General features: G+C 40.1%; 3 protein-coding genes across 10 annotated transcripts in view; all 3 read right to left on the minus strand.

Moving 5' to 3' along the window:
- Window positions 1-3506: 3506 nt before the first annotated feature.
- On the minus strand, window positions 3507-28063 carry LOC113747175 (MAGUK p55 subfamily member 3). Of its 5 annotated transcripts, none has more exons than XM_027285950.1 (20): window positions 28026-28063; window positions 19527-19594; window positions 19295-19413; window positions 18863-18940; window positions 18404-18484; window positions 18141-18278; window positions 17967-18048; window positions 16253-16338; window positions 15532-15606; window positions 15171-15367; window positions 13685-13749; window positions 12835-12855; window positions 11830-11871; window positions 10191-10256; window positions 9350-9505; window positions 9108-9188; window positions 8925-9018; window positions 8732-8840; window positions 8360-8488; window positions 3507-6707 (listed from the first exon to the last, which is right to left on the minus strand). In XM_027285950.1, the coding sequence occupies exons 2-20, from the start codon at window positions 19561-19563 to the stop codon at window positions 6528-6530; spliced, it is 1836 nt and encodes a 611-aa protein (XP_027141751.1). In that variant the 5' UTR covers window positions 19564-19594; window positions 28026-28063; the 3' UTR covers window positions 3507-6527. The 5 variants fall into 5 exon arrangements, with proteins under 5 accessions (XP_027141751.1, XP_027141749.1, XP_027141752.1 ...); XM_027285948.1 differs by having other exon boundaries at window positions 11830-12096; XM_027285951.1 differs by lacking the exon at window positions 10191-10256.
- A 10698-nt stretch (window positions 28064-38761) lies between these two features.
- On the minus strand, window positions 38762-57611 carry si:ch211-198m17.1 (uncharacterized protein PB18E9.04c). Of its 3 annotated transcripts, XM_019272482.2 has the most exons (15): window positions 57458-57611; window positions 47454-48428; window positions 43407-43472; window positions 43132-43263; window positions 42941-43039; window positions 42733-42842; window positions 42584-42642; window positions 42357-42490; window positions 42132-42266; window positions 41384-41426; window positions 41154-41191; window positions 40963-41050; window positions 40597-40789; window positions 40044-40076; window positions 38762-39677 (listed from the first exon to the last, which is right to left on the minus strand). In XM_019272482.2, the coding sequence occupies exons 1-15, from the start codon at window positions 57507-57509 to the stop codon at window positions 39549-39551; spliced, it is 2286 nt and encodes a 761-aa protein (XP_019128027.2). In that variant the 5' UTR covers window positions 57510-57611; the 3' UTR covers window positions 38762-39548. The 3 variants fall into 3 exon arrangements, with proteins under 3 accessions (XP_019128027.2, XP_019128029.2, XP_019128028.2); XM_019272484.2 differs by lacking the exon at window positions 43407-43472; XM_019272483.2 differs by lacking the exon at window positions 40044-40076.
- Window positions 57612-68397: 10786 nt separating this feature from the next.
- znf281a (zinc finger protein 281a) overlaps window positions 68398-71872 on the minus strand; it is a 7268-nt gene continuing 3793 nt past the window's right edge. For both annotated transcript variants that reach the window (XM_010738511.3, XM_019272502.2), the window contains exons 3-7: window positions 71526-71627; window positions 71026-71152; window positions 70383-70466; window positions 70157-70275; window positions 68398-70079 (exon numbers count right to left, since the gene is read on the minus strand). In XM_010738511.3, coding sequence (XP_010736813.3) covers window positions 68484-70079; window positions 70157-70275; window positions 70383-70466; window positions 71026-71152; window positions 71526-71627 — 2028 coding nt within the window. In that variant the 3' untranslated portion in view covers window positions 68398-68483. The remainder of the gene's footprint in view (window positions 70080-70156; window positions 70276-70382; window positions 70467-71025; window positions 71153-71525; window positions 71628-71872) is intronic.

Consider the following 71872-nt stretch of genomic DNA (forward strand, 5'->3'; position numbering starts at 1 on the left):
GAGCTTTCAGCTATCAAGCTCCTCTTCTGTGGAACAAACTACCATTCTGGGTTCGGGAGGCAGACACGGTCAACACCTTTAAGAGTAAACTTAACTTACTGCTGCCATAGGACTAGACTGCCGGGAATAAAATTTGATTTGATTTGATTTGATTTGATTTGATTACAGGTTTTCTCTGTTCAGACACCATGGTGCCAAACTTGGCAGCCCCAGTGTGATGACAAGCTGTGCACAGTCACCGCACCTGGCTGTTGTTAGTCAAGAGATATTTTCAGCACAAAATGCCACCTAAAGTCACATTGTTGTGTTTTAATCATGGCTTTGTACATTTCTACAACTAATGGATATTAAAATCCATACTTTATGTTGTGTTAGCATGCTAATATGCTAAACTAAGATAGTAAACGTGTTAAACAGCAGCACACATCTGCATGCAAGCATTGTTAGCATGGCTATAGACCTTTAGCCTTGTTACATGTTTATGTACAGGTTAAGCAAACAAGATACATCATGTTAAGTTTAGAGGTGAAGAGAGTCGAACAACTTTTCATTAGTTGGCTAGTTGCAGAAAAAACAACTACAACAACTACAACTAGTTAGCAGTCCAGTTACCTGAATCTGCCCAGACTAGGGGGTTGAAGTAGCTGGGCGAGTGTTCAACTGAACCGAGTACAGCAGTCTCTGAGACCAGCCGAGATCATTTCGACAAAACTATGTCCTGTAACAAGGTTTTTTTGTACAGGACTCTGTGAGTATTTGCTTTTGTTAAGTTGTAAGTTATTCATCCCAGTGTTTTGAACAACCAGACATTATACTGTGTTGACATAAATTAACAAAATGTTCAGTCGCCTTGCTGGTTGTTCGGATACATTCAGAATTCATTATTGCTTTTGCCGTTAGCATTTAACAGGCGGCTGGCTTTGTGCTCCATGTAAAATGAATATTTTAAAGGCTCTTTATTACTCTCTTGTATATCTCTGTAATGTAGCAGCTCTGGCAGCCTTGGAACTCCAACCATTTTCTGATGCCCCAACATTGCGACCACTACTCCACTAATGACTAGTCCACCATATTTAGTCATAGGCAGCCCTAAACATAGTGGTGATCTTGATCTTCTAATTTTAATCTTGCAAAAAGGGAAAATAATTTTGTTCCATAACATTGTGAACTATTCTTCTCAAATATTAAATGTAATATGAATATAAATATAAATCTATCGATATGGGGTTGGAGAAAAGCTTATCATATGATTATTTTAATTCATTTTATTTGTTGCGTAATGCAATAGTTTTTTGACTCCAGCTGTCTTTTATTGTCTTAAAACAACAGGGTGCTGGTCATTTCTGATGAAATTGGTAAAGAAGCAAAGAAGCAGAACAAATCTTCAAACACTGTAATCATTGCTTTCCTTTAAAACGGACGTGTGGTTGTTTAGATTTGGCAGGTACATATAATAGTATGTGGCCTCCATATTAACTGCTCAGCTTGTGAATCACAGCATATTTTGTTTGTCCATAATGAATGTCGGTGGATCTATGTGCAGCCTCAGCACACCTTCACACTAATGTAGTTCCATTTTCCCCGTGGAGCTGCTTCACTAATTAGAATGATTGTTACCCAGTTTAATTGGCTCTGTCAGCGGCAGTCTCAGGAGTCACAGGACGCTCGCAGAGGTAATTGCATATGAGAGAGAGAGAGAAAGAGAGTCGATGATGAACCCTCACAAAACTTAGGCAACTGAAAAACCTGTGCCGCACAGGCAGAATAATGGGCTTCCTATCTTTTTTCAATTACAGAAACTGAATGCAGACAGTAATGAAGAATTAGTGCAGAGTCCAAAAAGATGTTTACTGCAGGAAAGTCATCAAAAAAAGAAGACGTTTTTGGATTTCATGTGGAACAGTTTCAATCGTGAAAAGCAGAGCATGTTTCTTACCTTTTTTTTGTATTAAATCTGATATAATATCTCAGACTATCTGTAATCTGTAATCTCTGTTTTTCTTGCTGCTGTAACAAGTAAATTTCCCCGTAGTGGGATAAATAAAGTATATCTAATCTAATCTAAAGGTAAATTTCCAAACTAATAATTAGAATCTGCTAAATTCATTGACAGGTCATTTGATGCAAGGACTCTAGAGACCAGCTCAAAGATTTTCATCAGTCATTTTTGTAAATGCAGCAGTAATACATAAATGAACTAAGTAAGTACTGAACTTAAGTTCAGTTTTGAGGTATTTGTATTAGGTGTCTTCATTTTATTTCTACTCTATGTTTAAGAAGGAATTGTAAGTATTGCACGTTTTACTCCATGATCTTATAAATTAGCCACTCAACAGTTTAAGTTTGCATGGCTTAAAATGCTTTTATTTGTCCAACCAATGCTATAAATCACTGGTTCACAACTATTTTCCTGAAAGGAACCCTTTTCTACCTCTGAGTAAAGTTACAATCCCTGGCTAAGTGACATATTTCATGGATATATCATATTATATTCAGTGCATGACAAAATCAGACCAGAACAACTGATAAACTGTACAGTTAACCCATAATGCAGTATCTGCAGGAAGTTTGTATAAAATGATTGATTTGGATTTTGAGCAGATTATTACTCATCAGAAAAGAGTTTTCCGCATAATATATATGATAAGATTTTAACAATCATACATACCTAATGGGCTTCTTTTTTGAAAGTTGTTTTAAAATGCAAGATGGTCACCTTGATTTTAAGGCATGATCCCACATAAGGTAAGGACCCCCCAGGTTGGGCACCAATGCATATAATAATATAAAACAGAATTTTCATTTCTGTATGAAAAATGATGATTAATAGATTATGAAAATAGTTGCTAGTCAATCAACTCAAATTCATTGTTGCTTTAGTATAAATATGATATATTTCTTTACATAAAACTACCTGATAGCTAGAATATTAAGGATACAATATTAAAAATGCAGTGTGGTTATGCATCAGTATTAATAATTCAAGAACATATGAAATTCTAATGGCACAGACAAAGGGCATTTGTCCCAATTACTTGTATCTACCAGTTTGATATAAAAATCAACTTTGAAATGAAGTCAGAAGAACCTTTTTGACTTCCTAAGTAGCTCCTGATAACTATTTTCTTACACCTTCAAAGTGAAGAAATGAAATTGTTTGAACTTGGAACTCGGGTTTCTCTGGAGTGCATTTAAATTCTTCCCAGAACTTCTATTTGTTTTCACGTTATCTATCACTGTGACAATAATCTTTCCCCGGTGTTTACCACATGGACAACATTGCTGTTGGAATAGTGATGTGATGTGTGGAGTGCTCTTGTGGACACAAGCCGAGGACTCCTGGCAGTGTTTTAGATGTACTTCAATGAACTGCACTGAGGCTGAAACAGCTCAGAGGTAAATACACACATTAAACATTCTGACATTACAATGTGAGAACATACTGCAGGCTTTTGAGGACAACGCAAACGCTTTTTTAGAGCATTATTCAAATGAAACACCAAACATTAGATTCAGCTAGCTTTATTATGGCACTTTGTACATGTCACGTTACAAACTCAACATTCAGGGTTTCTTGGTTCATATAGCACATGAAGAGATCAATAGAACATTGTATGTTTAATAAAAAAGAACAAAAGAGATCTGGAAGCTGCTTAATTTAACACACACTCAAGAAAATGCCAGTGTCATGGTGACAGTGTATCCAAAAAATTGTCAATCAATATAGATCATTGGTTTTGTCAATAATGTTTTTTTTTTCCAAGTCTAATGCTTACAATAAGTACCTTAAAGCTCTTGGTCGCTGTAATCATGTCTCCTCTCTGTACTTCCTGAAGTGTTTCAGTATAAGTAATGGGATACAAAAACCCAGAAGCTAAAGTGATTCTCTTCCAACTTTTCTTTTTCATTTAACTTCCTTCTTTTTGTCTGAAAGCATACCTTGCTGAGCTGTGACTCGAAACAAAAACAGACAATTTTGTACCAGAATGACAGCAACATTGAAACATTTGGAACCCATTTGATTTGGCTTACTTAAACTTTCACAGCTCTACTGTAAACTAGTTTGGCCTAGAGGTCTTCAGCATACAGCGTATGTGTCACATCACCCATAGGTTCCCAAAATGGCATTTTGAAGCTTGGAATATGTGGCACTAGCCGCCGCCATGTTCGCCGTGCTACTTCTTTTGCTTCCTGGCTAATATAAAAATTGGCAAAGGTGTGGATCATTAGTGGACCTGAGGTGGACCGATTGATGTCTGGGTGCTAAAACAAGCCACCTGTAACAGCTCCCACTGTTTATTATCTGCTGTTAATTATGTGTAACTTTGACACTTATATCATTTTGAACGCTTGAGTTAAAAAAAATCACACTCAGTACAGTTGATGAGTGGGGTATTAGCTATAGAGACCAGGCTGTAAACATATTTTGCTATAAAGTAGGACATTATAATATGGGGGCTTATGGAGATTGGCTTGTCCTGTAGCCAGCCTCAAGTGGTAGGAATTACAGTTATGGCACTTCTGCATTGGCTTTATTTCCCAACCATGGATGTTGCCACTTGGTTTCAATCAGCAGTAGAAGGCTACTAACATTTAGTTACATTAGTTAAGACACTAAGTTTTGTTTTGACAACTTGTACATTAATGTTAACTTCTTAATAGCAATCAGCTGTAAAATCAGTGTCAATCAGGTCTGTGCCTCCTGGCCAGATTCAAGTCCATCATTTCTCACCTCTGCAAGGCTCTGCATCCCAGCTTCTAAATGAGACTGGGTATTTGTGTGTTAGGCTAAACGTTTGCAGTTTTACTTAAAATGAGGATTGTGGATTTTCTGTCACTTTTATTAATATTGTGTTGGAAGGAAGGGATGTTTTCAAAACTAGCAGAGAGAAAATGAACAATTACAACTACCAAGAAAATACTGGGATTGCTAGAATTCTTCAAGACCAATTGGAAAAGAAATGTGCACCAGCCTTTGAACCAAAATATTTTTGGTTCAAAGACTGTCATCCTAACATTGTTAATGTTAGGATGACATCAAATTTATACCTGTATGATCTCAGGCCTTTAATTTGAAATTTAAACTAACAGTGATTTTCTTGTTTAATTGATTTTCTAGAAAATGTCAAAAACAAATTGTGAGAAATATCTGTTAAAATTTTAAAATTCAAAGTGGGGTCAGATTGTTTGTCCAACAATAAAAAGAAAAGAAATCCTTGAAGTTGAGAAGCTGTAACCAAGGAACATTTTTGACTAATAAAATATTATCAAAATATTTGTTGATTCATTTTCTGTTGATAAATGTATCAACTCATTGTTTTTTAATGGATATTGTATTTCCCATCTCAACACTGTATCTCTAGTCTGACAAGACATCAATAAAACAAAACCCTGAAGAAAACAGACATCTAGTCCCCATCACTTCTTCTGCAGTCAAAAATACAGATATGTTCAAGGAAACTGTACTGTACAGTACAAAATCCATTCCTGCACGTAAGTGGAGCATCTCTGGTTGGTGTATGTGAACATACATTGTGACAACCATCCACACACTCTTTGTGCACAGCATTATCCTACACACAAACAGATGTGGGTTCCCAGGGGTCGACAGTAAACAGGTTGCATTAGTGCTACGAGATCTTTCGTTGGCACACAAGGAGTAACATTTACAATATTTACATTTGAGATTAAATAGTCATGCATTTCCTAAAAACAAACAGTTCTGTAGAAAATAAAATTTTCACATTCCATTTGGATATCATTTTGTCAATGTGTGGAAATTAGATTTATGGTTTTAGCAAAAACGAACAATTTCAAATGGCATTCACTTAACTGTATATATCAATTACTCCTGTTGAATGTAAGATTGGTTCTTTATACTGTACAGGATGCATGAGCAGTAAGAATTAACAGGAAGCATTCTGCGATTGGCATTGAGTTGAATAAAACTGGAAAACTTAAAAAACATGCTACTAAAGTACTCCAACAAGAGTCACAATAAAGCTGACTGACTGAGCAATCCTCTGAGTGGGATCCCAAACCTGACACACTCTAGTGAATATTGCAGCTAGAAAGAGTGACAGTGTGTGGAATAAAACACTTCTGAAACTACAAACGTTCATCTGTCCCTTGCCTTTGACATTAATAAATAAATTAAAACCAAACCTGAATAAATATGACTTGAGGAATTGACAGTAAGACTGTGATTTTGGGCATTTAAACGGCCTTGGGCCAAGACAACTGTCCATCTGCTGCAACACCCAAGACAATGAGGTATTCCTCTGACATCATCCTCTCCCTTTGGTGCCTCAGTTTATGGCTGTCTGACCAGCCCTGCATCAGTCACATAGAGGGAGTTCAGCAGACTCCCAGGCTGGCCAGCAGGCCTTTGTGGGGGTGGGGATAGGGGGGGTCAGTTCATTAGGAAAGGACTGGTGCAGGACTTGGGTGGGTTGGTTGGGAAGTTCTTCTGGAGGATGCAGGGGGTTTGAGTTTAAGTTTAGGTCCGCAAGACTATACTTTCAAGTTTAGGTCCGCACCCAGCTCACTGGCACCCAGAAGGATTCTCGCTCCAGCCTTTCCAAGATACCTCGCAGTTCTGCACAGGCACTGGCTGAGTCCTCCTTGATCAGGACCCGGTCCACCAGGTGTCCATATTGCTGATCAATCTGAATGGCAGACTGACGCATCTCCTGGAGGTCTTCATCCTGTTGCAGAATACAAAATGAAAAGATTTATCAAGAGAAGGGGATACATTTATTCATTCAACGTACTCACTAGGTTTACCCCTAAGCTGTGATACATCCCATGAACATACAGATGAGTGAAAAATTAAAGGAAACCCTTAAATAAATGTGCGTAGAAACATAATGAATGCAGGTGCTTCCACACAAGTGCACTGCATTATAAAAAACGATGAACAGGCCCATAGGATCCAGGATCAAGTGACTTTGAAATAGTTTGGGAACATGGATGGCAAGAGCTCCAGTCACAAAGACTGCTCAGTTGGCTCATGTTTCAATAGGAACAGTGACCAAAGTGACTGAATCTGCATTCAGATCTTTGCAAAAGACTTCAGTTAATATGGTTGGGAACTGTGGTCAGCAGTCCACATTTGATAACCAAGATGCTTATGCATTAGTGCACAACTCTTCCTCAGGTGACTGAGAATGTCAGCACAGGACGTGATCAGACTGTCAGCAAGAACAGTCCGTTGACAATCACATACAGAGGATATTATAGTCAGCTGCAGTACATAAACCCCTCATTATAAAGACATTTGAGAGTTCAATGGGGCAAAAACCACTGGCACTGGTCTACAGAGATGTGCAAAAAGGTGATCTGGTCATATGACAAAAACCCATCCATTGCTATATTCTCCACAAGTGCATGTGTGGCATACGCCATGTGAACAGTACAGGCCTGACTGCTTGACCCCTACAATGGGGTCATCTAGTGGTTCTGTTTTTGTCTGTAGGGGACATTTTGCTAGGTAAGGTCAAGGCAAATCGATACAAACTTGTTGTTCTGTTGGTAAGTCTTATATAAGACCTGAAGGCTGAATCCTCCTCCACAACTGAGACAGTCCAGCTTAACAGAGAGCAAAACTATAAGGGTGCTTTTGGCTGCTGCTTGTAGAACTGTCTAACATGTTCCAACCAGCCTGTTTCATCATGAGGGAACCAAAGTGTGACCAGTTCATGTGGTGCTCGGACTCTCTGACTGCAGACTATGTTGCAGCCCCTGTGTGTATTTCAGGTCCATGTGTGTCTAATAAAACTAAGAGAGTACAGAAATTGAATTTCCCCATGTGGGATTATTAAATTTAAGGCTAAATTCAATTAAAATTAACAGCTACTTGCAGATTGCACATGAATTTGGTAGTTGGCAGACTACTCGATATAAAAATAAAAATAAACATTTGAAAAGGGGAAATGATTTTAAGGTTTGGTGAAGCTACCCGAGTTTACCACTTTACACACACCTGTACATAGACATGTTAGATACATCGTTATTTTAGTAGTATTTAGTAGTTATTTTTTCAGCAGTGCTGTGTGATTAACAACATATCCGGGGGTTGGTAATAAAAAAAGGTGAAGGTTGTGCCTTGCTTCCAATATTTATACCCTGCAGTGCCCCTCTCAATTGGTCTGGTCCATGTTATATATTTACCGGTGACTGATCATGACTCGAACATTTGGCCTTGAGATTCTCACAACCTCCCAAGTTGGCAAGAATCATCTGACTGCTCTATTAAATAGTATAGAATATTTACTGGTGCATAAAGGATTATGTACTATTAAAAGCTAAAGATGCCCTTTAAGCCACTGAATTAGGACATTGCCAAGAGAGAACTCACTGTAATGCGGCCATGCTCTCCCCCTCCTGGTGAGGTGGCGGCACTGCGGCGACGTCTGCTCTCAGGAACACGAGGTTTGACAAATATTACGTAGGGCTTGAACTCTGCTGTCCGCAGCCTCTTCAGGGCCTGGAGTGGTGGAAGATTTACATACAACAGAGCAAGCAGATGTAGAAAATCAGACATAATAGGAGAAAGTCAACAGTGATGCATCAGACTCTCCACACATTGAGCAGATCTGAAGTGACTGCCAGCCCTCATCCACTCAGGCACTCTGCAAACTGCTACTGCTGCCTGCAGGATCTGTAACTCATGACATGTTACGATGCACATTAAACAAGATGTGCTCAGTGGTTTTGACATGACCCCTACCTCAGGCTGCACGTCCACGACACACATCTTATTCTTGGCCTGTACAGAGCGGATAGCCTCTATACTTGTGCCGTACTGGTTCTCCTTGTATTCCCCATGCTCTATAAACCTTGGAGAGAAACAGCACAACTTTAAGTTCAGCAGGAGGCAAATCATGTATGCTTACACAAAAAAAAGCACAGTGCCAACATACTTGTTGTTCAAAGCATCTGCATCAAACTGCTGTTTGGTGACAAAGTGGTACTCCACACCCTCCTTCTCATGAGGCTTCTTGGGTCTAGTGGTATCTGTGGGAACACAAAAGAGGAATTTGCTTGTATGTGATGTTGGTTCATTGATAAGTACTGTCAGTGTGTATAAATGTTGGGTAACTCACGTGGTACAGCCACTGCAAAACGATGTGGGTTTTCAGCAATCACCCGCTGTTTGAGTTCATTGATTCGTGCTCCAAGAGAGCCTTTACAAGTCATTTGTGTGTTTAAAGGATAGAAAAAGTAAAGATGGTTAACCTCACACACAGTATCATGTTGGAAAAGACATGGCAGTCGATTGCAACACATAGTTTGATCCACTAGGTGTCATTATTGTCACAGGAGAACATGAGTGGCTCAGTCTCACCAATCAGGACAACCAGACGGGGTCTCTCATGGGGCCTCTGCTGGTAGCGGGTCACCTCTTCATAAGTCAGGAAGTCAGGGTCTCCAGGATCAGATCCCTCTCCGGCGGAGCCTTGCCTGTCCTTACGACTCAGCCGAAAACTCCTCCGTAAACCAGCTACAGCGAGGCCAGAGATGGGAGGGAAAAGGAGAAGAAAAAAACAGAACAGATCTTGGATCAGATTGTCGTGAACAATAAAATTATTTACACAAAGTTACACAACATGAGTACTCTACTTGACCTCAATGATGCAGATATTTATTTTTTTTCATGTAGCTAAAGTAAATTAGATAAGTACAGTGACCAACCCATTGATAATCATGCATTACAAACTTTTGTAAATAGTGCACATGGATGAAAATAGCTCACTCTTATCTGAAGTGTGAATAGTGTGAGATATTAGCTGAACTTGGAGCCAATCATGCTTCAACTGAAAACTGGATCACATGCAGCTGATGATAATAGGTCAAAGTCAGGTCAAAGTCTGAAGAGACTGAAGCAGACTCTGTTTAAAGCAAAACATTCTTTGAATTCATTCATTAAAGTAATGACGACTTAAAGCAATTCACAACAGATTTCAGTGACCCAAAATACACATCATTTTCCAACAGTACAGTCCAAACAAGGCATGCTGCTTTGAAAGAGGCTACAGTGCTGAGGCAGGACAGACAGGACAGCCTGGCCCTGAGAAACACCACGTCAGTCGCAGAGAGTGACTGCAAATCGGGGTCTCCCATGGCCAGGACTGTCTGTATCCCCCCATCAGTGGTGTGTACCTGAGGGAATAAGCCGGGCACTGTACCTGAATAAAATTCCCAGGAAAACACCTGGCCACAGGAGGGCGCCACTGCTTTACACTTAGGAGAGACTATAACTGGCGTTAGAGCATCACACAACCCAAGCCTCACACCTCCACACAGGGTGAACGAGCAGCAAACGTGCCTGGTTGAGTGTGCAATGCGTCCAACGCAGCAGGGCCCTCATGGGGTGGGGGTGGGGGTGGGGGGTGTTTTGGGGAAGGGAGGGAGGGGAAGCAGTGCACTGGCCACAGCACAGCAGCAGGGGGGCAGTTAGTTAAATGCAAGGCGGGAGGAGGGGGTAGGTTTGGGAGGATCCAAACACTGCAAGGTGGAAGGGGGGCAGCTCCAAGCAGAGTGCAGGATCGGAAGCACAGATACTGTTTTAACATTTGTGTTACAGTAAGCTCGTTGTGTTCATCATCATTCCAGCAGCTCACAGGAAGAAGGGGGGTACATGGGGGTCAGGTTGGGGCTGAGGAAGGGTGAGGGAGGGGAGGTCAGTGGAAGGGGTTGAGGATAAAGGGAACTAAATGTATTTTTTCCACCTCAATTTGAACTGAGTAATGCCTGTTAGTGCAAGACAAAATACCTTTGTGTTTACCACTCAAAAGTGTGGGGCCACCTGTCATATTGTTCTTTACTTTGATATCGCCAACTTAATGCAGATAAAAACAGTTTAGTTGAGACATAATTTACATAACAGTGTTGCATGACAGAGGAGAATATTGATGTAACCTTTTTTTTTGCCACTAAATACCCTCCAGAAGCGGCGTAAGTGGTTGAAGTATTACAGCTTTTCTTCTTACGTTACATTTTTGCAAACCCTTCCTACATAATAATACTCCTCTCTTGTGCAGGCAACCCCACAAACTTTGGAATGGAAGTGTATTTAAATGCAAGCAGTACCATCATTTACCCTTACTGTAGTAATATATGGTCATGTTTCATTTTACAGGGCTGTACTTTCCTGATAATGTACAGGAGTGTTTCCTGAAAAGACCTCTATTTTGGTACTACATTAGGATATAATAAATAGAATAAAAGAGAATAGCATGAGAAAATCTCTTGAAAGGAGAGCTCTAATCCAATTGAATATTCATGTATTACTCATAATCATTCAGAATTTATTAGACTGTGTGAGTGGGCTAATTGAACATGTCTCTCATTACACCAAATGATGAAGCTTTTCTCAGGAAACTTCCTACAAAGTTTTGTGCTGCGATATCTGACACTTTGAACTGTTAACTCTAATGATAGAGTGGAGTCTCTGAAGAGGCAGATCTGTTACTGGCACCTGCAGGGGTGTGAGACAATACTTCCTACACCTTCTTGGGTTACCTTGCTTTCCCATTTGATACTAAACGCTTGTAACAGTTTTTTTTTTTTTTTTCACAGGTCTTCCCCTTCCTTTGCCCAAGTATCATCCATCTTCCTCCTCTGGCATTGTCTGTGACCCCCATCTCGTGACCATTTGAAACCTTCCTCTTATCCCTCAACCCCGGGCCCCAAACAGGTCAACTCTACAAGCAGTCATTTTGACCCCCAGCCCAAAAGCACCCGGGGAACCAGCGCACAGCCAGGCTGCAGCAGGCAAAGAGCAGATAGGGAGAAGGAGGTGGAGAAAGATGTGCACGCTCTCACCTATGTACTGTCCATTGAAATAGCCCTCACAGTCACAGTCCTCTGTAGGGAGGCAAGCAGGGAAAAGAGGGGGTAAGCACAGGGTAAGAGACCTGGAAGAGTTAAGGAGTAAGGGAAGTGGGAGAGTTAAAGAGGGGGGGGCGGGCCATGGGCGCTGGAGAGGGCAGGCGACAGGCAGCAGGCAGGCAGACAGCAGGAGGCGAGAGTGGAGGGGCAGCCACGAGATAATGAAGGCAACAGCCACTAACGAAGGCTTGATGGAGAGATCTGACATTACGAGAGGAGAGGAGAGAAGACGAGAGAGGAGAAAGGTGGCTCTCCTCCATCTGGAAAGGAGCCAGCTGTGAGGAGAGTCTCTGTGACCCACACACATGTAAGCAAGCCTCAACTCCCCAAAGATGCACAGCTGAAGAACAAATCCACAATTCATACAACAAAAGAAAAACGTTCATTGTCTTAATGTCTTAATGTCTAAATCCTGTCCTTTCATCAAATCTAACGTGTGACGTGTGCACTAATTTTAGAAAACAGACAAATGACAGGTGGGAAAAAAAAAGAAACAGGAGAAAACAACATTAAAACAGCAGCTGACACTGCAGCAGAGTAAAGATGAGGAGGGGGAAAAAAAGAACAAGATAAAAGAAGGAGGAGCTATTGTTATCTTTAACAACCTCTGCTTAGTTGAGCTAACGTCTCCAGGGATGCTGTTTTCTGCCTGCACATCACCTGGTACAACACGCACACACACACACACACCATACGCACAATCTAGGCAAGGAATCTGTGTCCTGGTCTGCTGCGCTAACGGCAAGAGGGAAGAAATTATGCTGGGAACAGTTGAAATCCCAAACATTCACCCCACTACACATGCAAGCTCTTCACACTCACACCGATGCTTTGAAGCCTTTATGAACATTTTCACTTGTGTGTTTCGTGTGTGTGTGTGTGTGTGAGGATGTCTGTGTGTTCTAGATGAACTGTATTTGTTGCTGCACATGTACCCACCTTTATCACATCCTTGGTCATCTGATATAGGATGCAACAAGGAAAAACAGAGTGTAAAACATTAGACAGGACAGATAAAACAATAAGATTTGGACATTTATGAAATGAGGATTTGTAGATTTTCAAAATTGAAAACATGTTTTATTTTTTGTTTTGTTTTCGTGGACGTCACAGATGACATGAGGCTGGAGGACTTTTAAAGGGACCCTGCTGGGATTTAAGGGAATTAATCAGAGAGAGCTACAGGAGTGTGGAGTCATGGCGTAGCAGGGTTAGCTGCCATATTGCTAAGCTCTTGCTGTGTCCATGTGGCTCAGGCCTAATCGGATCGTGCAGTTTACGCGCCACAAAGAGACACGGCACTCACATTACCCACTTACCTGGTTGTTTACACGCTGCCTCTATAGTAGCAATTGAGGAAGTGAGAAGTGTAATGTGTTGTTGGCTTTGCCTCTCAGTGAGCGAAGGCTGTAACGCTGTCTGGATCTGCATAAGATAAACTGCTCGCTGGCCAGATGGACCAAACATGAAAGAGATTAATTCATATCTGTCTCTATCTCTGTGCCCCTACATCTCTCTCTCTCTCATCCCTTTTAAAAACATTTCGGCAGAGAACGGACAATGAATACTAATGCCTCTGAGAATGCCAATTACCAGCAAAAAAAGGTCAATAAATGTCAATGAAAACATTTATCCTGCATTTATCCAGCGGAGATATGATTGTTCTATCATGACTGAGTACATTCGTTGAGAGAGGAGAGCTGATAGTGAGAGATGCTGCGGGTTAGTGGACTGTAATTATGAAATAATGCAGAAAGATGCAGTGGAATCCTGCGAAGCAGAAACTTACAGACAGGCTTTTTAGGGGATTTTGGATTCGGGAGCGTGCCCATTTTCATCCTGTAGGCCAGTCGCCTGGAGGAGAGAGCGGCAGGACAAAGAGCCAAAGAGGATGGAGGCAGGAAGAGAATCATCAGGTCAGAAAAACACAGTAAGCGAAAGGACAGGAGGGAATGTCTGACTGGTGGAGCAAAAGACGTTAAACACCCCCACCCTATCATACATGAGAGTAAAACGCATCTTTTCGCAGCCATTTTATGTCTCTTTGTTTAAGATCTTTAGATGGTGTGTTGTTGTACTCAAGATCACTCATGGTCCTCGTCTCCAAATTTTTACTTGATCTTGTCTTGGAGGATTTTATTTCCAGACAAAGACACCGACTGGGGGAATATCACTAATATGCCTGTGTGTTCTCTGATTTATTTGTTGACATCATTGCTGTGATTGGATGTCAAACATTCTTCTACAAATGCAACCAATACATTTTTCTTACTGTTAATGGCTGTCCGTCCCTAACCCCCATTACATCTACTTCAAGAAAGCCAGTGCAGGAAACAGGAGAAGAAGCTGTGTCTGTCTGGGAGCAAATCCTCTATAATAAAATTTTGCTTCCTAAACCACAAAGAGTCCATCTGCAAAACAGCATCTGAACAAAAACACACAACAATCTGTGGATACTGCAATGCAACGCTGGCCTCACCCTTTGTGAGATCTGTATCACAAAGGGTGATGATCTTGTCTTGGTTGCATGTCCTCAAAGTCTTGGTCTTGTCTTGTTTAGCTGGTCTTAACTACAACACTGGTTTGTATGTTTTTGCGGTGGCTCTGTGTTTGAGTGACTGTCTAACAAGAAACACCAACAGCCACTTGAGACAGAGGCTCTGTGCCCAATAGGACTGCTCAGTAATCCATCCTTGATGCTATGTATGCTCTGTCATTAAATAGATCTGTGCTTGTGCTACTATTGTGCAGTCATGATGATGCATTTGAAGACATTGTTCTCATTTGTCACTATTTTAAAGCTCAGAGTGCGGCAGGAACCCACAGCATCAGCAAAAATGTGTTATTTAACCCTTTGCAGTCTGAGGCCTGTCGACCACTTTTGAGCCAGTTCAACAGGGGTTGACATTTGCATATACTTTATTATTATTTGTGCCTCTCTCTGTGTTGAAGCTGTGGTTATTAACCCAACAGATGCTACAGTGTTTGGCAGGGATCTCCAAGCCTGCTGTGATCATCTTACTGACGGATTATGACACTAACAGAATCAGCATGTGCCCATTCAAGGCTGTGTTTTGTTTCGTTTTTCTCAACGCTGCTTTGATGCATCATCTAATCATAGTTGACCTCTCACAGAGGAACACATGAATGTAGATTTAACAGATTACAAATGGCTAGATAAAATACATATCACTGTGTGGGTAAAGTGTACAGTCGTAGCAAGGTTGTTCATTTGAAACCTGATGTTACACCCTTCTCCTCCTGGGTGCTCTTACCTCTCCTGGAACTGTTTGGAGGGAACAAGTCCAGCTCGCAGGTTGCTGTCTCCCACACGCTTGGCCTGCCACCATGTGGGATCGTCTTGGGTCACAACCTGCAGGATGTCACCCCGCTTAAAGGGAAGTCCAGCTTCCTGGCATGGCGTCGCCTTGTCTTCCAATGGGATGTAGTCGAATAGCGCTCTCATATACACCTGGAAATTAAAAACAAACAAGCTGTTTATTTGACTTTTTGCATAGACCTAAATAACCTGCTATTTAAATAATTAATTAATCTGGGATGCCACAGGACAAAAAAACAAGTGTTTCCTCTCAGCTGCAGTTTCATTCACACTCAGTCACTCATGCTTCAGCTTACCTTGCTCTCTTTCAGCCGGTCCTCTTCTTTAATAGCAGGTATTATCTTTAGAGTGATGGAGCCCTGGGACTGGGACTAGATCACAAATAGACAGAGGGAGTAGGGGAAAGAAAAACTGTGACTGCAGCCTTGAATTCAAGACAAACACTAAATATACTCCATGGTTCCATGAGTTGGATTTTAAGTGGATTTTACTTTGAATGGACAATGGAGTTTTTAGTCAAACCATCATTTTATTTACCACTGCTTCTATCTGGGGTAAAGACAGGACACCCTGTATATAAATAAACAAAACATGGGCTGAGCATTTCAATTGTTATCCTAATTTGTAACAGATTTAATTGGCGCACATGAGTTTACTGCCATGCAGTTCAACATTTTACTTCAAAGCACATAGGATGTGCTAATTATACTTTATTTATTCTGGTATTGTTTGTTTGTTTGTTTAATTGCCTTGATGCAGGTAGATTTGGTTCAGTTCCACCTATAATTACAAATTTTTCATGAATATAACTCTCAGAATCCGTCGTGATGACTTTATTTCCATTCATTCCAAAAGTTTCTTTTTTTTTCAGTATAAAATTAATCTGAGGATTTCAAAAATAAAAAAAATGGAAAAACTGTGACTAATTAGGATAGAGTACTTATAATGCTGTACTTATAGTACTATATTTCTGTATTTCTTTGCACATTGAAATTACAGTAGAACTGTCTGTCTCACCAGCAGCTGACTGATCTCATCAGGCCTCTTGTTGATCACAGAGACTCCGTTGACCTCCCTGAGTTCATCTCCTACATGGACCAAACCTGTGAGGAGCAAAAGACACAAGGCCAAGTGCATCAATGACAATCTTCAATCAGTCTTCCCTGAGCCTCCCAGGTCTTTGGGGTTTATCAGTCATATCTTAACATCAGTACCGTTGTTAGATCCACAGATACGGCCGCCTCTGTTCTCAGTTGTGATCTATTTAGCTGCAGCCATAACAATGAAATCAAAGGCTGAGAGAAGTCAGATCAATACGTGTTTCCCTCAGGACTGAGCAGCACATAGCAGACACACTCATACACGTCTAATGTATGCATATAGCAGACATACAAGGAGACCTGAGGCTAACTCGGAAATCTCTCTACAGCTTCAGTCTCCACAAGACAAGAGCTTTTTCCATCACTTGACGCAGCAAGAAAACGGAGGAAGACATAAATGATTAATGGATATGAACGCTGATTGGTTTACCTTCCCAGCATGCATGTTTTCTAATGCCAAATAACACACTCACACACCTGCTTGTGGCTGATATTTCCATGGTAACGCCCATGAAAGGGTCTTTGCTGAGTGTATATCATGTGTGATTGATTCTCTGGGGACACATGGCGAGCGTTGGGTTTCAGCAACAACCGCACCATCCCTCTCATTTATTCCCTCCTGCTGCATCTCTCTCACACTGTGGCTTTGATCTCACTGTCATTAGAGTATAAGGTTTGGATTTATTATATCATACATACATACATAGAAACTGTTCAACTAAGTCGGTCTCACTGCTGTGTGGTATCAGAGCCTCTGGGGCGTCCCGGTAGCTCAGCTTCCTGAGGGCTGTGCTACATTACTGCAATGTCCTGATGTCCTGGCTGTCGTCCATGTGGAACCTTTTTTTTTTTTTACATGTCATCCTTGAGTCTTTTTTATCTCTTTAACTAGAAGGTAAAAAGTTATCTTTAACATGAACAGCCCACATTTAAATCTTGATGACATCTTCTGACACCTCGTCACACAGTGCCCATGAATTGTGAGAAGGGTCTACAAGTGAAGACCCCAAAATACTCTCTGCATCATTTGTAGGAATGATGGAGGTTTTGACAAACCAGGAGTAAAATTCCTGCCATAGTGTGCCTGTTTCCAGGCTAAGGGTCTGTATCGGTGACCAGATGGGAGCAGTGTGAAGAAGGGATTGAGGGGTTGCCTGGGGTCATGTGCTATACTGTGTGCTCTTCGTTTAATGGCTTTGCTGTTGAGGTCTGGAAGGTTGGGCATGTGGAGACCAATAATTTTGGCGTCGAGCGTGATGTGTGTGAGTTAGTTCCTATTGGAGGGTGGATAAAATGCACAGAAAACATAATGATAAGAGTTGTATATATAAAATATGCAACATAATGGAGGAGGGGTGGATTCACAATGAGGGACTGTGGATGTTTTTCTAAAAACTTGAATGTTAGCTGTTCAACCAAAGAACAATTTTATTTGAACATTTCGTTATAGTGAAATAATACAGTCTTTCATAAATTTGAAATAAAATCCAAGATATGAAGTTAGTTTTTTATGTCCGACTCTGATCATCTTTACATAGCCTTTTAGATTAATCTCACTCCCTGTTGTACAGGTTAAGAAGAATAAGGTACAGGGAGCCTAAAGAGACAAAAAGAGAAGAAATGTAATTTACCACTTCTGTCAGCTGCACCTCCTCTCATGATCCGAGCCACAATCACCATCCCAGTGGCGTCATCCCGCCTGATAGTGGCTCCCTGGAACACAACAGAAGAATATGGTCATTAACAGTAAAGAGTAAAGGTCTTGGTCCTCGTTCTCCTCTCCATTCTCATCCATCACAACTCACCAGAGGCTCCTTGTTTTTCACCAGCCTCACAATCTTCACTGACTCTTCCTCCAGCTCGTCCTCGAAGTCATCCGGCAGTGGTGGCAGCACGGGGTCAAAGTTCTTCTGAGCCACAGTGTCATGCACCGAGAGAACGGCCTGATGGGACAGAAAACAGATGTTGAGCTGATAGTGTGCCCGTGAACAGGTTAACCTGTCTCGGAGAGTCTGATTTCAGGGCAAATAAAAAAGGTTGCAGTAATGTACACCACCTGTGTGTTTACCTTGAGATGTGGTGACGTCAGTAGGTGCAACAGCTCCTTCTCCTCTGTACTCATTGGTCCACTCTGCAGTTCCTCTGCCACCTGCCGACCACAAAACACGCATTAGCAGAGAGCCCTGACCTGGTTTGAACCTGTGCATGTGTATGTCTGTAATGTACGCCTCGGTTAACTGTAGAATAAATGCAGAGACAGATACACAGACGTACACGCAGGGGAAGATAAGTAGCGAGCAGCTTAGGTCAGCAGTTTCCCCCTCTGATGACTGGTGAGAGCAGCAGGATATGGAGGTTCATTAGATGAGTATCGGGATGATTCAGCACTTTGAGAACATTAAAATTCACTTTTGATACCTGCGTTGCTTCTCTGTGGGAGCTAACTCATTGTGACTGAGTACCGTGTCCCAAGTGGAAAAGTAATTTAGGGTGTGTGTGAGTGTGTGTGTGTGTGTGATGAACTTACATCCTCTGCCAGAGAAGAGGCACTGTGGAGGACGGGTGTTGGACTCTGTCTCTCATACTGTCTCAGCTTCTCATGAATCTGTAACACAAACACGTAGTTCATTAGAACAGAGTTTCATAAAGGAATGTGCAGTTTGCAAGAACTTGTAGGCAGCCTAAGTAGGACTTGAGTCTTAGAGACTGCATTGGTTTAAATTATAAAAGTTATTATTAGTTTGAGCTTTTTATGTCTTTATTTGATAGGAACAGCTGAAGATAAACAGGAAATGGGACAACATGCAGCAGAGGGCCACGGGGTGGTATCAAACCCAGGCTGCTGTAGAAAGGATCCAGCTTTGGTACACGGGGCACGCTCTCTAACAGGTACACACCTTGGTTGTCTATTTTAATGCCTAACATGATTTATGTTTACAATTTTTTTTGTGCATATGACCTTCATTAGGTATCCCAAGCTCCTTTCACTGAAGACATCTTTGAGGAAGACCATGTCCTCTTTGTGATTGGCATCGGGACGCAGCTGAGAGGTCAGCAGGGCCAACGTTTCGTGTAGCCCTGCAGAGAAGAGGAATAAGAAAACCCTCGTGTAGATTAACAACAGATGGAGTACAGCAACCTTCAAGCAATATGGACAGTATGTGTTGAGTATCCATGCCAACTCATCTTACCCGCTCCTGCTGTGAGGACCGGCATGGCTTCTTTCATGGGTCAGTGAGGTGAGGAGGGGGCAGGGGACCTGGGCGGCAGGGGAAAGAGATAAATTATAAACGCAATTCACATGCTGACTGTTGCTTTCAGTTTCTATGAGACTGAGAAAAGTAATGGTGTTTTTGTGTATGTGTACGACTGGTGTAAAGGTATCTGGAGACCCATGTGTAGTAATTAGATTTGTAAATCATCTCTTTGTAGGCTTCATGCTGCATTTCCTATTTCGCAGTGCAATTAATCAGCACTAAAAAAAGTACAGTGAAGGCTGATGGGAATGGTGTATACATTGCTAATAACTGAAATCAGCTTGAAATTTCTTTACATGTCATTGTACCTATAATGGGACATGTAAAGAGATTTTCTGCAGCATATACTGCACTGTACAGTGACTTTCTATATTCATATTTATTTCTATATTGCTGGCAGATCTCTGAGTGACTCAAAGATAGAACTGGCTGAAGGACTGCACAGACTGCAGGATTACCGCAGCCCCTACCGATCAATATCTCTGTCACTCCACTCAATATTCTCCATACTTTCTCCCGCTGAAAACATGAGTTAATAACATAATGATGACATATCATATCGACGACAAAACAGCAGAAAAAAAAACTTCACAAAGCCAAAAACAGGACAACAAAGCTGCATGTTAGCACTAAACCATTGCCAGGCCTGTTTGGATTTATTATAATATCGGTTGTGACAGGATATATAGAATAAATCAGTAGGTAAATATGGGCCTGTTAGTAATTTTTCAAAGATATGACATCTACACACAGTGTTATATAATCCACTGACATACTGTAGTAGTAGTAATATTGACAGAATTTGTATTTAATGGTTTAGAAAAGAGGAGGAGGCCCAGTTGCTTAACCTGGCTGTCTGGCTCTAGTGTGCTTGTCTGCTGATCATGTTACAGTCTCCACCACCTTATGGAGGTCTGCCATGATGATGCATCTCTCTGTGGTGTATTACCTTGCACAGACAGTGTAGAGTTTATATAAATGGTTATTTGTACACATTCTTTCATAGTAATTCCATGTGTAATTGGTTAAACGTGTGTGTTTTCTTCATTTAACAATGTATGAATTTAGGTTTGTGCAATATTTACTCAGAAACAAGTGACTGGTTGACAACTGACAAACCTTTCAGAAACATGATAAATATGATTGCTTTTTCACTATCTGAAGACGTAGGAGATAAGAAAACCTCTAGTGTAAGTCTAAACTGGCTTGTAAACCCTTCTAATAGATTGCTAGGCATTGTTCAGTTTTATAAGCTATTGCCTAATGTGCAGACTGGAGAAACAGGCATGTAGCAATGAGGTAAAAGCAGTGTTTACTTGGTCAAAGAGCAGGCTTACAGTCAGCAACATGAAGGCAGTACGATCTGGTACAAGACCAAAGAGCTAAGACAGAACAGGAACAATGACAGTAAAGACTGACAGAGAATAACCAGCTCATTGTGGACCTCATGTGTAGCAGCTGTGAAGGCAGATGATTTGGTCAGGTGGTATACAGGAGCAGCAGACTCTGCAGTGGCAGCTACAGGACAGGTGAGGAATAGCAGCTCTGGGATTAAATGGTGTAACTGAATAGAGACAGACTAAATGGGAGGATGAGTCAGAAGAGGACCATGAAGCAGATGAGTGCCAAATTATTCCAAATAGTTCATCAAGATGAGTGACAAGAACTTGGGTGGGAGGAAGTCAGGAGCTCCATCAAATATCAGCAAACAACAACTTCAAGGCAAAAGGATTAAGATACTTGTATTACCGGTATATTATCTTAAAATCTCATCTCAAATTAGTCCAATATCTTCGTCTCGTATGTGACAACAATTCTACCTTTTTAAATAATTTGGTCAAAATAAAACGGGTCAGTACAATTGCAGCTCGATTGTCGTGTCTTCAGTCCAGACTGAAATATCTCAATGAGATATAACTGCAAGACTAACAACATTCCCAGCAGCTATTTGTTTTTAACGCTGGTTAGCAATTATTAGCATACTTACACACTGAACTAAGTGGGTGAACACGTTAAACCTACTAAACATCATGAGGATTTAGCTCAAAGCACCATGGCAGCTACCATGGCTGTATATTATGATTTATTCACATATCCTATATCATATATTTAGTGTACACACACAACACAGAATAATTGTGTGTTTTATAGTGCCATAAAATTGGATTTAGGTTATCCGTGACACACAACCTGAAAACATCAACATCGATATGTAGTTCAGTAAGTAAAGAGTTCCTGAATGAGGCCAGAGAGGAAGCAACATGAACAAACTGCAGCCGTCTAAATCCTCAACTTAAAATAAGTTTGATTTCATCCATGCTGCTGTTACAGTGAAATAAAACAGACCTGAACTCATCATACATCTTTATGTCATATGGAAATAACACATTTAATATGAATCTCACTGTTTTATTGAAATCAGTTACTCACATACTTATAGCACTGTTAAACTATAGACTCTTATTTGGCATCTCTGCAAGCTTGTTCATGAGAAAACCGACAGTAAGTCAACCTGAATTTTACTTTAATGTTCCTATATTGAAAGCTTGCAATTTTCTCCCTCCTTCTAAAGCATTTCTAAAAGTATCCTTGCACTTTGATGGTACATAACCAGAATATGATTAGCAAAGGCAGACAGAGACAGGAATGAGCTCATAAATAATGAACAAAGAGGATATTACAGAGCCAGAAAGAGGAAGATGAACAAGGGAGGCAGTACTTTCTTTTTGTTCTGTCAGGAGAATCAGTGGGATCAACACACAAGAGACATTCTCTTTATTCCTAAGTGTGTCAGCTGGGATAGTCTCCATATAACCTCACTATATTTAACTCAGAGAGCAGAGGAAAAACATCAATACAGCATCTCTAAGAATGATAAAGTGCTTCATTCTCAATATTTACTTTTCACTGATGTTTTTTTATGTCAGCAACAACCATATTCAGCAAAGAAAGCCGTTAAAAGTTACCTCCCATCTCATCCCACCCATCTTATGACTGATACAACTTGTAGACAGGTAGAAATAATGGGCAAATAAAAATTTGATGTCTCCCTCTTTAATGTGCAAAGTGCAGATTTATATTAATGACATGGTTTGCATGGATTGATTCATGATAGAGGACTGTACAGAGATGCAAGGTTATTTAAGTTCTGGACTTTTCAGTATATGTCTGTCTTTGTCATTTTTTTATTTTAATTTCCACTTTTCTTTTTTATTTTAATTACTAACACCTTTAATGGGTGTAGATCCAACTAAAACCATATTTAGTCATCCCTTTTTCTAATAAAAAAAATATGGAAGTATAATATGGAAATATAAAAAACACTCCTTATAACTTTTAACAAATAGAATGATCTAATAACTACAGTTGTCACTCACTGTGAACTTTCTCAATCCATTAATATAGTTTCATGTACACAGCATCAAATTACATACACTACACATGCTATGCATCTATGTCTCTAATCTATAATTCAATAACTCCAACAATGCATAGACTGGATATTAAAGTGTGTGATTTTGGTGGTTTATGAGGACATCTTACACAAGCCAGTAAAGGGATGTGGGGATCCATCTTTCCCTTTTCCCTAGAGACAACTAAGACCAAACAGCTTCTTGTAATTTTAAGAATGCATTTGTATATTCAGAAACAAAATGGACACTAAAGGGTTTAGACGTCTGAGAGCCTGACTCTGTGAAAGAATTGTGAGGACCGGGTCCCTGATTTAATGATGATATATGAGGCCTATATTATCTGACTTTACACAAATGTTTCCCAAAAGGATTAAACTTTTAGTTGGTGTCACATAGTCTGTTTCAAAGGTTTGCAACATGATTAGAGAGTCTGTCCTTGATGAAGGATTAGAAAAATCTCATCATCATCGGCTCCTTTGTTAGTTCCACCACCAGCGCTGTCAAAATCAGCTTGAAGACAAGAAAAGCCATTGAGGAGAGAACAAAAGTTAATTAATTAGAGATTAAATGAGAACTACAGCCAATTTATGTGTTTCTGAATAATTCATCTGGATGTGGATGTGTTTAGAAATTGCAGCTTTTAAACAATTAAAAGCGTGCGGTTCATTACAATACTCTGCAGCTGTTCAGTCACTAACTGTCCTGGGAGAATGACATCATTTGCTAAACTGCTTTTGCATTGACATGGTGAGGTCATCAGAGAGATGCACTGTGGGAGCGCCTCTAAGTGGCACCTATGGAGGGGAGATAGCATTTCATTAGTGCAGTGCTTTAATATTTGAAAAATCTGTACACACTATCATTTATGTCAGTATAAAATCCTTATTTCTAGACTACCTTCAATATATATTCATTATTAGTACATAACTGATTATTAGTATTATTTGATATCATGGAGCTGAGATACATGGGTAGTGTTTGTTATGATGTCTGTTACGTGGTCAAATAAATGTATTTTTGTGAGAATCAGATTTTGTTACTTTGTTAATTTTAGTTTATGCTGATGACGAGCTCTTACAGCTGCCTTTGCTGCTGACCTGGTGGTAAACAACATCTTCTGGCCATCATTCTGTTTATGTGAGGTGTTCAAAATTCAAAAGAAACTTGATGACATTGTGACTCTTTGGGCTCACAGTCACTATCTGAACTACAAGTTAACACAGTTAGTATAGGGGAACTATATTTGTACTATCTACTCTTGTTAATACCAGTTTTTGTAGTTTTTAGGGTTGTATTAAAATTGGATGTTACAGCACAGCAAAGGAATATGATCTTTTCCCATAAAGCTCAGCGCTGTCAAGATGGTTTTTAATTGATAAACAATGAAAATATGTGTGGCGAAGTTGAAATTTACACAAAAGCTTCATGAGCATGTTCATCGAGTTACATTGTGGGTAGAGTTGGCTCCAAATTTTGACAAGGAAGAAGAATGTATGAAATAAAAAAGACAGTATCTTTGGTTTTCCTGCATTCATCTTAATCCTTCTCCACTATCCACCATGAGTCCCAAAATGTTTTAGGTGTACAATGCTACATCAGGACGCTTTTGGTTGGAAAATCTGGTGTTAATGCTGATGTGCCTGTGGTCTTATCAGTGCAGTGGTCATCATTGTGTGTTTATAGATTTTAAATTTAGTTAAGTTCATTGTGTATGCTCATAGTGAGTCAAGTAATGAATCTCCATCAGCAGCAGTTCTGTTAACAGTGAATGAAATGTCTAAATCCCACTGAAAAGCAACTCTGTGCTTCACAGAAGTCTTGCCAATGTGTATTTTTAATATTAGTATCAGCTCATTCTCTTAAACAAACATCAGAAAACCAGTAAAAATCAGTTCTTGTAAGGAACACATTCCTGCTTGTCTCACATCACTGCAAAAAACCTGCTACAAACATCAAATCGTCACCGATCCAAATATAGACTCAGACATCTCACTTTTTGCATCTCGTCCCAGCAAAAAAATGACATTTTCAGTTCAAATCTAGTTAACAGCTTAGCCACGGATCACACGAACATGATGGAGCCCCAGTGAGGTCACAGAAAAAGCTCATAAATCAGCTGATCAGATTACAGCCTTCATCATGCAAAGTTCATCTACACACATTTAGCTGAAACACAGACAGATCAGACACTACTACAGCTGTGACTGCATTAATAACATGATCCTGAGTTAAATAAGAGATCTGTAAAATCAAATAACACACTTGTTCATCCATGCTTGATACACTACATTCATAAATAAGTAATCTCAACTCACAGTACTCACATGAACACACGACCAACATACTCAGACATCCTGTCTCTGTGCTCCTCCTACTTCATCCTACGCTGTCTCTTTTTTCCCCTCTTTGTTTCTGTTTATTCTTTTTGTCCCTGATTCATCTTTTTCTTTGTCACACTCACACAAGCTTGTGCAGACGCACTTTATTCTCATATTCAGTCACGAGCCCTGGAGGTGGTGTGACGTCGTATGGTTCAGCTGGGTAGTGGATGGCCCTCACAACAATCAACACAGTGCCAAGAGTTTCATCAGGTCTCTGTGATGCATCATCCAGTAAAACAGGAATGCTCAACTTGCTTTGCCTCGGGGCAATTTCGCAAAATGAAGGATATTTCTTTTTGAGATTAAAAAAATGTATCAGATAAAAGGAGTAGACATCAAGATCATTGATGTGGCACAAGACTTTAAAGTTGAAATCTTCTCTCTTCTTGTGGCGCTACCAGGAAGGTACACTACCCTGAAGCTGATATAAGCAGGTTCTGACTGTGAGAGCCTTAAAGAAACAATAGAGTAGCCGCTGCTATCCTGAAACTGAGCAGTGTTTTCCTGTTTTCCTGTTAGTTGTAGTAATAATTCTTTTCAGCATTGATTATCCTGTTGATTAAGTTTGCAAAAAAATTTCCAGAGCTGGAGATTGTCAGATATCTAAAAGTATCAAATCCACACATTTGAGAATCTGAAATCAGAAAACGTTATTAAGAATGATGAAGACCTTTTCTCTGCACAGACATAACAGTTTTCACCACTGTACTGTAAATGTTGCCGCAATAAGGCGATCCATTCCTTGATTTATTTAACCTTTAGTTTCCTACCTTTCACCAGACTTTAAGGTGGCAGTTCATTTTGAGAAGCCACTGAAAATAAACCAAATTTTAGGACTGAGAGTCATGCACACATACACACACCAAACACAACCATTAAGTGTATTTGTCTCCTTGAGATACACCTTTCTGATCCATCATCTAGAAACCAAAGCTGCAGTGCTGCAGTGCTACTTAGCATTGTCCCAACAATTTCTCCTTAAAAAACATCATTATGTAATTTGTCTACAGTGTATAAAACGACAGCCACTATTAGGATGACAGTTATATGTTTCTCTGTTGAAAAGGTTGATTAGGTTTAGGGACAAAAACAACTTGATTGGAAACAACCAATTTGGGGTTTAAATGACTTCTTTACCAAGGTTAGAGAACCTTTGTCATCATGGTTACAATCAAAAATGTAGTTATGGTTAGATCGACCTCGGCCACGCTCTGCGATAACAAATTTTTTGTTTTCGATTCAAGAAACAAACAGCAATCTCCCTCGTTATAGTCCGATGTTTTGTCGTCACTCTGTAATCGCATTGCCTCCTTTTTTTCTCTGCCATTAAAAGGCTTTGTTATTTTAACATAAACATATGTCGCTTTGGGCCATTTGCGGAAAAAGGTATCGTTTTTTCTTGGATGAACAGTCTGCATTGTTTATGTGCCTATGTATGTCTAAAGATGTTTTCGCCCAAGATGTGCCATCTGGAGTGGTTATCATGATGCCTGTGAGGGTATAAGGATCATTAGAAACACCCTTCAAACATAACAGCTCTTAATGAAAATGTATTGTCCACATTGCTGTGAAAAAGCCTTGGCATCGACACACTACAACATCAAATGCTCGGTCAAGCTGTTCAGAGCAGGCTGCCTTTCAGGTTGACTTCAGTCTGCCAGATGACGGAGTCAACCCTGCTCCTATCCCTCCTTCTGGACCATGGACCCCCTTATTCTGAGCTGCGTGCCTATGGTGGAGGATATTATTTCTGTATCAGTCACCAAACGATGAAAGAGAAGATTTTCAGCAATGCCAGAATGAATGACTATTTAACACTGCAGGCTTGTGTACTAACAGGCAAACACACATAGCCACTGCTGGATGGTACAGTATATCAATGCAGGTGTCCACACACACACACACACAGCTGAGTGACAACATCTTGGTCAGTACATGATCAAGCATCTTGGCTCGACTCCTCGCTGCCTCGAGAATGAACACCGCTCACACATAGCTAATCCACTGCCTGACAGTAATGGGAGGCAACACTAAGCATGTTTGGCCAGCGTCCAACATGCCTTTCACACACACACACACACACACACACAATACAAACACACACACATTTCCTAGACTCGCACTGATGCTGAACACCACCCGTCATATAATCTCATATCAGGCGCAAGCAGAGGGTGTGGTCACACACAAACTTATATCATCTAGAATGGAGGGAAACTACAGATGTTGACAGCTGACACACTCCTGAACACTGTCACTCAAACCCTAAACCCCATCTTCAATCCCCATACACCCACCCCCTCGCTGTTGCACAGCATAGCACAGGCAGATGTTTATTTCCCTCAATTTCCCCTCCTCTCTCTCTCTCTATTCTTACTTCCTCATGTCTGTGGAGCATAATACCGGCCCTCCATCCCTCCCTCCTTCTCTCTCCTCCACCTCTCTGCATCACTCTGCAGTGCTACGCTGCTCTGCTCTCCCAACATACAGCATGCCGTCAGCTGGCAGACGGAGGAAGAAAAGGAAAACACACACTGGATAGCAGAGCATCCACGATACCTCATGTTCACGCTGGAAGGAAAAAAGGTGTTACAAAACAGACAAATGTGGACAGAAATGAGCAGGATCTGCCTTCTCACCTTCTGGTCTCTCTGTGTTTGTGTCCCTTCTGACTGCAGCCACACTGTTTCTCTCGCTCTGATTCCTCCTCCTCCTCCTTCCTCCTTCTCCCTCCTCCTCCACTGGCTGCTGCTCTCACAAACCTGCTGCTGCTGAGTGTCCGCCTCTTCCCCTCTCTTTTCTCTGCCTCTCTCAGCCCCTCCCCTAGCCATCCTCCTCCCTTCACATCTCTGATGCTCTCTGTGGCCACAGCATCCGTGGATGAAGAACGCTGTAGAAGATTCGCATTTTGCTGCCTATGAGATGTCGAAGCTCCAGTTTGTGAATCTCATGCGTTACCAGTGAGTTCAAGTCACAGAACCGAGCATCTGTTTTTCTAAAAAATAAATCACCATAGATCATCACTGACAGTATTTTTGAAGGTATTTCCACAATCCACAGACTCTTCTGTCTGCTAATAAATAATAATAAGTAAAACATCTACTGCACAATAAGAGATTTTCTTCTTCATTTACCAAGTTGCGATTTTCTAACAAAGCATTGTTAGTTTAGTATGACACAAGCAAAATATGAATGTACATTACATTACTGTACAGTACATTTTACTACAGTACATTTTATTCTTATCAAGTCATAATTTTCAGTTTTTGATAAAACAGTTTTTGAGATATGTTAATTCAACTATATGATCATAATAGTTTGTGATCATATAAATGAGGTTAGGCTAAATAGAGGAAACCTCTATGTTCAATGCAATTTAGTCCAACAGCTGCACAAATTATGTCCTCTAACTACTGAATGTCAAAGTTATTGTAGGACTGTTTGTATTATGCTGCATTCGTTTTAGCTAGGTGTACTTAATAAACTTACAACTGAGTGTATACAACCACAAAAAAAGCATGAAAGCTGCACTACCTGGTTACCCATCTCGTAACTTTACTCTTTTGGTTCACTGATACCTGTTATACACAACCTGGCCAGCACAAAATAACAACAACAAAATTTGCTACTAGTTAGCGAGTAAAAGTATCAAGTACTATTAGCATTTAGCTGCTTAAGAGCTTAAAAGGGTAATGAATATGGCATTGATCAGTTCATCAATTTGTCACATGGCTAGAAACCTGAATGCAAATGAATGCTAACATTGCTCCATGTCTGTACAGCATGTCAATAGACAAATAACCAAATCAACTTTATAGGTATACATCGGTGTGGTGTTTAAACCTTGTCCTGCTGCCCCCAAGTGGCCAAAAAAAACTGTTGATATGGCTTTAATGTAAAAAAAAAACTGTATATACTTAATAAAACTTACATTTTACTTACTTACATTATGATCACATAAAAACAAAATAAATCAAAGAGATATGCTTAGTTTTGATTAGGTAATAGAGCTCCAACCTGAAAAGATGTTGTGTATTTATAAGTATTATTTCTGATTTTTCAATGACCTGCAGGGATCTATCATTTAGGAAAGCATATTTTTCGCTCTGTAGCTCAAATGTGATGAAACTGGGTCTAAAGGAAACAATAGATATGGTCACCGCTGTTGGGAGTGAAAGCTGTATCTTCTTTTTTTCTCCTTTCATTTTGGCTTTAATCCACTCTAACATGTTGTGTTGGCTAATTGGATGTGATAGGCTGCCTGAGATAGAGAGTTCCCTTCCCCCTCCTCTCTGAGTTGGCAGTACTGAAGCTGACGTTGTGGCAGCCCACCTCCAGCTCCGAAGTGGCTGCTCGCTCTTTGTTTGCCTGCATGTAGCTCATGCAGCGGACACACAGCATCTTAATGATGGGTTAAGCCCCCCCTCAACACACACACACCCCTCCATTCACATGATAATTGTGGGTGTTTCCAGTCAGTCTTTGTGCCTGGGTATCCCCCCTCCCACGTCTTCATGTCCAGACCTCAGCATACTAAAAGAAGCGAACTGCATACACAAACATGCAGACACATGAGATTTTATTCAACATGAACTCAAAGGCGATGTCTTGGTCTTCAGTGCATGAAAAAAATCAAAGAAATAAAAGTTATTGCCTCAAGTTGGTGATGGCTTTGTGGGAAACGTAAGAATCTTATTTTTGTAGGGCTTCTGAAAATGACTTAAAGCAAACGTGTATAAATTAAATCTTTTTTTACTTTAATTATTTTATGTATTTTAGGTTTTCCTGCTGGACGTCCCACGTGCTGCATTTCCATGATTGGAAGTTTTCATTTATACTGAAGATTGTGACACACATTAATGTCTCACAGGTTTTTCAGGTCACATCTGGACACTTAGAGATGTCAGTCAATTTTAAATGTTGACTATTGTACACTGTAAAATAAACCCTCAATTAAACCTTTGAGTCCTGACCTGTTACAGCCATGGCAGTGCAGTGGTAGCACTGTTCTTTGGATGTCAGCTGGACAGGGCGAGTATCTACACTCCAAACATCCCCATTAATTACAGCAGAGGTCGTTATGGGTCTTTGGCCAAATTGATTCAGAAGCATCTGCTAACCTCCTCCTCTGGGGAGCACAAGAGGCCGGACTGATGTCCACAGCGAGGGGTGGAGCGGGAGGTCTAAGCTGGCATCTGACCCCACAAATAGGTCATAAACTGGATCTGTGTGTGTGTTCAGTGAGCTCCGAGGGGACCAGAAGGACGGTGCTGACATCAGATAATAGGACACATGGTGGAGATTCTGTGAGCGATTATTCTGCGCCGGGTGCAGATGTGTCGTACCACAAAAATGATGCTGCATCACAGAATGATGAAGCCAAGTGTTTACTTACTATTAAAAGAGCAGCCTAAGCCAGACATGGCCTGTAGTGAAATAAGAATGCCTCATTAACTTTTGTTTCATGTTGGTCCCTCTGGCATCTCTTCTTTTATTCATCCTGTGAGCACAAGGACAAAGCAGAAATGACTGAAATATAATTACTTTGTGCTGAAAACAAATTTGAATGCAACATTTTCTTCCACACTCTTCCGTACATTCATTTTTGTTAAAAAGGTCAAAGCTGAACTCACCTGCAATGAATCATTTCCCTGCAATGCTGGAGATGTTGTGCACCAGCCCTTGTGTATAAACATATTAAAAAAATAAAAAAGAAAGTAAAATGTGCTCAAACATTTTGCTGTTAGACATTATTATTTATCGGATTGATAAAAAGATAATGGCCTTTTAGAGAGTACACTGCGTGCTCCTGCCATTTCTTATTGTATTTATCCTACTCATTTGGCGTTCTATAACCAGAAGGTTTAATCACAGTGACCACAGATTAATGTATCAGCAGCCACACATCTTACCGGAAAAAAATCTCTACTAGCAAGTCTCTACCTCCTTGCCCACGGAATAAGCATCTGGCAAGAAGCTACAGCTTAAACTTATTGAACTGCATTAAGGGAGATATGACTGCAGACTATTTTAAGGATGATGATTATGTTTGTATAAATTAGGTAAATAAATACTATACCAGACCTTGCAGTTTAATATGCTTTAATGTGGGTTGCACAGAAACGCAAACTAACTAAAAGCTCAAAGATTTTTATTGTATCCTTGTAGATGTATCCTGATTTGGTTCAGCAGTGAAAGTACATGTCTGACTGCAGCTAAAAACAGACAGTAAGTCCTACTCATAATCACTTCAGGTATTTATATTATTCTGGAATATTAACCCTAAACTTGAGCATGCCTTGCACCTGCACCACATCTTCTCACCAAGAGCTACAAGATTCTCCTGCTTACACGATTCAGAAAAGGAATAATAAAAATGAATGAATATTAGCATGCAGGTCAGTGTGAAAGACAGTAAACAACAAACAAAGAAGCAGGCTGAATTAAAGAACTTTCTAACAGTTCAGAACAGTCCCAAAAGTTGAGAAGGCACAATGGCAAAAATGACAACCAAGGTAGCAAATGACAGACTGGAACAAATAACAGCACAGCCACATTGACAGTAATTAGTATTATCATTAGAGCAACCGGGCATGTATATATATATATATATATGTGGGGGTGTTAGTGTAATGAAGGTCAGGTAAGCAGAAGACTTTTGAGGGCAACTAGTTTGAAAAGGCTCTTAAAGGCAGATATTGGTGAGAGATTGTGACACTATGCCAAAAGAGTGTTTAAGACTTAATAAAACATTATTCACGTACAATTCAAGAGATCCTAAGGACTGAAGCATTATCAGTGTTCACTCAACATGTGACTGATGAGTCTAAGCTAAAAAGTTATACTGCTTTATATCATACTATTCAATCATTACACCATTGAAAAGTACAATGAAGGGGAAGATTGAAAATAATAGTAATAGAATATAATGAAATAAAATATAGAATGAACAATTAATTTTTTTTTTTGCCATACAGCCACACCAGAATCATCTGTAACTTATAATAAAATTGCAAAAGAATATTTTTCTCCATTTATCTACAAAGTCACTTGTTCCATAGTTTACAAAATGTACAGCCTGAAGAACAAATCATATTTCTGTGAGGGACCAGGAGGTTCATAGATCACAATTTGGGCTTAAAAATCTGTCACAGTGTGAAGGAGGCAGCAAGGAAAAGGACCGGAAAAGCAGACAACCAGGCAGACAGGAAGAGTTCAGTGATGTCGACAGTAAAATGAAGATACATAGGCTTACAGGCAAAAGCCAAACAGAAGCAGCAGAGGAGCCACAGGTTAACAGGAATGAGGCAGGGAAAAGGTGCAAGTAGACACAGACTTATATTTAGAATTTGGTTCCCCTGACTGGGGAAAATGGGCTGGTATGCAGTATATACTGATGGGGTGATTGGAGAATGAGACACATGTGGGCAGGTGGATGTTGGGATCAGGTGATTAGGATAGGTGGGAAAGTCTGAAGACAGGTGGAGAACAGAAACAGAACAGCAAAGCTTCAGGCTGTAGAAATACATGAGTCTGGGGAAATGGCTGGAGGCTGGGACAGATGTTCCAGATGTTTTAAGACACACTCAACCTGAAAGTGAAGGATTAACAGAGAGAGAAGGTATCACTTCTCAGTATAATATTAACTGCAATCATATTTACTGTTCTCTCTTTCATCAGATCCCTGTTGATTGTCTAAGTAGGAGACTTAATGTCGTCTTATACTAATGTCCTCCTGGCGCCACAACTTTCTCACCATTCTCTCAGCCTCCAAGAGTCATCAATATGATTGTCTGTCTGGCCTTCACTGCATTATCTGCTGACAGTCAGACTTCTCCAAGGCCTCCGACTGCTCTCTCCTCTCCACCGTCTGAGATAATGACGGGGGAGATGGGAGGATAACAAATCAGGTTGAAGCCAATCAGGTTACAGAACCACTTTGATGGAGTGAAGTAAGGGATCAAAAACAAGAGTATAGCTTGTTTCCTACTTCACTGAAATCATGATTTGTGTCATCATCCAAACAGGGCCAGAGGGATGGCACGGGCCCCCCTATAATCGTATTGGTCAGCCTCGATGTGCCCCCTAGAGTGGCTTTAAGATGGTGGTGCGTGGGTAGTTGGCTTGTTAGTATCAGAAAATCTATAAAATGTAATAATAATAATAATATAATAATAATAAAAATAATAATAATTTAATTAAAAGATACAGGTAGTTTTCTGTTGTTGTTGTTTTGTTTGTTTTTTTACATTTTATTTATCTGTAAACAACCACGCTGTTATTTTAAGTTTTATGCTGATAATGAAAAATGCATTCTTTCTCATTTTTGTACAAAACATTACTATACTATTAAACAAAGTATACCTTAAATTACATACAAAATTTATTTATACTTATTTGTCATAAGATAAGATCAGCAAAAATAACCACAACAAGGCATGAGTGTTTATTATCCCAGAGAATACATTTCCATCCATCTATGGTGGGGCTGCAGCCTATCCAAGCTGACCTATTAAGCATGCATACTCCACACAGAAACGCCTCACAGCAAGAAGGTTCCTGATTTAAACCTCCTCGCTGTGAGGCTAACCACTGTACCACTGTGCCGCCTGAGAACACATTTATTCTCTTATAATAGAAAGTCCTGTTAAAAAATGTCCAGTCATCCACACTGCTTCAAAATGACTTCCTTGATTGATTTATTTATATTTAAAGGATTCATGTCAGTCTAAATAGTTGAATAAACTATTTTTTTACCCTCCATTACATCTCTAGTCGTAATTCTATCAAGAAGTCGTGAGGCCAGTGAGCACTGTGGAGGGTTTCTCTTGGCAGGTGTTACTTGAGATCTATAAGGTTGCTGGGAAATGTTTTATAATTTTATGTACTTCACTGGCTGCTGCAGAGCGGCATTAGCAGAAGTGAATTACAGCCTTCTGTGTGACTTAATAGAAAGAGAGAAGAAGAAGAAGGGAGGGAGGGAGGGAGAGAAGGCTGAGGAGGAGAAAGGCAGAAAGGATAACAGAGGCGTATTTCCACTCATTCACAGCAGTAAAGTAGAGCAGGTGGCTTCAGCCTCCTTTGTGGGCCTTTTGGCAGAAATTTATTAGATTGTTTTGTTGGCAATCGTGGATTGTAAACTTAAGTGTTTGCAAACTAGCGTCTCCATCTGCTGCAGTTAGTAAGTCCCTAATCTTTGCCTCAGACTGCTTCATATGCTGCAGTCTGTCTGTTGTTTGTCTGTTGTCTGTGTTTGGTTGTGATGTCCCAGAACTAATATCACACACACGTTATATCAACAGACTGGATTTTTGTTATTTTTATAACCCCAGAAATAAGCTCTGATTATTAAATTTAATGTTATGGGCAGTGCTCAAGTGCTTCCAGGGAGAATTAGACAGATTTAGTGATCATGGATGAAAGAAGTGGCAGCTCATTCGTCTTTAAGCTGCCACTTACCTCCAAAATGTCAACTTTTTTTAAGTAAGAAGAAATGCTTCTCAAAGGTCGACACAGAACACGGAGAGCTGCAGAAAATGGATGGATGAAAGAAACATCTTTGTGACAGTGCATTTTTAAGAATCTAATAAGTTTTGCTTTGTTAATAGAGAAATATCATTTATCATAATTTGTAAGTGTATCTGAAAGATTAAAGCTGCATTGATTTATTTTTGACATGTTGCTGCAGCACTGTTTGCACAAAGTTATAACAAAGAACGTGTTTGCAGAACATTTCTTATTTACACATCTAGCAGACGCAGAGAAACATATATTATATTTAGTAATACATATAATATATTATATTTAATAATTCCTGAGAAAAATATTTGTCTCTAAAAGCTGCTACATGTTATTTTTTCATCAACCAGTTACTAAATATGTTGTTATGATTGCTGTATCAGTGCTGTTCTTTCAGTTTCCAGTTTGCAGTTAACTTTACTGTCACAAATAACAATTATTTTCAGATTAATCTGTGGTTTATTTTCTCAACTAAACATTGTTGTAAAGAAATTTCATGATTAAATTGGGAGAGAAGACAATTTCTTTTTTTTCAGAGCCTAAGATGGTTTCCAACGGACAAAAACCTGAAATGAAGCAGAGCAGAAAATACACACATTTATGAGGATGGTACATTTTTATTTGAGAAGTGAAAATTATGAAAATTGATGATGATTCATTTTCTGTTTATCCACATATTTAATGATTACTGACTACTAATATCAGTTTATTTTACATTTAGATAAAAAAAAACCCCACACACATACCAACTCACTTGTGAGTTTTTCAGGTGTGTTGCTCACCAAAGAATCACTTTTATTGATCAGGTGTGTGTACAGACATGAGGAATTTGAAATGTAAGGGTTTTTTTTTTTTCCAGTGCAAAGGATGCTAAAATAAATATGGTATGTACAGCATGTTGTTATTATGTACATGAGGCATTAATATTACAGTATATAGCGTTACTTTGTGTGTGATGATATTTGATATTTACATATCAAAAAAGAGCAAAATCTAAATGTAAACAGCGAGAACAATTGTTTATAGTTTACAGTTACAGTTACTGCATCAATCATTTTGACACTGATACTGTGAGTCTGGTGTTAGCTGTTAAACCCTTCATAACACTGCAGTATACAGTAAGTTTCTTTGTTAAGATGACTCACTGAGGAGCCACATGTTTGTCTCACCTTAAGTGTGTGACCATAGTTGAAACAGGTCTGATGTGCAGAGTACTGGATCTGCATCTCCTCCCATCATGAGCACAGCCTCTCAGGGAGGGGGAAGTTCCTCGAGTTGGCAGTCCTGCTCTCTTGTCTCAGTGGCTCGATGCTTATTGGATTGCGTGCCCATTCCCACAGCTCCAGCGGGTCAAATGACTGGGATGTGTGTAGCTCACGGCCACTAAGTGGTCTATCGATCAGTCAGCTGAGCCTGTGGGCTGATGGGATGTGCTGCAGCAGACCGAGCCAGGAGTTGGCAGGCTGGTAATGGGTACAAAATACGATGCATTCCTGCACAGATTAGAACTACTGCTTTGGCTGACAGAGAGAGGAGTTCATTACAGCCAAAAAGCAGGAAATCACAGTATACTGTACAGTATAATTCAAGTTAATGGGGAATTCTGTTTGAATTTTACTGCAGGCAGATATCTTGAGAGAGTTTGAGGTTTTTGATATTTGCTTGTATCCCAATAAGAGAAACTTTAGCAAAGATAAATGGTTTTCAGAATATATTTCTTTTGCACTTTAAGATTTATCAGCAGGTTCAGTTATTCTAACACAAAGAAAAAGAAGAATTTCAGTAATCATACTTATTGTCAAGTAATGTTCTAAAAATGTATTACATGTACAGGGGACAACAAGGACAATTATCTTTATTAAATATATAACACGTAAAACACTAACAGCAGCTGGAGGTGAAACCGAGACACAAAGTGATTTCTTCAAATACAGAAAACAGAAAGACGTTTGAGAATGGAACACCTAAACTTCACAGGTTTAATTCATGCAGTAAAATAACTCTCTGTTAAATTCCAGCCCCGAAACTTGCCACAAATCAGGATGCTATGTAGTATGCACACACTCTATACATGCAAATACAAATGAACACGCTACATGCCTCATCTGATTCATACCTACCTTATGCCAGTCACACTGTGTTCCAGTGACCCAGTGCCCAAGATTAAGGCCTGGCAAAGCCAGATTTAGCCTCTCAGCAAACCTCAAATCCCAGCTTTTAAGAGCCTGTGAGGAGCAGCTACAGCAACACGCTGCCAGCTAAGTTTTACACAAACACCAACGTAAAATCTCTGATGCCTTCAAACTTCTTGTCACTCAGTGTGAGAAATTGCTGCACAGTAGGCAGGGAGATGGAGTATTTCTAGGTAAAATGAAGTCAACAGCAACCTCACCTCCAAGAATAATCTTATTAACACTGTGACTCATGTGGCCATTCATTTAGGTCCAAAAGCCTTCTGCTGTTGTGATCAGCATAATGAACCACACCACCATTATTCATTTGAAATGAGGGTGGTGGGGTTTGCAAAAGCAATAGAGCAAATAAATTGTTGAACTCTGCGAATGCAAATGTTCAGACATACTGAATTTGAGAACTGCCACTGTTTTATTACATTGTGGTAGATATATGAATCATGCATGCAGAGACGCAATGATTTATTGATTGAGATGTGTCCTTAATCCTAAAACGATGAATAAAAGACACCTCAATTACTCCACAGAAAGCAGAACTGCAGAATAATGCAGAGACAAAATGATGCCTGTGGAATTGTGTTGTAGACAAATAAGTTACATTTAAATTCAGTGTTACTCAAAATAAAATAAAAACATCTGCTAGGTCAATTTAATATTGAAGTATTGTTTACATTCAAGTTTATGACCTTATAGTCTTCTTCTTCTAAACCTTTATTGGTGTATCTTGGTGTGTTATCGCCACCTGTTGATCAGTGTAACAGTGTCACAACACTGTGTATGATGTCCCCTCAACTTTGTGCACTCAACAAAATCTACACAACCTGTAATCCTTGGTACTGGCTTTACTTCTTCATTGTTTGTTTCCCATGAACCCCACTGTTATCTCTGTAAAATTAATAATTTTTAAATCATCCATTAAATATTTAAACTGGTGACCATTCCCTTTGCTTTTGTAATTAAGACACCAAAGAAGCAAATGTGTGATATTTTTTATGGTCTATAAGCTTTGCAGGAACAAATAACTTCAATTCGTTGGCAAAAAAGTCATTCACAGATTAAATAATAATAATAATATTTATGCATAGTCACCTGAAGTCAATCAAAGAACATAAGAACAAACTATTAAACAATACCAATAACATAAATCCAAATAGACTAGTTTGAAATATGGGAGGGGTAGTGCTCTGTAGTCAACTAATCACACATATAGAGCATATGAAAATACATTATTTTACAGCTGTAGTCCCTAAAAGTAATGCACCATTTGACTTCTGAAACATCATCACTTCAAAATCATGTTTACCAGATATTCTCTGCGGAATACACATGAAGTATCAATCTAATAAATCAATGCTAGGTATGTTTTTCAGCTGTTAAAGGCAGCCTGGGGATTCTAGGACCTGAAACTTAACATAATACAGTCTGCATTAAGTCAGTGAAGGATCTATGACCACTTTCAACTCTTCATATATCAACGAGAGATGTTCCTTTCTACACAGATGATGATTAGTGACACAAAGAGACTGTAAAAGACTCAGAAATGCACAAAAGTTGGAATTATGGGCCAATAAAGCTGTTTAAGTACTTACGTACGACAGTTAAAGTGCCTACATCCACCAATGATGAAAAACAAGACTTGTGTTTAAATTAATTTATTTCCATTGCATACAAACACACACATTCTGTGCCAATCTTCAATTATTTACAAAACATTTACACACTTATAAAATAGTGCACTGTCTCAGACACACAAGGATAAATATGTATATATATATATAAAGAAATGTATACAAGTGATAATTGGCACATCCAGGAGACAGGCTCTATCACCAGCGTTGCATGTTTCCTATCAAACTGGCCATTAAAACAGGCACTTTTTGCAAGTGCAGCTTTGACAAATAGAAAGTACTTAGCTACAATATAAATCCCTTGAAAAATACCCAGAACCAGGGATCCAGCCCCTTTAGTCATACAAGACTTATATCTCTAAAAAATAATCACATTCGAAAAAATATCTGGTAGCCCCCGAAAGCCCACATTCATTATATACTTTTGATTTAAGAGGAAAATTGGTGGTAAACTTGACACAAACTTTAGTGCAATTAGCAATGTAAGAAGCTTAAATTTAAGACTACGGGATGATTTCTGCAGCATAAAAAAGTCAATGGGAAAACAGTAGGAGAAATATACTGAGCAACGACGACATCTACTGGTTATAATCAGAACCAGTTAGCTTTTTCATGATGCTCACAACAACTTGTTCAAATGTTTTTTTTGCTCATATGAATGAAACTCTTTGGTTGCTGTTTTCATTTGTGATTGATGATAAAGTTCAAACATGTTTAAATAACCTGCTGAGGAAATGTGCCTGTAGTCCTGGATCGTCAAATCAGTGACTTCTTTTTGATCCCATGTTCCTCATTCCTGCGTCCAAAGCTGGCCTGATGTTTTTCAGTTTTTCTTGTTGTCTTGTGGTAAGAAATAGGGGTTCTCATGTCCTTGTACCAGATAGGAGTAACGGGATGGAGTTTTACCTTTGAAGGTTCCCATTCCTTCTGGGTTGAGATCGTATGAGCCCGTCTGTAATGTCAGCGAAAGCAGTCAGTGTATTAGTGTCTTTCAAATATCGAGGTTTGACACATTCGCACACACAAACAGCCACAAAGGCGGAAGCACACATACACCAGCAACCGCAGTCACTGGTGTGCAGTGAAAATAAAACATTACTACTCCCAAACTAGCGTCAGCTCAGCTTCTTTGAACTGTCAATCATTAGACTTAGCACTGAAGATGAAAGCGCATGGCTTTCCACAACAATCAGCGATATCTCCTAAAGCTTCCCATCACCCGAAAACCCTTTCACCGTGATTCTCACTGTGGTCTGTCTAAATAATTAGCAGGGGGCATCAAGGAAAATCAGTATGTCAAAGCAAAGCCATGCCTTACCTTTCCCCATCCTTTCTGCTTCGGATGAAAACCCTAAAGCAACACACTGGGAGTCAGGCAAAGCAGGGAGCATGGGAGGGAGCTATGTGCTAGCACTGTATATACATTCTGGATGATTGGGTTAAACATACTGGTGTGCATTGGGTTAAAAACACATCATTAAAGCACCTGATCTGTATCTGAAATTATACAAGATGTACCCAGTGAGCATGGATTTGTAGGATTCAAATAACGTCCAAGTCTGGGGTTAAAAAAAAGCTGCAATTAGTAGAAAAGCATTGTGTTTTTGTGAAAGGATTTTGCTACAGTATATATGTCTAAAACATTCACTTTTCTACCAAATGTAGCCAGTTTTTAACCTCGACCTGGATTATTTTTCACCTGCAGATGACTACATCCATGCTTACTGAATGTGTTTGAGGTTAACCAGCAAATGCAATCTGGATGCAAGAACGTTGTGCAACATTGAACAAACTCAAGGCACGCAAAGGCTGTTAGTTTGAGGATTATCTGTAAGTTATTCAGACGTTAGAGGAACATGTGAAAAACTCACCGATCCGTTGGTTTGCTTTTTGTCTACCAGAACATGAGTGCTGCCTCCCTCTGTCATCTCTATGGGAGGAGACGCGTCCCAGTTAGTGGAAGCACGGGGGATGGGAGTGATGCCAGTGGTCCAGGGCTGGTCGACTCCACCTGAGGAGTATGGACTTCTGCTGTGGTTTGGCTTGCTCTCTGAGCAACTCCTCCTGGTGTACAGAGAACAGAGTAAGTTAAACAACTAAACTTTAACCCTAGTTTTATGCCTTTTGACCTGCAAATAACCAAAGCCACATTTACAGTAATACCATATCAGTTGATGAAATATAGAATCAATAAAAATAAGTCAGTATTAATGTTGGTAAAGTTCTGAGAGTCTCACCAGCAACAGAATATGAGCAAAGACAGGACCAGGATGAGAAGGATTCCTCCCAGTACGCAGGAGATGACCACCACTGCCAGCAGAGCCGCTGTAAACACACACATAGAGACATATTTAGATCTCCGTAAGGCAGCACATAACTGGTGCGACTGCTACTGCTTCATTTTTGCCTTTGAAATCGTGTGACTCACAATCATTGCAGTTGAAGCCACTGTATCCAAATGCGCATCTGAAAGACAAAACAGAGAAGTTCAACACAATATTTGTATTTCAAGACTGTTCTGTAGAATATTATCAGAGTTTAACACTGAATCCACATGGGGGAGCCAACTTCACATCATGTACACAATGAAACACAGGCAACTTGCACCTGACATGAAAAAATTACTCTGCAAACTAAATTGAAAATGTGGGTACTCACGGTTGACACCTATCTGCCACTGCCATCTGCCCACTTGGACACGCTACAAAGAGAAACACAATCATTTAAACACACAAAGTTTTACACACTCAACTGGGAACAAGCTACAGTTAGAGACTCAGTCATGGTAGATGAAGTACTGTACGTACAGTACGCCTGGTTGCACATGCAATGAAAACATGAGCACAATGAGAGCCTCTGCCATCTGCAGGCCGCATGATGACCATTACAAACATGCACATAATTGTACATTATGTTTTTTTCTTGAGAAAAGAACTGTATGCAACATTTGGATGAACGTCTTGTTCTTTATTAGCTCTTCCTATAGCTGATCTCCTTGGTCACAAGACTCCAGAGAGAGAGAAAGCTGTGATTCTTCCACGTGTTTCCAGGGAAACAACCTCACTAAAAAGAAATAAATTAGAGAGATAAATGAAGTAAGGGCCAAGGGTCGGCACTGAGAAAAGGCTACAGCTCTTGACCTTGTCTTCGAGTTTCACTCCCTGTTGTGTCTCCCCCCTCATTCTCACACACAAGTATTTCACTGAGGATAAGAAGGTTTTGTTAAAGCGCACTTAACTGTAGATCAGCTGGGAAAACTGAACTTGAGCTTGTCTCAGACGCTGCGGGTCGTCAGCCTTTTTAAGTCTATACATGAGACTTTTATAATCTTTTATGGCTGCACAACATTGTAAAGATTACTCATTTTAGAGTATATAAGTAAAGAATATTAATTAGTTGTTTTTACCTCTGCAGCTACTGTTGGAGTACACGATAGAGATGTAGCCTTCTTTACAGGTACAAAAAGCCCGGCCATCCGTAGCTGTGCATATCGTAGTGGAGTCATCACAAGCCAACGGCCTCGTCGTACACACGCTTGTACCTAAGACAGAGAGGACATAAAATGTATGAGAAAAAACATCTTCAAATAATGTAACCAGTGGCTCATATGTATAAATCGAGCAGTACTTACCTGTAAATGTAGCATCAGACAGTATTGAATTATTTGAGTTGGTTATAGCGTCTTTAATGGACTGATCAACAGAGAATTGGGTTGCGTTGGTGTCTCTAAAAATGTTGTTCACAGTGGCTAGCACACTTCCCCGTCTAGAGATTTATAAAGGAGCACATAAAAAGTTTTTAAAATCTCTCTTTTACAAGAGAATATGTTTCTGATGTAGGAGAGAGAGAAATACTCACTCAAGTTGCAAAACTTCAGACCGTATATACCCAGGCTGATCTTTGAGGATATTTTCGAGCTATGGAACAGAATAATCAGTTGGTTTACTGACAGACAAAGAGAGAATTTATTATAATTATTCAACATGCTTCGTGAGGTCAAAACCCACCGCTGCTGAGATGTCAGCTGCTGTTTGCTGGAATATTGCGGAGGACCTGTTGCTCATTCCGTTTTGAAATTGCAAGGAATTGATATGTAGCTGGCCTGGGAACACTTGGGCTGATGGAAGAAGAAGAGCGGAGAATATAAACCACCACCACCCTTCTGTTATCATTATTTCTCATCTACCCAAAGATGAAATGTCGATTTAATCTTACCTGGTTCACACCTTCCGTTCAGCAGGAAGCTACCAGAGAGACACTGGCAAGTTCCATTAAGACACACGCTTTCAAGTGGGCACGGGATGGTAGGACACACTGAAAAAATAATAATAATAATAATAATTTTTCCCTAATGTAAGCTGCATATTTAAACAAAAATAGAGACTCAATAGGAGAAAGATACAAACCTATGACTGGCGCTGCTGTGGTGAAGTTGGTGGTCGTGATGTCTGTTGGTCGCATGGTGGTGACAGTGATGGTGGTGGATGAGGCTGTTGTATTGCCACTAGTGGAGGTAGCTGTAGTATGCCTGCTGGTCACTGTAACGTCAAAACATATGACATTTAAATACAGACCACAGACTTCAGTTACATACAGCACATTTCCCTGTTTAAAGCTCACCTGCATGTTAATATCATTACATATTCTGTATTGTTATCAACACTCATTCTGTTAGTCCTACCTCCCGAGGTTGTTGTTGAGGGGTTAGGGGTAGTGGTATTTCCAGTGGGGGATACAGTGCTACTGCCTGGGGAGGTGGAGGGAGGGAGAGAGCTTGAGGTGGAGGGAGGTGAGGAGGGTGAGGGTCCAGTTGTGAGTGTTATATTGGTGGTGGTAGTGGAGGACGAGGGTGTGGTAGTGGACGTGGGACTCTCATGTGTGGTGTTAGTAGAGTTTGTTAGTATAGTTGTAGTTAGTACAGTTGTAGAGATTTCTGGAGTTGCTGTACTTGTACTGGTTTGTGTGGTCACCGGAGTTGGGGTTGTTGTGATGTTGTTCGGCTGTGATGTGGTTGTAATCAAGGTTGTATTGTTGGTCTGTGCTGTTGGTGTGATTGTAGTCATGATATTGCTTGTGGTTGGTGGAGTTGTAGTCATATTGTTGTTTGTTGTTGGTGGAGTTGTAGTCATGTTGTTGTTTGTTGTTGTTGGAGTTGTAGTCATATTGTTGTTTGTGGTTGGTGGAGATGTAGTCATATTGTTGTTTGTTGTTGGTGGAGTTGTAGTCATGTTGTTGTTTGTGGTTGGTGGAGTTGTAGTCATGTTGTTGTTTGTTGTTGGTGGAGTTGTAGTCATGTTGTTTGTTGTTGGTGGAGATGTAGTCATATTGTTGTTTGTGGTTGGTGGAGATGTAGTCATGTTGTTGTTTGTGGTTGGTGGAGATGTAGTCATGTTGTTGTTTGTGGTTGGTGGAGATGTAGTCATGTTGTTGTTTGTGGTTGGTGGAGATGTAGTCATGTTGTTGTTTGTGGTTGGTGGAGATGTAGTCATGTTGTTGTTTGTGGTTGGTGGAGATGTAGTCATGTTGTTGTTTGTGGTTGGTGGAGATGTAGTCATGTTGTTGTTTGTGGTTGGTGGAGATGTAGTCATGTTGTTGTTTGTGGTTGGTGGAGATGTAGTCATGTTGTTGTTTGTGGTTGGTGGAGATGTAGTCATGTTGTTGTTTGTTGTTGGTGGAGTTGTAGTCATATTGTTGTTTGTGGTTGGTGGAGATGTAGTCATGTTGTTGTTTGTGGTTGGTGGAGATGTAGTCATGTTGTTGTTTGTTGTTGGTGGAGTTGTAGTCATATTGTTGTTTGTGGTTGGTGGAGATGTAGTCATGTTGTTGTTTGTGGTTGGTGGAGATGTAGTCATGTTGTTGTTTGTGGTTGGTGGAGATGTAGTCATGTTGTTGTTTGTGGTTGGTGGAGATGTAGTCATGTTGTTGTTTGTTGTTGGTGGAGATGTAGTCATGTTGTTGTTTGTGGTTGGTGGAGATGTAGTCATGTTGTTGTTTGTGGTTGGTGGAGATGTAGTCATGTTGTTGTTTGTGGTTGGTGGAGATGTAGTCATGTTGTTGTTTGTGGTTGGTGGAGATGTAGTCATGTTGTTGTTTGTGGTTGGTGGAGATGTAGTCATGTTGTTGTTTGTGGTTGGTGGAGATGTAGTCATGTTGTTGTTTGTGGTTGGTGGAGATGTAGTCATGTTGTTGTTTGTGGTTGGTGGAGATGTAGTCATGTTGTTGTTTGTTGTTGGTGGAGATGTAGTCATGTTGTTGTTTGTGGTTGGTGGAGATGTAGTCATGTTGTTGTTTGTTGTTGGTGGAGATGTAGTCATGTTGTTGTTTGTGGTTGGTGGAGATGTAGTCATGTTGTTGTTTGTGGTTGGTGGAGATGTAGTCATGTTGTTGTTTGTGGTTGGTGGAGATGTAGTCATGTTGTTGTTTGTGGTTGGTGGAGATGTAGTCATGTTGTTGTTTGTTGTTGGTGGAGATGTAGTCATATTGTTGTTTGTGGTTGGTGGAGATGTAGTCATGTTGTTGTTTGTGGTTGGTGGAGATGTAGTCATGTTGTTGTTTGTGGTTGGTGGAGATGTAGTCATGTTGTTGTTTGTTGTTGGTGGAGATGTAGTCATATTGTTGTTTGTGGTTGGTGGAGATGTAGTCATGTTGTTGTTTGTGGTTGGTGGAGATGTAGTCATGTTGTTGTTTGTGGTTGGTGGAGATGTAGTCATGTTGTTGTTTGTGGTTGGTGGAGATGTAGTCATGTTGTTGTTTGTGGTTGGTGGAGATGTAGTCATGTTGTTGTTTGTGGTTGGTGGAGATGTAGTCATGTTGTTGTTTGTGGTTGGTGGAGATGTAGTCATGTTGTTGTTTGTTGTTGGTGGAGATGTAGTCATATTGTTGTTTGTGGTTGGTGGAGATGTAGTCATGTTGTTGTTTGTGGTTGGTGGAGATGTAGTCATGTTGTTGTTTGTGGTTGGTGGAGATGTAGTCATGTTGTTGTTTGTTGTTGGTGGAGATGTAGTCATATTGTTGTTTGTGGTTGGTGGAGATGTAGTCATGTTGTTGTTTGTGGTTGGTGGAGATGTAGTCATGTTGTTGTTTGTGGTTGGTGGAGATGTAGTCATGTTGTTGTTTGTGGTTGGTGGAGATGTAGTCATGTTGTTGTTTGTTGTTGGTGGAGATGTAGTCATATTGTTGTTTGTGGTTGGTGGAGATGTAGTCATGTTGTTGTTTGTGGTTGGTGGAGATGTAGTCATGTTGTTGTTTGTGGTTGGTGGAGATGTAGTCATGTTGTTGTTTGTTGTTGGTGGAGATGTAGTCATATTGTTGTTTGTGGTTGGTGGAGATGTAGTCATGTTGTTGTTTGTGGTTGGTGGAGATGTAGTCATGTTGTTGTTTGTGGTTGGTGGAGATGTAGTCATGTTGTTGTTTGTTGTTGGTGGAGATGTAGTCATGTTGTTGTTTGTGGTTGGTGGAGATGTAGTCATGTTGTTGTTTGTGGTTGGTGGAGATGTAGTCATGTTGTTGTTTGTGGTTGGTGGAGATGTAGTCATGTTGTTGTTTGTTGTTGGTGGAGTTGTAGTCATATTGTTGTTTGTGGTTGGTGGAGATGTAGTCATGTTGTTGTTTGTGGTTGGTGGAGATGTAGTCATGTTGTTGTTTGTGGTTGGTGGAGATGTAGTCATGTTGTTGTTTGTTGTTGGTGGAGATGTAGTCATATTGTTGTTTGTGGTTGGTGGAGATGTAGTCATGTTGTTGTTTGTGGTTGGTGGAGATGTAGTCATGTTGTTGTTTGTGGTTGGTGGAGATGTAGTCATGTTGTTGTTTGTTGTTGGTGGAGATGTAGTCATGTTGTTGTTTGTGGTTGGTGGAGATGTAGTCATGTTGTTGTTTGTGGTTGGTGGAGATGTAGTCATGTTGTTGTTTGTGGTTGGTGGAGATGTAGTCATGTTGTTGTTTGTTGTTGGTGGAGTTGTAGTCATATTGTTGTTTGTGGTTGGTGGAGATGTAGTCATGTTGTTGTTTGTGGTTGGTGGAGATGTAGTCATGTTGTTGTTTGTGGTTGGTGGAGATGTAGTCATGTTGTTGTTTGTTGTTGGTGGAGATGTAGTCATGTTGTTGTTTGTGGTTGGTGGAGATGTAGTCATATTGTTGTTTGCCGTTGGTGGAGTTGTAGTCATGTTGTTGTTTGTGGTTGGTGGAGATGTAGTCATATTGTTGTTTGTTGTTGGTGGAGTTGTAGTCATATTGTTGTTTGTGGTTGGTGGAGATGTAGTCATATTGTTGTTTGTGGTTGGTGGAGATGTAGTCATATTGTTGTTTGTGGTTGGTGGAGATGTAGTCATGTTGTTGTTTGTTGTTGGTGGAGTTGTAGTCATATTGTTGTTTGTGGTTGGTGGAGATGTAGTCATGTTGTTGTTTGTGGTTGGTGGAGATGTAGTCATGTTGTTGTTTGTGGTTGGTGGAGATGTAGTCATGTTGTTGTTTGTTGTTGGTGGAGATGTAGTCATGTTGTTGTTTGTGGTTGGTGGAGATGTAGTCATGTTGTTGTTTGTGGTTGGTGGAGATGTAGTCATGTTGTTGTTTGTTGTTGGTGGAGATGTAGTCATGTTGTTGTTTGTTGCTGGTGGAGTTGTAGTCATGTTGTTGCTTGTGGCTGGTGGAGTTGTAGTCATGTTGCTTGCCATTGGTGCAGTTGTAGTCATGTTGTTGTTTGTGGTTGGAGTAGTTGTATAGGTGTCATTACTTGTTGTTGTTGAAGTTGTAGTTGTGTCGTTGCTTGTGGTTGGTGGAGTTGTAGTCCTGTTGTTACTTGTGGTTGGTGGAGTTGTAGTCACATTGTTGCTTGTGGTTGGTGGAGTTGTAGTCATGTTGTTGCTTGTGGTTGGTGGAGTTGTAATCGTGCCATTGCTCGTGGTTGGTGGAGTTGTAGTTGCATTGTTGCTTGTGGTTGGTGGAGTTGTAGTTGCATTGTTGCTTGTGGTTGGTGGAGTTGTTGTCATGTTGTTGCTTGTGGTTGGTGGAGTTGTTGTCACGTTGTTTCTTGTGGTTGGTGGAGTTGTAGTCACGTTGTTGCTTGTGGTTGGTGGAGTTGTAGTTGTGCCATTGCTCGGAGTTGGTGGAGTTGTAGTTGCGTTGTTGCTTGTGGCTGGTGGAGTTGTAGTTGCATTGTTGCTTGTGGGTAGTGGAATTGTAGTTGCGTTGTTGCTTTTGTTTGGTGGAGTTGTAGTCATGTTGTTGCTTGTAGTTGGTGAAGTTGTAGTCACATTGTTTCTTGTGGTTGGTGGAGTTGTAGTCGTGCCATTGCTCGTGGTTGGTGGAATTGTAGTTGCATTGTTGCTTTTGTTTGGTGGAGTTGTAGTCATGTTGTTGCTTGTGGTTGGTGAAGTTGTAGTCACATTGTTGCTTGTGGTTGGTGGAGTTGTAGTCGTGCCATTGCTCATGGTTGGTGGAATTGTAGTTGCGTTGTTGCTTGTGGGTGGTGGAATTGTAGTTGTGTTGTTGATTATGGTTGGTGGAGTAGTAGTTGTACTTGTTGTTTCATTGCTGGCTGCTGGAGCAGGTGTTGTGGTTGTATTTGTAGTCTCATTAGTGTTGCTGGGCAGTGTTGTATCAGTGTGTGGAGCTGATGTAGACTCAGTAACAGTGCTGTTTTCTGTGGTTGTAGTATTGGATGGTGGTAAAGTTGTAGCACTGCTGTTTGTGTTGTTTGCTGTTATTCCTAAAGTCAAAACAAAAGCACAAAAAATAGTGAGCTCATCATCTTCCTCCTATCACACCTGTCATCCTATAAAGTCGATAAAGTGAACGTGTGCCTATTTACACATTAAGCAGACATTCATTTGAAGTTGTGTTTGTGTCCAACAGATAAATGTGAGTCAAATTTTCACTCCCTTCTTTTTCTGTTTTTAGTGACTCAACGCTCCACTCCTCCACACAGCTAATTGCTAACCTTATCCATCTACTGTTTGCTTCTGTGCAGGTAGCTTACTGGTGGTTTATCACAGCTTTTTCAGTGAAAACGTCTGCCCGATGCAGCTGGAAATAACGTTAGTGAGCCCTTAAAACTTATTAGCGAAAAGATGCTAAAATACTCAATAAAGCTGAGGGAAACTGCAGTCAGGTGATAATTCTCTGTGGGTTTATCACTACAAGCAACATCTTTCACATACATTAGTCATTTGATCCATAGTTAATGGATCCATTGTTACAAATATGGACTGGAGCAGATCTAAGATGTGTAATGACCACATCATAGCTTACCATCTTAATTGGGCTTAAGAAATAATGCATAAATTAGCAAATATTTCCATGTTAATGCACTTGTATTCACCACTTCAAAATGTTCAAAATGTAATTAGATCATCTACTGTTTACAGGAAATGTGTGTTAGCATTATGTTTATTGTTTCATGTAATATTAAAAATTTAAATAAATATATGTGGACAACCCGCACAATGACAGGAAATAATTACAGAAATTATTATTTTTAAGTAGAATAGTTCTGTTAGTCTTTATTTTTCAAGATGGCTGTATTATTATTCAACTTTATTATCTTTAGTAAACTATAGTTCCCATACTGGGAGACGAACCCGGGCTGGATGAAAACCAGGAATCCTAACCACTAGACCTTATGGGACCAACAACAAAGTGTTATTTTATTTGTTTCATCACACTTATAAAATCATAAAGGAGCATTGATTTAATAGCTCTTCGTATGACTCCACACTATAAGCAGACTGAAGGAGCAGCAGGCATTTAAGGTGCAATCACAGAAGCCAACAAGGTTGTGCCTTAAAAACATTTAACATGAAGTGCGTAAAAAGTGGACAAAAGCTTTGACTCAGCAGTTAAGAGTTGTTTACATCACCAAGATTTGTCAGTTACCGCCAACAAGTGCCTGCCAGCTTCATTTGACCATCTTAAAGAAAAGAGCTGTGTCCTATTTGTTCAGTGTGCTGTCGTGACGCCTGTTCCCATTTAGCCCTCTCCCACTTGCGGCTTTGTGTTTATGGGGTAACGGAGGAAGCCAGAGGGCAGCTTGAGGAGCGGTACAAGCAGTAGGAGGTCTTTGATAATGGCTTAGTCTGTTTACCTCAACTCCTCATCTGTATGCATTGAATGATAACATTTCAAGCCTCTTTTTAGCAACCAGAGATTGAATGTACTTCTGAGAACCAGACGTGTGGACGCCTTACACAAACAGTTTTCTCCGGTAAGTCACGTCAGAAGCACAAGGAAGTGGTGAGAAAACCAGGACTAATATCAGATCCTGAGGGTGATTTGATTATTTTCTTTGTGTACAAAGCCCTACGTGAGCTCAACTCTTTATCGCTTGGTTACCAAGACTCATTTAGAGATGAAAAACTACAAGCTACACACCCTGTTACAGCACACTTTTATGGATGTGCACGCCTAAACCCACCTCAGAAACTATTATTAAGGTAGTGGAAAAAGACATTAAGCAATCAACGATGATAGACGAGGAAGTGATGGGTGGGAAAGACATATATGTGACATATATTGTCTCAGGTGCCTTTTTTATTGGTCATAAAGTAAAGGTGTGGCTGAGTTAAGCACGGTTCGATCTATATGTGAAGCAGCGTATGAGATCATTGCTGTAAAACATGTATGCATCAATTTGCGACGGGCTCATCCAGATCAAGACTTAAGGGCAATGCACTAATCCTACTAGATGACCAGAGATCAAGATTAATGAAAAACCTCTTAAATGAGATCCAGTCTTGATTAGCTCTGTTACATCCTCTGCGTTAGTAGAATATCTATTGCAAGGACTTGTGTGTCTTTCCGTGAATTACCGAGTTGGAGGTTAAGCTTTTCAAAGGCCAAAGTTTTATCAGCTCATATCAGAAATCACAGCATTTCTCAGATTCCTATTGTTTTGTAGAAACCGTGCAGCCAGTTTCAGTTTACAATCCTGTAGATTAGCCAGGTGCATGTGACTCCTACCACTACATTTGCTGGGTGTCATGTCAGTGTCAGAGACAGCAGGTAGATTTGAGAGCTACAGGCGGTTAATAAACATCTTAATACAGCTCTTAATGATCAACTCAGGTAACCAAGTGTAGAAATAAAAGAGTGATGGTGTGAACTCTGTCATACACTGTCAGCTGTGTGTGAGCTTTCAACACCGTTCTATAGTATATTACACAATAGAGTATCGTCAGAATGCAAAGGTTACAGTGCATCACTCTCTCTTGATGAATGAAACATTAAAACTAATCAATGCAAGATGAATGACTGAACTCTTTAGTAATCATAAATACTTAACAGGGTCAGTGTTTAAAAGAAGTTATCAGAGATACTGACTTGCGTGTACATTTACATTTAGTCATTTAGCTGACGCTTTTATCCAAAGCGATTTACAGAAAAGGGAACAATCAAGATATAGTGCAATAATAAGTGTTAAGAAGCAATAAGTGCTAGAGACAATTCTTAAGGAGTAGATTTGTCATGTAGCGCTAACTTCATCAGGTCTAAATTTTACACGCAAATCTAATGGTGTACCTAACTTGCTCACAGCTGCACGTGTTGAGTGCTAATTAGAAAATGTCACCATGCATCAAATGCAGCCTCACGGCTATAGATTCTTGTTTTAGCTTGCCAGTTAGCTATCTCTCAAACAGTAAGCTACTTAGAAAACTACAATTCCATGACACAAAGCTCTAAACTCACATTTGACTGACACTCCATGCTTCGGCCATGGCCTTTTAAAATCAGTTATTTAATAATAATAAAAATCATTATTATTTTATTGTTGCTTAAGTGATAAGATCACTACAGCGCATCACAGTCATAAATTCAACTGATGAAATTACTATTTTGTTTGAGTGCTATGTTCACATTAATTATTTGGGATATTGTGTTGTGGAACTTCAAGCATCATGGAGGTGAACTTTAGGGGTCAGGTCACCCAGATTATTATAATTATTAACAAACATATTACTCCAACTGATTGTCAAAAGTTTCCAACCTTGATTTGGTGATCTGAGGGTGTTGGGCTGGTCCTTTATCTAAATTAATGAATGCCAGATTTGATAACCAGGACATCAAGGCATACTTCAGTTTGAACATTTGGTAAATGTCTTGGCAGCAGTAATCAGTTATGAAATCAACAGTGCCGTAATCTTGGAACTACTGTCCTCCTTTTCACCTAATGCTACGACAAATACGATCATTACAGGTAGAGGACAAAGAGAGGAAGAAAGGCTTTTGTTTGGAGGAGTTACCCAACCGTTCTTTATGCAGTCTCACCTGTCAGTGCTGCCAGTACAGTAGAAAACAAATATGAAAAGGGTTTGTTTGGGAATGATGGCAAGTTTTCTAGATTGTTGTGATAAGAAATGTTGATATGAGATTGAGCACCATAGTCATTTACAGTAAGTCTGCAATGCTACGCTGACCTTGTAAAGGCTCAGTTTTTCATATGTGCCCTTCACATTCAGATTATGTTCTGATGGAGAGATGCTGAAGCCAAAACATAAAAATTACTGGAAGGCTAAGGTGTTTCTGCTATCACCAAGTCCTAAATGACACAGATAAAGATACAGAGAGAAGGTTATGGTCACACCATACAAACAAAGACTATTTCTATACATGGGGAAGTGATGTATAGGAAAGGGAAATTGTGACAGAGAAGAACTCAGACAAACAAACACAGTGGTTCTCCTTCCATTATCATTTTCACTGTGATGATTGATTCCACCAAAGTTCAGCGCTGCTTCTCTATTTCCATTTATTTGAAAATGTCAACCACAAATGAAAGTTCACAGACAGTTTATGACGCCCCAGTCAAAGATCGATACAACAATAGCTGCAACAATGTCATGCATGTTTAAACTTCACCACAGACCACGGCATTTATTAAAGTACATGTTAGCAGCTTGACGTCTTTGTATTTGTGTCGCTGTCGAGGCTGCTAGTCAATTTTCTAGGTCTGCTTACCCACACTGGATACTTACATGATGCCCATGTCAGACAGTGATTTAGAGCAATACACTTGAAATAGTGGAGCAATTAAGAGCACACTCTGCCTTGCACGCCTAACAGGGAGCCTTGTCTCTGAGGATTTAACCTACAGCCGGATAATCCCCTGCAGACACAAAAGGGATGACTGGGTCAGGCAGGGTGACAAGTGGGTCTAAGGTCGGGGCCTGCGAGCACACACTCAGGAGGATGTGGATAAGAAGGTCCGGCTTTACCCACTGAGTCCTCTCCACTAACTAAGAACGCCTGCTACTCGGTTTGAGAAACTATCACTGTACTGGAGCCACTCAAAAGCCGCCACGCCTCTCCACCTCTATATTTCCCAACATAGAAAATCAAACAAGTGCAGTGTGGGAGTGTATCTGTTGCCAAGGAGACGAGTGCTTCCAGCTGTCAAAGCTTCATCTCATTTCAGATCACTAACAGTAGCAGAAACAGAGAGAGACGGAGACAGATTTTAGTGTTGATGCTTGTGATTACACTTTTTATAATTTATTTTATACAACAGCACTCCTGTGAAGTACCTGCTCCTAAAATCCAGTCCCTCTATTGCACAACCTTGACTTCCTGTCCAAATTGCCTCTCACTATGAATAAATCTCTGTCCGTATTAATTACACACCAGAAGGAATCCCGAGCAGCCCAGAGAGCTGCACACGATCATTTCCCTGGTTTCTCAGTGCCGCCATGAAATATTTCCAGTTTATTCTCGGGATGAAGGGAAAGCACGTTCCTGAAATAGTTCTTTATCACATCCAGCGGCACTGCAAGAAAGACGGACCTGATTAAAGAGTGCACACAGAGCAGGAGACGAACTGACAGGTCGTGACCCAACAGTCAGGAAAAGCCTGAGGCCAAAAGGCAGCATCTCATTAGGAGACAGAGGAGTCATGTGGAGAGCTGACCTACAGTGATGTGTGTGTGTGTGTGTGTGTGTGTGTGTGTGTAGTGATTTCTTCCTTTGAGAAATCATGCAGTATGACATCTGAAACAAGCTGATTAAAGACAAAAATGCTGGAGGCATGCTGCACTACAGCTCACTGTTTACTGGTCACACTTTGGGCCCCGCTAATGAGAGTGATCGTGTCTTACATTCTGCTTTACGACCTCCTGGTATTTAAAGGTGGCCATCACCGCGTCACAAAACTTTCATGGTGCACCAACAGATACACACAGCTCATTTTCCTTTGCTAGGAGAAAACCAGGCCTGAGGACTGCCACTTCAAAGCCACACAGCTGACGCCGGGTCACAAGGATCAGCCTCACAGGACTGAGAGGAAGCTTTTCTTTTACTGAGCAACAGTCTGTCAGCCTGCTGAGTGTCTCATGTCAACAGGCCTCATCAGAAGACACACTGAGGCCTCGCACAGTGGAGGTGGAGAGCTGGGCAGTATGTTAATATCCAAATATTAGTCAAAATATACGTTTCTCAATCTGAATATTTACACTGAGTAATTATACATCATATTTTATAAAGTAATCATACAGTATGTTTTTTATGTTAAATCTTAATCTGTAAGCTGTGTGTCTTTTTTAGAGTGGAAAGTTATTATTATATTATTATCTAATTATTGTATATTTTATAAGTCTGCAATTTCTTCATTATGTTCTATTTGGTAATATTTATAAAGGAAATAGACATAAGGTTCTGTTACTTCAGTCACTTTGATGAGCGTTTACAGCGCAGAAGGATTTCACTGAAACAACTACTCCTTTCAGCGGAACAAATTATCAGGATGTCTTAGAAAATGATTAAATTAGTAAACACTTGTGTAACTCCTTCATTATCATCCAGTGTGCAGGGTGCAGTGTGTAGGGTTTAGTGACATCTAGCAGGGTAATTACTGATGGCCCACTTTCTTTTAGCGTGAAAAGAAAACTATGGTGGCTGCAAAACCTATTGTACAAACATGGGACATGGTGGAAACCAAAGTAGTAAACCATAAAAGTCAACACACCTGCCCTTTAAAAGATTACATGTCTGCCAAAAAATCTGTAATAAGTAACTGATCTATAAAAACTAGAACAATTGTGTTTAGTTTTAACAGATGAGTAATAAAGGTGGTAACATTAATATCTTTGACTAGACTGTCACACTAACTTGGCTGACACGGAGGCTCTATCTGTTGCTGACGAGTCAGACTTGATGCCTGACACATGTGTTGTGCAGACCAACACACACACAAAATCTCACGCCATGGTTACTATTACACAAGGACACACTGAGTAGCACAGTAGCCAAGAAGCTGATCAGATATCTAATCTGTATTTATTTCAGCTGATTATGTCATACTTTCTTCATCAGACGGTCTTTAATTCAAGCGGCGTCATCGACAGGAGGAGGCAGGCAGAAATGCGTTCTCTGCATCAGAGCAAACAGAGCTCTTATACTGTAACTCCGAGGTAACAGATGGCTCCCTGGAGCCGAGCTCACTCGCAGGGCCTCTGCACATATCATATCCAATTAAAGCTCCGCCAGCACATGCTTTCCAATTACAGAGTGAGATTTACTGCTCTGGAGCAGGTCTAATCCAACAGGATAGAGCAGGGACGCAGTGAAACAGAGAGAAGAGAAACAGCAGAGGAAACAGCAACAAGTGTGCTGTTTGAAAGTGCGTCAAATGAGGAAGACCAGATCGATTATCGAGAGACAAGGAGGAACACACAAATTACGCTGATTAATCTCGAGAACCTCAAAAACCCAGAATAATCACTAAAAACAAGTGTGCATGAGCCTAGAGCTGCAAGGAATGGTCGATTAATTGATTTGTCCAAATATTCTCTGATTGCAGCCTTTCAGATGTAAGAATTCAGAGCAGTAAATTGAATATTTTAAGGTTTCAGACTGTTAGTCACACAAAACAAGCAAATGTAACACATCACGGCAGCCTCTTTTAACATTTCATAGATTAAGCAATTCATCTAATATAATAGTAATGAAGATAATGGTTAGTTGCAGCCCTATATGAGTCGCTTTACATTCTTACAACTGTCTGTTAACTACCTTGCATGCTCTGGTAATGATCTAATGATGACTAGCCAGCCAAGCATGACACATGTTGAGGAGATGTGGTAAACTGCATGTGGTCGGAGAGCGGTAGCAGAGAGAGCAGAGGCAGGCATTTAACGTGCTACACTCCTCTCCCTGGAAGATTTCTTACAGAGGGCACAAGAAAATGTGGCGCCAGACTGAGAGGAGGAGGATCACGACCCTCGGGAGGTCTTTTCATCTGAACCTCTTTACTGCTACTTCAGACACACTCAGTCATGCCCCCAAACTGGAGCGTCCACCGCCTCCCAGTCTTCCTCAAGCTCCCTCCAACTCTGTTTCTATACAAGTAAACACATGACAGGAAGCGAAATACGCAAAGCAGCCTGCAGGCATGCAATGAGGCTCCGGCACATGACAGTGACTGACTTTCAGTCTTTATATGGGAACCTAGAATCACAGGGATGCACTTCAGAACTGTCCAAAATAATACTAATTTTAAAAAAGGGTGACCAATGGATTTAACTGTAGCAAAGCTTAGCCGGTCTGTACAGTGTACTCATCAAAATTCCTCAGGGCAGCTTCACCACAATGTCGAGGGGGTCTGCTTATGAACACACAGACTAAACTTTGTGTGTGGAGTGTGCTGTGCTTCAGGGGGCTGGCAGTTGTTTGACCCAAGCCTCCTCGCTGGCGTCTGTCCACCCCCAGAGAGAGCTTTGAGTCACACCGAAGGAGCAGTGAGTCAGTTTGGGGGAAAACCCCATGAAAATGTTGAAATAGAAAAAGAAACTTGAAAAAATAGGATATTTTAATTAAGACAAAACAATAGCTGCTTGTAGTATTCCCTAACATGTGTGCATCTTGATGTATTTTTTATGATTCACTCCTCATCTTGAATTCTGTTTGGTTGTTGTTAGCGGGTGTACCTTCTGAAAAACAAAGTGTTATTTGTTCATAGGCTTTCCGGATCTTATTTTAATATCAGACAGGTTCTGTAAACAAAGATAATCAATAATAAGTCCTTGACTTTATTGTTCTGTTCCCGACAATGTCTAATATGTATGCCAATAAACCAAAGCCAAAACAAATTGAAAATACTGTGTATCTGTGTATATAACCAAAATATATTGGTTTTTAAATATAATACATTGAATCCAACTTAATATGTGATGTTAAAAAAATAAATTATGTCTATATTAATTTCTATATTATGGATAGGTATTTGCAAGGAGCACTAAAGAAGGGTGTGATTCAGGATGTACCCTAAACTTTAGCAAATAATAGGATGAAACATGTATTTTGTACATGTACAAAACAAAGGTCATATATATGGATGAGATAGAAGTGCCAGATCTGACATAAAATACACATAATGATCTTTCATTGCTAATCAAATAAAATATATATTAGTTACAATAAGCTTTATCTCAATCAACTACAAGAGAAATGCTACTTATACCCTAAACAATCAGTACTAATATTCATTTAATATCTTAATAATACCGCTATACTCACAGGGGCATGTTTCTCCCTTTAACAAACACTTTTACTTGTGACACTTTGCTACATTTTACAGATATTACTTGTGTGCTTTTACTTAGTAACATTTTAATTGCAGGTCACAACATATTTAAGGTTATAAATAAGGATTCAATCTCAGCAGGCCGCAGTTAAACTATTAAAAAAAGTCACAATCCAAATCAAACCTCAGCAGAAATACACTTTACAAACAGTTTGATGAACTTCACTCACCTTTGACGGCAACTGCCAGCAGAAACACGACAGGCAGATATCTGAGAAACATGCTTCAAGTCGTTAAGAGGTCCCCTGTGCCGCCGGTGTAACGGAGAATATAACGGTGCCGTGCAGACGCTGCTGTCTCCGAGGTGTAGTCGCTGCTGGCTGCTACAGGTGGATCAGACTGAGAGCTGCAGCCTCTGACAGCATTAAAAGCTTTAGTCCCTCCCCCTAATTGGCCGCTCCTCCTGTCACTCATCATTACTGCCTCCACCCACCGCGAAGCAGTTCCCATAAACCTGTCATTAACAAGACAGAAGACCTACAGAACAATAAAAGTCTATTTTTAGAATAAAGTCTTTCTCAAGGAACTTTCAGCTCTGTCATTAGTCTCACATAAGTGAAATTTGTCTCAGCAAAGGTAGTCCACACACTAGGTATACACAACATAGATTACAAATGGGCAGGTAGCAGCAAATATGTTATATAAATAACAAGAGAGAGCAAATATTATGAAAGGAATATTCCCTGATGCAGTCAGGCTGTGTTCACTGGCTGACCTTTGAGACCTTCAATCCCAGCCTTTCTCCTTAAAGAACTTCCTTTCTATCACTGAGTAAACTAACAACTCCTGATGAAGTGACATTTCATGGAAATTTCATATTCTATTCAATGCATAATAAAAACAGAACCAGAGCAACTGATAAATTGCCGCATGTACCCATATAGTAAATGCAATGAATGCAGGAAGTTTGTGTTAAATGATCAATTGGGGTGAATTTTGAGCAGATTATTACTCATCGAGATGAGTTTCTCTGTTATTTTTGAGAACTTTTTATACAGTTCTGTCTGTATTATGTATTTATTTTTATTTATTTTGAAATATTTAACAAACAACCACACTTAATATATGCCTTGGCGTGCCACGGATTGCGTTCCAGTGGAGTAGGCTTTCACATGGAGGATGTTACTGGTTCCACATTTCCATTTCCATGTTTGCATTATAATTTCTATTGTTGTAGCCGCAATTATTTGAAATTATATACTATGCATCACAGCAAAACAAAGCCCCATTAAAATACTAAAAGACAGATAAGATTAACTATCATAATGTAATTCACTGTGGGGTTAGGGTACACGTGCTGGCAACAGGACTAATCTACAGCTATGTTAACACTAGTAACTGTGTACATGGGGCTTCTACATCATTTCACAGTAGTTTTGAGGTAAATGATAACATCAGTCCGTTAACATGTTTGCAATTACATAGAAACTAAAATGTACACCAAAATTCATGGCAATCCATCCGGTACATTCCTCACTCTTGTTGACACTGACAAAGTTCTTAGGAATTATCATCTGGGAGCCATGAATGTGTACACTTTTTTGTGCCAATCCATTAGTAAGTGTTCAGATACAGGATAAGAAAACTTTGACCTGCTGGTGGCACCAGATCAAAAGTTAAGGGATCACCAAAGTCATTGTACAGTTCATCCTCTGGGCACCATGAATAGCTGTTCCAGATGTCATGGTGATGTCACTAGAAGAAAATTCAGTATGATTCATCCTCTGTGAACCACCTGTCAGAAGTTTTATTGTCAGGAGAGATATTTCAGCCCCTAGCGTGACTAAAAGTATCATAATGCGGTCACTATGAACTCAGTGAAACGGTGCTGAATGCCTGTAAAGTAAAAATCAATATTTTTCTAAAGTGTGTAGTGCCCACAAGGAAATTCCACTCATATCTGACATATTTTATCATGTTTATTCTGTCTAGTAATAAGTTTGACAATGGACTTCACACAATAATATACCTCAAATCCAAATAATGTGAACCTTTATCAAATAAAACCTATCAGGACTACTTCCATGCAAATATCCGATCCAGAAAAAAAAGGTATGCATCTGATGTTTTCTTAACTCTCAGTTCTACTCTGGATTCCCCAAATGTGACAATGCAATTACTCTAACATTCATCTACTTTGTTTTGATTATATATATATATGTGTACCTTTAATTACCTTGTCTTCTGCAGGATGAAACGTTTTTGGTGGCTTCTGAGTTTACTTCAGCACATTTGTATAAAACTCTGGCCTTTTCACAACATCAAGCACTTAACCATGACCAGGTCACCTTGACTTTGAAATGAATCTGAGTTCTGTGGAGTTAAAGTCCAACTTGATGATGTGATAGATGTTTGATATGCAGGCAGTGGTGTATTAATTTGCTTTGTGGACAAAGATTTGAAGATACAGTACATGGTGTAGGGTGACCCTATTTTTAATCTTATATCTGTCATCCACATCCCATGTAAGAGCTTTTTCTTTCTTTCTGATGGACTGAAAGATGAAAACCCAAGAGTTCAAACTGAAAACATAATAAACCCTCTAAAAGCTCGTCCATTTTCTTCATGTTGTTATTGTGGCCTTATTAATGGGTTTGACCATTTCAGCCTGAATAGTACTTTGTTAGGAAACACAAAGGCAGCTCATTAAAAATCATTCTGTTGTATTTTTTTCAGTGGTTATGTAACCTCTTGGGAGGAACATTGCAATCTCTGGCAGACCCTTGTTATCTGTTCCACTTGAGTTGGGTTTGTCCAGATCGCAAACTTTGTATTCCTCTTAACCTCAGTGACATCAATTCATACTGATGCCACAAGGAATTACGTCTTGATACTGTGTTTTTGATTTTATTTGCTTATTTTAAGACCTAACGGTTACACTGTGTCTCAAGTTCAGTTAGGTCATCTGTATTTAACTCTATTTATTTATTTCAAGTCCAAGTCAAGTCTCAAGTCATTTATTTTATGTCAAGCCAAAGTAATCAAACCAGTGACTTGAGTGTCCAAGTCACTATGACTCAAATCTACATCTCTAGGCGGGGTTTGTCCTCAGTACAAATCCTGAAAACTGTGAAACCAGAAAGAAAGTCTTCCAGATAGGTTTGTTGGTTAAAATATTTAGATTTGTATTAAGATTATTTTCTTTACTCTACTCTTAACCAACCATTTACCAGCCTGTCAAATCACATGTCCAAGTGTACATACCCTCTGCTGACAATTTTGGCCATGGCCAACATTGGTCATCCTAGCAAAAATTGACAAAATGAAAAAAGATTTTGGTTCTTTCTACATCAAAAGTCAATTTATTAAATACAGTAAGGATAGAAATATATATATCTTTGAGTGATTAAAATCCTGGATCATTAAGTCCTACTTCAAGGAATGAACCAGTGAATATTATTAAGTGAGGTGAAGAAGAATTAGTGCATTTGTTTCTAATAAAACTTCTACATGAGCCTGTAGCTGATCTAATGCGTTAGCAAAAAGTTAATAAGTAAATATCTCTTCTCCTTCAGGTACATGTTACCAGAGTGGTTACACAAACACTTCAAGTCTGTTGCCAGCTTTCAGTGACTAAAATAGCTGCGGTCAAAGATCCTGGTTCATGGAATAATTTTATCATATCAGTGCTAATATCTGATTTTCACACGTCAGATGCCACTACTGTTTTAAATATAGAACTATGGATGTTATAATTCACTGATAGACATTTCATTTATGATCTACCTTTGCACGTATGTTTTAAATGATGTCATCCATTCATGAATTTGCTTTAGCAAAACAGTCAGCTCAACAGACAGTCACGTAAGGATCATTTCTTTGGAAATTGAGAGTATGAGTTTATCATTTATATTTTATCACACAACTGACTGTTCGATTGATGACAAAACTGGGCAATGCAAAAAAGCAAATACACGATATGAACAACATCAATCGGTCAAACCAAGCCTAAACCTCTGTGGCATTATGAGTTTTACGTTGGTCAACATCAATAACAATCCTGACGGATTATCAAGGAAGTATTTTGCTTTCTTTCTTTTGTAGCTGGGATATGAGTGATGATTGATTTTACTAAACTGATTAGTCAGTGTGTGACACACACTTCAAACACCCTGTACATAAGTTCAAAAATGCCAGTAATGTCAGGAAGTGTTTGGATTATTGGAATGAAGAACTTCCTCAATATTACAACATTGTCACTTGTTACTTGAATCTGAGAAGTGCAGCGCAGGTGTAGCTACAGCTTATCTACAGCAATTTCAAACCATCAAGTATTTTAAAAGTTATTATGACAGAACTAACCAATTATCCATAAAGTATTTTTATTCTTGAAACCTTGACAGCATGTGTTATTGTTTAACTAAGGAGTGGACTTTATCTGAGCATAATCTCATTAATGTTTAATTTCTCAGTGTAACATTTTGACTATTCAAGATATTCATATGAAGCAGGCAAATTCTTTTAAATAGGCCATAGCTACCATGTCGCCATAGCAGAGTTTTCATAGCTCTGCTCTGGGATGCTCCTCCATCGAGACATAAAAAATGTCCAGTATGTGTATAAACACATACACCTTTCTGACCTCACTCTTATCGCATGCAAATAGTCGAGGGCATTGCAACATTGTTCAATACCTTGTGTTGATTTTTAGCCTGGCAACCACTAGAATTAATCCCAGAGGCCTTTTCAATGTTGACACAAGTGTGTCTTATTTCAGGTCTGGATTCTGGGAGGGAAAAGGTTTGCCTTTCTTAGTATTGTACAAGGTCATGTTTTAAATTACCTTTTATTTTCTGCTGTTGATGGATTACTTCATCCTTAGCTGTTCCTTAAAGTAAATATGTTTTAGGAGATGACGTTTCTTTGGACCAAAGAGTAAGAAAAACATTGTAACATTGGTTGAAGGCGGCCAAATGATCTACGTACGTGGACCACGTCACATTCATAAAATGTGAATGTGAAAGTCAATTTTTAACCGTTTCTGTTAAAGATGGTCTTATCCTATTAAATGAATGATATACCAAAGCACATGGATGCTTCTAGAAAAATGCTAACATACTGATGTCGAGCAGGTGCGTGTTCGCCATTTTAGTTTAACATGTTAGCTTGCTGACATTACAGTTGAACCATTACAATAGTTGTTGAGATATTTCAGTCCATGGCCAAAGAATTGGACTTCCACCCATAGAGCCAGAAATAATATGGCTAAAAAAACCCCCGACTTATTTGCTTTCTTTATTTGATTGGCGTTACCAATGACTCATGTTACAGCATCATTAAAGTCACTCCTCTTTTTTATTGCCGTTCTTGTCCATTCACTATCTCTCTATGTACACAAGCCTGTAGTCTCTTCCCAGCTTTGAAGATAAGACCATCATGCACGTCACTCTCACATCCACTCTGTCAACAGACCTGTGACCTGAGAAAAAATAAAGCGTCAAACAGAGTTTAGACCCTGAGGACCAGAAGGCTCACTAACTAACTCTTTCACATGCCTCCCACCGGGTTAACCCAGTGTCTGTGTTAATCCAAAAAGATCCTCTTTGACATTCAGCTCAGGGAATGTGGAGTACTGTTTTACTGCCTCCATCTGAGCAACACAACTCTTTGGTTACTTCATATAATCAAGCCACATTCCTCCTGATCACACCCTTACCCGATTTCTCATTTTCTATTCATCAACGAGCACAATGAGCTTATCGATACTGAGTCATGATGATGCACAGTTTGGCAGCTGAATTACGCAGGTTTGGGCGTGTAGCAGAGTAAATAAAGATTTTCAAGAGTTTGCAGGCAAAACATGCGTAAAATGTAGGTTTTGTTCTGCCGTGACGGAAAAAGAGAACACTTCTCTTTTTAATATACAGAAGTAATTTTATTCCTCACATAGATACTGACGTGTGTGACAGAGATACAGGTTACAAGAGCCCATGAGGGCTGGGTTCTTGTAATATTCTTGTAATATTTAACCACTTGCGTATTTATATTTCTTTGACATTGACAAGTTTAATGTGTCTTGCATTACTCTCATTTTGAGTGTTTAGCACGTAGGATTGGTTAACTCAGGAGCAGAAAATAAATCTCTAAATATCACTCTGAGTACATATTTATATTATTTTCTTCCAGCTATGTGTTTGTTGCGTTTAATGTTGAGTATATTGCCCTCACATTACCTTTATTCTTAGAGCATGCGTGATGTGTCAGCTTATTTATGTACAGTATACAGTTGTTCTCACATTTATCTGAGGAAGCTTATTTGTTGATGGTCGGTGGAAAGCAGAACTGGAAACACAATAGTTGTGAGTGGGTATATTTCTTTCTGTAAATTCACTTGGCACCGAACAATCAGGAAATTTAATGTCATATTTTACGGAAGATGCTGAAAATTCTTAGGTTCTTAGACATTATGTAAAATGTAATTATGTGAAAATAGAAAAGCTGACATGTGAAGGTTTGATTAATGACATACACTCCTAATCAAAATCTTAAGAATGACTACGTTAGAAGGAGAAGAATGACTAATAATCGCATTTCGGGCTGGTGGAACTTAAACCAGGTTTTAAGTAGAGCTTCAAAATGCAAAAAGAAGAAACAGGAGAAAATGACAACAAAATAGAATCAGCAGTTTATTGAAAACTGCATTTAAACTAAAACAGGCTTTTTATTAGCTGATCAAAAGTTTAAGACCACAGCCCAAAATAACCCCCAAATAGATCTAAAAGTGTTAAAAATGGACTCTGTAGTACTCAGTAGCCCCACCGTCCTTGTTTAACATTTTTTCCATCTTTTCCATGGTTGGTGAGAACATTGGTGGTGAAGATGGCTTCAAGAAGGGCATCCATGCTCTGGAAGACGTCTATTTTTGTAAACTTCCCTTGCCATCCATCCCAAAACATTCTCAGTGGGATTTAGATCAGGGGGACACACAGGATGGTCCAAAAAAGCCCAACCCTAACCATGGAAGAAGTCCTTTGTCGGGCGTGCATTGTGAACTGAAGCGTTGTCCTGTTGAAAGACCCAGTCATCACTGCACACACAAGGGTTCTCAGTCAAGAGAGATCCCTGCTGCAACATCTCCACAGAGCCAGCAGCATTTTGACCCCTTGCAACTGAAGCCCCATTTTCACATTGAAGGAAAAAGCACCCCAGATCATCATAGAGCCTAGAGACCATCCAGATTAATTTTTTCTTGTCAGAGAATAAAACTTTCTTCCACCTTCTATTGTCCCATTTTTGGTGCTCCCTTGCAAAATGCAAATGAGCTTGTGGCGTGGAAGGAGTCGTGGCCTACAGTATAAAGACATTTTTTGTTCTTTAAGCCCTTCTGTTGCAGATGCCGTCTTATGGTGATTGGGTACAGTCAAAAAATACAGTACAGTAAAGGTCTTAGTTTGGGTCAAGAATCAGCCTGTGTCTTCATGGACAGCCCGTCAAAGCTCAGTGCAGGTGAAATTCTTTTGGGTCTATCACTTGACTTTTTTTGTCCCATAACCCTCAGGATCTTTTAAGAAATCTAAAATGACTGCCTTACTCTGTCCAAGCCTGACAGGGATGGCGCGTTGCGAGAGGCCTTCCTTGTGCAGCTCAACAATCCTGTCACATTCACAGACAGAAAACCTTTTTGCCTTTGTCATCAGGGGGTCATGACAGCGCGAGTGCCTTATAAAAAATGACATGAAAGCCAAATTTTGGCACAGATTTTGGCTTTTTGAGGCTGTGGTCTTTTGATCAGCTTATAAACTTACAACTTACAACCTGGTTCCACCAGCATGAAATGCGAATATTAGTCATTTTTCTCCCGGTCTTAAGATTATTTGTAACTAAAAATAAGTTTGTGGCCATTGAGAGTGGATCATCACTGTGGAAAAAAACTTAGTGTAGGAATAATTAACTAACTCACCACAAACAAATAATTCATGCATTCACTAGCTGCATTTTTCCAGTGGTGTGCTTACGCAACTGTTTGCATAACTACTAAACTTTACTGAGTTAATCTTTGAGGAAATAATTGACAGAAAAATGAAAAGCATGTACTGTACGCCATCTTAGAAACTAGGAAATGGTAAAATAAGTACTTAGCTGACAATTCTTGTATTAAAAAAAATATTTTTTCAAAGCTGTAGCTGAGAAAGACTGATTTGAAGGTGACATTTTAGTATTTGTGTCGCATCCAGAAAAAAACGGCTCACCTATCAGTATTTTATGAGGTAGGATGTGATTTAAGTGAATATAAACCATCCAATCCATTAAGACATTGTCATAAAAACAGAAAGAATTGCTGCTTTTAACCTCCGGATGGGCTGCAGAACGTTCTGTAAAGCAAGCCTGAATTAAATCCTGTCATGTTTTCCTGAATGAGAAGCGAGATCAATAAGAACGACTGTGAAAAGGGAGGCAGAATTACTAGATAAGCACTAAAGCATATTTGAACTGCATTAAAATAGATGCTTGATAAGGGAGAAGCTAAAAAGGCACATGGTGTCTCACTTGTAGAAGAGCATCACCACCCAGTGGCGGACATGAATACAGCTACATTAAGCTGTACTAGGCCCCTTGTCCACAGTGTTTATAACAAATCAAATCACATGCAGTCATTAGCAGTATCCCCTCAACGCCTCTGATAACTGATGCGTTTCAGTGTAAACATAAAAAATACATTTAACTAACGTTTCACATAACAAAAAGGATGACAGTAGCAGCTCTTGATAACAGCATTTTTATTGTTTTCTCCCTAATCAGTTTTAAATTCATCGGACAAGTAGTCTTGTGAGACGCGTCACAAGAACCTGAAAGAACATAAAAATGGAAGATATCATTAGCTACAAAATTTGGCGGTGATTTAAAAAATAAAGAGGGAAATATAGTAAAATAAATTTTATACAGGGGGTCAAAATTCAGTAAAGTAAGATTTAGTGTTTTGTACATTTTCCTTTGTAAACAAGCATATTTAAACAATATGGCAGATCAGATGTGGAGGAGAGAGGAGGTCGAACTGAAGAAACCAAACACTGGCTGGCATGACACATTTACAGAAAACCCCTCAGCATCAACGTCGTCTTAATGGGTCACAGAAATGTCATGTACACACAAATGTTTAAAAATAGTCACACACAGTCAAACATGACATTTGTTTTTGTTTTTTTATACACACAACAGCATCTCTGCTACATACTCCAAATGTTCACTCCTTTGTCCCTGGTTTATTGTGATATGAGGTATATGCGAGGCAAATTCTTGTTCACGCCTCAACTGTTCCGACAACATGGCAACATTTTACTTAAGATATTACAGCATTGCATTCACTCTGCCACGTTTAATGATTGCTTAAAACAACAGGCCATCAGGGCTTGAAAAGGGGGTTTAAAGACTCATTCAGCAGAGTGATATTAGCTCCAGCTCCAGCACTCAAGGCCAGTTGTAGCTATGGAAGACAATTATTGTTGTCTTTAAAAAAAAAAAAAAAAATGTACAGCATAAATACATTTAAAAATCAGCAAGAAGTTACATTAAACATTTACTAGACAATATCTTGCACCCGTGCTTCTCAGGAATAGGCACCCAATTTCTAAATGGGACATATATGCTTGGTACTGCCAGCACACATGAAAAGATCTAAATGTTTTTGGTCAGCCATCTTTTTTTTTTCTGCTCGTACTGCGAATGGCTGCCTCGGTAACAGCTGAAGAAATACTTGATCACTAACACATTTGTCATCAATTTCAATAAGAAAGCAAAGCTGCTAAGGTTGGGTAACAAACTAAAACTAGGGGTCTGAATTACATTTACAATATCCCGATTAAATGTTACTGGATTTTAAAAGCCCTCCCTCCCTCCCGCCCAAGCTAAACCCTTCCTAAAAGTAAGGACAAAGAGAAAATATTAATGAAAAACCCCACTTTCACATATGAACCCTACCCTGCCCTGCCTCCCTCCCTCCCTTACCCTATAAACCATGCTACCCAAACAAAGGGTATCCCTCCCCAACCCACCCCGCTCCTCCTCAGCATACAGCCAGACTATTTCAACCCAAAACCCCCTCTGCATATGCCCAAACAGCAACACGTCTGTCAAAAAGCCAGTCCACTCCTGACGTTTGAGCTTCCTTGATCTGACGGGGTACTTTCCTCAATGTAAGAAGAAAAAAAAAAAGAAGAAAAAATATCGGCTCAAAGTGCTAATTGGATTCTTTTAAGAAATAAGAGAACTGAGGAAGAAGTGGAGGGCAGGAAAAGGGAAGGCCATTCTATCGCTGTCCACAGCAACCTCTATCGGCCAAAGAAAAGCCCTAACGTCACTTTTGTTCTCCAAAAATTACCAGGACAACATTTACCCCCCGAACCAGCCCTCGTTCTCCTCTACTTCAACTGGAGTTCCCCAGGATGATTAAATCTGTTATTTTACATCATTATATCTTAAAATATATATATATATATACATTATATATAGATATAGATATATATATATATATAGGCCCTTTTGAAGAAAACATGAGTTTCTCACTTGACACGAAAGTACCATAATCTCTCATATAGCCAAGTAGAAGTGTTTCAGTGCTAAGTGAGCTGGCAGCATGTCTGTTATAGCATCCTTTACACTTCAACATGTAATAAAACACTAGAAAAATACCTCTCTGAAGTCGCAAACTTAACTTCTGAAAAGAGTGCTCACTGCACCTCGTAGGCTTCTCCTTTTCCACTTTTTCCTGGTAATACTTTCAACCTTGTAACAGACGATAATGTTTTTTTTGTTTTCTTTTTCCTTTTTTTTTTGCTATTTCAATTCTGGGCTATTCCCTGCCATCATGGTTATTTCATTATTATATATTTTTTATTTTTTTTAACAGTTGTAAAGTTGATTGCTCAAACACTTCAGCTCATCGGAAGAAAAAAAAACAAGATAAATGTCCGGTGCTACTCTTCGCTTTGAAAACTACTTTCAGTTCATGATTAATGACCAGACCTAACAGCACTAATGACGAAAATGAACGTAATACATATTTAACTTAAAATAACAAAAATTGCCTTGCAGGAAGCCTTGCAGGCTTATTGTGGGAAGAGGGTGGGCACAAAAAAACAGAGCACATATAATTAAAGGATGTCACTTAAAAAATAATAATAATAATAAAATAGAAGCACTAAAAAAATGAAAACAAGAACATCAACTTTAACGACAGAGTGTTCTCTCCCTCTCAGGCTCTCATCTGTAGCTTTGGCTTGTTGTAGTTTTGGAACCTGTACTTACTGGCTCATTGACATCAGATAACAAACTACTATACCCTGAGAATTCAGACACAGGCGTCCGTATCCTGTGATCCACCTCCCTGCTAGAGTCAGTGCCGTAAGACAAGCTGCGGCCGTCTGACTTGAACTGGGAGCCAAAGGCCTGAGCAAAGTTTTCTATCTGGTAGGAAGGCTTGGAGGAGTCCAGAGAGGTCAGATCCTGCGACGAGGCCAGAGGGTAGACCGCCGTGCCGTTCTTGACCGGCGGGTGGTCCTTCTGGCCGCTCAGGTCAGATGGGCTGATCTGGTAAGAGGAAGGGGGAGTGGAGGAGTGCTGCTTCTCCATCTGGTCGGTGAGCTCCTGAGAAGGGGTGAGCTGCTGGTGTGTAGAGGCCTCCAGGCTGCTCAGGTGGAAGCTGTGCTGTGGCGAGGAGCCCGTCAGCATCGCAAAGTGAGACTTTGGCACAGAGGAGGGCAGCGAAGGCGAGGCCACCGACTGGCCAAACCCACACTCCAGTGGGGAAGTAGTGTAGATGTTCTTGTCAGCGTAGAGGGGGTTTCCCGAGTGGGAACTGGTGAAGGGTCCTGAGGCGGGAGGTCCAGGGCCCAGAGGGAAGCTGGCACTGTGGCTGGTGCGCTCCAAAGCCTGCAGCAGGAAGCGAGAGTATTCGTGCATCATGACGGTCTTGTCTCCAGACGGGCTCGGGACGTCAGTGTTGTGACCAAGGTCGGCTCCGTCGGCTGAGGCGGGGTTCAGCTCTACATGGTGGTCACTGATGTCAAAGTGAACGTCGTGGTGCGAGCCGTCGGGTTTCTGGGTGTAGTGGTCGAGGAGACTCTGCAGCACCTCATCTGGGATTCCGGACTTGTCGAGACTCAGAGGAGCGTCGTTGTCCATCACACTGGAAACAACACCCTGAATGACGGACTGCTGGGAAGACAAGTGACCAATGCCAACGTCGTACTCGTTGCTGGTTCCTCCAACCACCACGGGCCCCGACGAGTTTGCATTGTTGGCTGCATGAAGGTAGCGTCTTTTCTTGAGGAACTGCATGGCGTCATCGTAGTTGCTGCTGGTGGGCCCTCCTTTAACCCCGTTACCCTGCATGAGGCCAAGACCATCCATGCCCCCGCTCTGCTCCAGGGAGCCCACTTTGGCCTGTTCCAGACCCTCTTTGTCCAGGCTCTTACGATTAGCCTTCTTGAACGCCATCTTTGGAGCTCGGCCGAGGTGGACCTGTTGCATGCTGGGTCCTGGCTCAGTAGAGGAGGATACGGTTTGATTCTCCACAGAGTATTCGTGGATGCTGTAGCCTCCTGATACAGCCCCATGAATGTGCTGGGCCCTCATCCCTCCACCATCCCCCTTCTTCTTTTTGCGCTCACCTCCCTCTCCATTTTTGGACCTTCCTCTCTTTCTCCCAGTACTCCCAGCATTTCCCTGAGTGATTCCATAGCTGCCGTGTCCCATGTCTACACAACCTAAGTCCATCATCCCGGGATCCAGCCCCTTCTTTATGGCTTCTCCACAGGTTCGCTTGTGCTTAAGCAGTCGGTCTGTCCTCGAAAAATACTGAAGGGAACAAACACCAAATGTTAGAATCATAAGATTTATTTTAAAGTTCTTAATTTAGAAGCTAACTCACTAACCTGTTGGCAGGTCTCACATCTGTACGGCTTTTCTCCGCTGTGCGTCCTCTTGTGTCTCTCCATGTGGTACTTCTGAATGAAACGCATGTTACACTGGTCACAGCTGAACGGCTTCTCTCCTGACATACGAGAACAGAACACATCACTCAAGGTTAGTTGAAGCACATGATGAATCACCGGATGACTCAGGCTGTTCGGTAACTTCTCTTTTTTTTTTTGTACTCACCACTGTGGATTTTCTCGTGTCGCTGGAGAAGGTACTTCTGAATGAAACTCATGTTGCACTGATTGCATCTGAAGGGTCTTTCACCTGAAATGAAACCAGAGAGACTTCAGGGTGAGCCAAGCACATAATAAATGAATATTTTTCAGGATAAAACGGCAAGTTATCCAAGTTATGTTTTTATTTAGCATCTTGATTATGCCAGATTATTTTGGGGGCTTTTAAACCTTTATTTTGACAGTAGCTGCCTGACAGCAGCAGAGGAGTTCATACAGATCATTTTGAGACACTGTTTGTAAAAGTTGTAAAAGTGCATGCTGTTCTCCTGTAATGCTCCGTGTACAATGACAAACAAAAAGGGAAGCAATGCTACAGAATTCGAGGAGCAGAGTTGATCATGGACGAGTTACTGTTACTGCAGTAAATATTCTGCAAAAACTGTGTTTAAGTGTTTGAAGATAAAGTTGGGTGAAATGAAGAAGCAGTAATCAAAACTGTTTCACTTTTTTTTGCTCGCTTCATAACGACGTTGACGTTTTACTGTTCTGTGCTGCTTTTGCTATTATCAACAAAAAAGTGATAAACCTCCACATCCTGAAGAACAAACGGGAGAAAATCTGAGTTGGTAATGTGCGCGCTGCGATACCTGTGTGAATGAGGACGTGTCTGCGGAGGTGATAGGAGCTTCTGAAGGATGCAGTGCAGTGCTCGCAGATGTGAGGCTTGGTTCCCGGCGACAGGCTGCCTCCATCTGCATCCATCATCATTGATTGCTGTAGAACAAAAACAGCGAAATGCAGGGTGTCAGATTCAGTCAGCTGTCTTCTATATCATCTGGATGTTTTTACAGGATCAGTTCATATTGGGTAGAATGCATACGCATGAGGAGCGGCATCTAAGTTTATGGAATAATGCTACAATTCACAAATAAAACATAAAAGACAAAACTATACACTATTTCTACTAGTATAAAAATACTTTTAAGTGCAATTACTAATGTATTACTTCATTTTATTTTTATTAGACACAAATGTATTTAAATATAAAAAAAATACCGTAATATACCTTTTAGTGATTGCATTTGTGCATGAATGGCACTGACACTAAATCTTACTACATTCACACATACATAAATAAATGACAAACCTTTGCCTCGCTTCTCTTCTTTCTTGGTTTACCCTCCTGTCCATCACCATTTGACCTTCGACCTTTTCTCCCAGTGGGCTCCTTTCCTAACTGACTCGGCAGCTGTGACGATGACAAAGGGAGAGGGAGAGGGCCGTGAGAGCGAGCCACAACAAGGAAATTACTTGATTGAAGGTTAAGGGCCTTTAGTCTAAAACTATCCTGCAAACAAGTCCATGTTTGTTGCTGATGCAAACACTTGTCTAGTTATTGTCTGTTGGAAACAGAAAGCTGTGGTTCTAGTGGGCGAGATAACGAGGTCTTGAATTTATGGCCTTTTTACGCATAAGCAGCCTGTAATTCACTGC

This window comes from Larimichthys crocea, chromosome XII (genome assembly GCF_000972845.2).
Source record: "Larimichthys crocea isolate SSNF chromosome XII, L_crocea_2.0, whole genome shotgun sequence".
Lineage (NCBI taxonomy): Eukaryota > Metazoa > Chordata > Actinopteri > Sciaenidae > Larimichthys > Larimichthys crocea.

Excerpts from the sequence above, each read along its gene's own strand:
- si:ch211-198m17.1 (XM_019272482.2), bottom strand. The coding sequence starts at position 57,509 with ATGTTTCTCAGATATCTGCCTGTCGTGTTTCTGCTGGCAGTTGCCGTC. Across the intron at positions 42,843-42,940 it reads GAACGGAAGGTGTGAACCAG|CCCAAGTGTTCCCAGGCCAG; the intron begins GTAAGATTAAAT and ends TTCTTCCATCAG. Across the intron at positions 41,051-41,153 it reads TGGCTTCAACTGCAATGATT|CGGCTCTGCTGGCAGTGGTG; the intron begins GTGAGTCACACG and ends GTGTGTTTACAG.
- LOC113747175 (XM_027285948.1), bottom strand. The coding sequence starts at position 19,563 with ATGAAAGAAGCCATGCCGGTCCTCACAGCAGGAGCGG. Across the intron at positions 18,485-18,862 it reads CCTCTTCTCTGGCAGAGGAT|GTGGCAGAGGAACTGCAGAG; the intron begins GTAAGTTCATCA and ends TGTGGTCGGCAG. Across the intron at positions 8,841-8,924 it reads GCAGATGCTTTGAACAACAA|GTTTATAGAGCATGGGGAAT; the intron begins GTATGTTGGCAC and ends TTTCTCTCCAAG.